The sequence below is a fragment of the Lytechinus variegatus genome, chromosome 3 (genome assembly GCF_018143015.1).
Source record: "Lytechinus variegatus isolate NC3 chromosome 3, Lvar_3.0, whole genome shotgun sequence".
NCBI lineage: Eukaryota > Metazoa > Echinodermata > Echinoidea > Temnopleuroida > Toxopneustidae > Lytechinus > Lytechinus variegatus.
The window spans coordinates 32,246,251-32,318,339 of record NC_054742.1 but is presented as its reverse complement, the minus strand read 5'-3'; the positions used below and the strand labels follow the sequence as shown (position 1 = coordinate 32,318,339).

General features: G+C 35.2%; 3 protein-coding genes across 4 annotated transcripts in view; 1 reads left to right on the top strand and 2 right to left on the bottom strand.

The window, feature by feature from the left end:
• The window catches only part of LOC121410789 (leishmanolysin-like peptidase), a 31,870-nt gene extending 8,762 nt beyond the window's left edge, over positions 1 to 23,108 (bottom strand). The window contains exons 1-8 of the mRNA XM_041603102.1: positions 22,906 to 23,108; positions 13,374 to 13,505; positions 6,787 to 6,866; positions 6,102 to 6,216; positions 5,154 to 5,338; positions 4,195 to 4,300; positions 3,022 to 3,116; positions 988 to 1,105 (exon numbers count right to left, since the gene is read on the bottom strand). Of these exons, the coding sequence (XP_041459036.1) occupies positions 988 to 1,105; positions 3,022 to 3,116; positions 4,195 to 4,300; positions 5,154 to 5,338; positions 6,102 to 6,216; positions 6,787 to 6,866; positions 13,374 to 13,505; positions 22,906 to 23,001 (927 nt within the window). The 5' untranslated portion in view covers positions 23,002 to 23,108. The remainder of the gene's footprint in view (positions 1 to 987; positions 1,106 to 3,021; positions 3,117 to 4,194; positions 4,301 to 5,153; positions 5,339 to 6,101; positions 6,217 to 6,786; positions 6,867 to 13,373; positions 13,506 to 22,905) is intronic.
• A 6,935-nt stretch (positions 23,109 to 30,043) lies between these two features.
• On the top strand, positions 30,044 to 33,109 carry LOC121410788. Its single transcript, XM_041603101.1, has 3 exons — positions 30,044 to 30,279; positions 31,665 to 31,794; positions 32,713 to 33,109. Exons 1-3 carry the CDS (start codon positions 30,213 to 30,215, stop codon positions 33,005 to 33,007), a joined length of 492 nt encoding a protein of 163 aa, XP_041459035.1. The 5' UTR covers positions 30,044 to 30,212; the 3' UTR covers positions 33,008 to 33,109.
• Positions 33,110 to 48,799: 15,690 nt separating this feature from the next.
• On the bottom strand, positions 48,800 to 71,741 carry LOC121410787 (RUN domain-containing protein 3B-like). 2 transcript variants are annotated; one of them, XM_041603099.1, is made up of 12 exons: positions 71,563 to 71,741; positions 63,639 to 63,754; positions 62,329 to 62,462; positions 61,571 to 61,656; positions 61,067 to 61,156; positions 59,922 to 60,002; positions 57,916 to 58,054; positions 55,990 to 56,093; positions 54,871 to 55,035; positions 53,268 to 53,463; positions 51,029 to 51,106; positions 48,800 to 50,705 (listed from the first exon to the last, which is right to left on the bottom strand). In XM_041603099.1, exons 1-12 carry the CDS (start codon positions 71,643 to 71,645, stop codon positions 50,634 to 50,636), a joined length of 1,344 nt encoding a protein of 447 aa, XP_041459033.1. In that variant the 5' UTR covers positions 71,646 to 71,741; the 3' UTR covers positions 48,800 to 50,633. The 2 variants fall into 2 exon arrangements, with proteins under 2 accessions (XP_041459033.1, XP_041459034.1); XM_041603100.1 differs by lacking the exon at positions 63,639 to 63,754.
• Between the last annotated feature and the right edge of the window lie 348 nt (positions 71,742 to 72,089).

The window sequence follows — 72,089 nt, the reverse complement described above, 5'->3', positions numbered from 1 at the left end:
TAAATAGTCAATCATTGCTACTACAAATTACTATCAACAATAATATTATCAAAGTGTATGATTTATGTTTCTCTACTGCCATGAACCAACTTTCATTCCCTTCAATGATGAAACCTGAAAGTGAACTCTTATTTCACTTATTATAAGGAGGACATGGGATACTGTTCCATCATTATCATAAATAATAAATGTTTTCAATCACAATTTTACTGTAGGCAAGATTGAGGTAAAATTATGATTCAAAACTTATTTCAAATACATTAAAAACATACAAGAATATAGCTCTCTTCTCTCAGGTTAAGAGCAAAGTAGGCTATACGGGAGAGTATTTCATTATTATAATTGACCTTTCTTGTTTGTAATCTCTTATTTTCATTGTTTGGGGAAAAATAACGTGGAGCTATGTATTTTGTCATAATCATGTAAAAAAACACCAACAAAAGTTGCAAAGCTAAAGCATTAAAATTAAGTTAGCAGTATATGTTAACTAAGTCACAGAGACTGATCAGCACTGACTTAAAATAGAAAAATAATAACTGTCTGAATTATCTAACATCAATGAAATAGCTATTCTATTATTTTTTTTACACATCAACTTTTCTCTTTAAAATGTAAGATTACTGAAATGCCATTTACAGGGAAATGAAAGAAAATTGTTATCAACTGCAAGTCAATAATAAAGCTGAATTCTTGCAATTATTTACAATTTGCAATAATGGATTGTCTTGGCAGGAATGCTTCTTGCAACAGAATCAACTCAAATACAGTTACAACTCATACCTTCAATCGATTGTAAATAAATTTCTCGCAAACCCCCTGAGATTCTAAAATCTCTTAAAAGAATCGACAGCAAAATCCCCCCAGTATCTTCAGCCTTTAAGAGAAGTAATCCATCTCCCTGTATCTATCCATCAAGGGTGTAAGGTGTAGCTAATAAATATCACTCATCTTACATGGTATGACATCAAATCTGACATTTCAACTCACCACAACTTTCCTGGTGACAAGCATCTTGACAGTATAATCTATCTGTCCTTGGCTGACATCCCAGTCTGTTCTTGTCACCGAGCGGATCACATTCTCACTCCACTGATACAAACCCAGTCTGAATGATAGAAAACAACATTCATGATATTAAAGAGAGAATTCAGGACAGGCAAGTGTTTTATGAAGTGACTTGATGAAATTGAAAGGACAATAAATAAAAGCTTGTGTAATCCTTGCATGTAACTATCCCCTGAGAGCAAATCTGTCAATGACAAGATGCTCCATCAAATACTCACAAATTTCAAATAAGGTAAGATCATGTTGTTTGAAAAAAGGCTGAATTTTATGAATGAGACATTTAATACATATATATATATATATTGCGACCTCTTCTACGCTCTAATGTCATTTCAAATTAATACCAGTGAGAATATATCCATTGCAAAGGCTTTCTTTCTAAATGTCTTTTTATTAAAAGTACCACAACAAATATGTCACAAGTTTTGGGCCATACGTACAGTACACATCAGATGTATTTAGGCATGCATACGTGCTTGAATCTGTGCCTTGTGCAACTTTCGATGGAAATTTTAAGAGTGAATTCTTCATTCCACTAAATGTACACATGTATTTACTAGTGCTGTTGTCGGGAACAAAAATCCATGTCGACATGTCGCTTAAAAATTAATCCCGACATCGACAATGTCGACATGAAAAAGGGACCGTAATTTAGCCTAGCCTAGGCTCCCTAACAAAAAAATCATTCGATCGTGGAACATAACACTCTCAATCAAACGTATTCACCTTGACACGAAGAATATCCCCACACTAGATCTAGATCTATATAATACAGGCTCAGTTCGGGAAAACATAATTTCACTAAGCTAGAGTGAATTCACTTTCAAAATCACCGATTTAATCCACATCTTTCTGGAGAATCAAGTTTTGTACCACGATCCGGTCTCGAAAAAATTGCGCAATAACACTCGGAGCCAATTTGAGAATCACCTATTACAATAGTGATCATTGCGTATTATACGCTGGTACACATGTACTGCAAACGCAAGCTCCTCAAATTGACAGGAAAAAATAATGGAAATCGACCGATAATTTCAGTATCACTTCCGCGGCGACCCATGCAACGATCTCCAAACGAAGGAAGGGAAGTTTTCTGTGACTTTGTGATTTGAATTAAGCGCTCAATTGCGGCGGTCACAACTTTGACAAAAACGTTTATGTGAAAAGTAATGCATTGAGGAGCGACGTATTATCAAGCACGGTGAATAGCGATGGGTACATATGGATGGGTACGGTGAATGCTACTACGGCTACGCTACGCTCGCGATCGTCGAGGGGCCGGGCGCGGCAGCTCGATTGGGCAGGCCGGCCCACACTCAGGCACTGACGTATTTCTACTGCCGCGCAGCTCGCAGGTATTCTTTTTTCATTTAATGTGCCGCTTTATAGCTGAATAAACCTTTTAATCGCGCCACTTACTGTGGATAAAAGCTTCCAACTTTTCAGCTAAGCTTTATACTCGTGACTTTAGGCTAGACCCCTTTTTATTTTATGTTTGCATGTCGATGTGGGTGCGTGCATGTCGACATGTCGGAAACATTGAAAATCCTTCGTATGTCGACATCAATGTCGATATGAGGCCTATCGACAACAGCACTAGTGTTTACACTGCACAGTATGTTGATTTTTGTTTTCCAAATGTAAATTTCCAATTGCTTTGTAACAATTTCTGTCAAATAAAAATATTGTGAAATGGAAGCTTTAAGAACCAATTCAAACAATTTTAACAAACATATTTTTCATTGAAAGGAAAGCAAAAGTCTAGCATATCATAGTATATACTACTAAAGCATACATATAAAGTATTGCAAAAAGGTGGTATATATATCCTTTGCTCTCAATCAACAAACTCTTGGGGATTTTTACATCACAAGATTCAAGAAGGAAAGAGGATACAAATATCTTTATACATATTTCTTTAATATGGAAAAGTGACATATCTGCAGGATCACTCACGTTGCATTGAATTCTGGGAGACCTGATGGCATGCGTGGTGTCAAAGGTCGACCATTCTCATCTCTATAGAATGCATAGAGAGCAGCAGAGAAACCCTAGAAAAATAACAAAAGTACAGATTCACACATTATAGCGAATAATACAGAAAATTTAATTGGACTGTAAGTAGAGAAAATTCAATTACATTGTTTTCCACTTGAAAATTCTGACAAGGTGTAAATTAATCCCTGGGTCTGTCACTTCCATGCATAGGTTAACATTGATAAAGTAGGTAAGGGAGAAGGAGTCTGCACATTACATTATGTAGTAGAATGCCTAATAGCTTATCCATGTAGATCTTTATATAGTATCCTAAAGCCATTTCCAAAACACTTGAAGTTCCCTTTTTACTATGGGATTGCATCAATTAAAATACATCATAATAAAGCATCATAAATGTAAGTAAATAAAATTAGTAACAAAATCTGAAACATACAGGCTTTAATAAGTTTAGGCTTGTAGACCATATTTATCAAAGTTCAAGTCCACCTCAGAAAAATGTTGATTTGAACCAATAGAGAAAAATGAGACAAGCACAATGCTGAAAATTTCATCAAAATCGGATGTAAAATAAGAAAGCTATGAAATTTCAAAGTTTCGCTTATTTTCAACAAAATAGTTATATGAACGAGCTAGTAACGTCCAAATGAGAGAGTCGATGATGTCACTCACTCACTATTTCTTTTGTTTTTTATTGTTTGAATTATACAATATTTCAATTTTTACGAATTTGATGATTAGGATCTCATTGCCTGAAGCACAAAATGTTGAAATAATGGAATTCCACGTGTTCAGGGATGAATGAAACTTCATTTCACATGACAATAACAAGAAAATAAAAATATTTCATACAACAAAATACAAAAGAAATAGTGAGTGAGAGATGTCATCAACCCTCTCATTTGGATGTAACTGGCTCGTTCATAAAACTATTTTGTTGAAAATAAGCGAAACCTTAAAATGCCACAACTTTCTTATTTTACATCCGATTTTGATGAAATTTTCAGTGTTATGCTTGTTGAATTTTCTCTTTTTATTCAAATCAAGTTTTTGTTGGGGTGGATTTGTCCTTTAATTTTTAACAGATTTGCTCCTTATTTTGAAACATAATCATTTGAAGAGATATAAACTTACCAGTGCATGGATTATTTCATGCTGAATGGTAGTAAGTAGAGTATAGTGTTTAGACAGCTCTGTGGCCAAATGATGAGGACAAAGATTAATATAACCAGCAATAGGTCTGTAGAAATAGAATATAAGAGAATCAGTAAATGGATTCACAAGGCTCAAAATAGTACAATTTTTAAATGAATGTATACATAAGAACTATATTGGATGCAAATTAATTACAAAGTTTTGATACATGTTTAAGTTTTGCATTGTTTTGGTGAACCACTTGTATAGCTGTCTTTAGGAGATGGATTCTTGATTGAGCGCAGTCTAAATTTATGCTCCCTCATTGTCAGATCAGGAAAACATTGTAAATGAATAATGATTGAATCAAAATTTAACTTTATTAGCATGAATTTTGTTATTTTTCCTCATTTGATTGGATAAATTTTCTTCTTTTTTTTCTTTCTTAATTTCACTCCATTCATTTCCATCACTTTCAGCCTTTTAAATTTACACATCCTTGTGGTCTAGTGATGTATAGAAAGATTGATACAACCTGAAATATGTGTGTGAATACAAGAATACACATTTCATGAAAACATGTACATGCAAATCATTGTTGTATATGCAGAAAGCTTTGAACATTGACAAAAAATAGAAAGATAGGGTGAAATAGATTGATAACGTGAAATAGATATGCTTTTAAAGAAAGAAAAAAAAACAGAAAATACTATTGATAAATGCTCAGTTATTAAATGTGGAGTGATGTACAAACAGCCAGATAGAACCAATCTGCTAATTCGATTAGCAGGTTTGGAGACTAACTCTGAACTTCAAGCAAAAAACACTAGATACTATAACTAAAGTGGTGAAATTTCAATCTAATAAACACACTCTGTATTTACTTCATATGATTCATATGGTTAGTAATCTTACTCTCAGAAATGTTAATTTCTATTACCCAATTCATCTCATCTCACCTGTCCATTTCAGCCTCTAGCTGGCAGTAGGAAGCATGAGCACTCATATCAGCTCCTGCACAGTCATAAGTTGCCACTGCACTGACATAAAGAATGAAATCGGTATAACTGATTCCTACACCTGCTGCACTGGTGTTACCAACTGGACCACAGTCTGTCTGGTCTGCATTGCATGCATAACATATCTAAAATGGAATATGAAAAAAAGTTGAAAATAATAATTGTACATGTGGGTTGAAAAATGAAATTTCAGAAAAATTTTAGGGAAAATAAATCAACATACCAAACACACCATTACCTTAACTGACCATCCATAAGATGGTATAAAAAAAACCATAAAACAACATTTAAACATATATCTGGGTCCAGAAAATCCTTTCTGGTGAAGACAAATCAACTGAGTATCACTATTAAAAAAAATACAAAAATACATAATCTCCAATTCAAGTTTAATTCTTGAAATTAATATATTCTTTTGAAATTTTGAAGGTTTTCATGGCAAATAAGAAGAGTGTATTGGTTTCATGGTACATGTATACCATGCATTCTTACGCAGGCATATGTTAGTCCTGAAAAGGACCACCCGAAGTGGACGTTTTTACAAGTTTGTTCTTGTTGCCTTCAGGATAATGGAGAACTAATTATTTTTTTCTTAATTAATCATCACTTTGTCTATTTATTCATTTACTTGTTTATTCATTGATTAATTCATTCTTTCTTTCATTTACCCACTCGCTCACTCAATAACTCCATTCAGTCAATCTGTCAAGTTAGTCTGCCTTTTACTCACTCATTCATTTGTTGGTGATAGAATGTAAAGTGGCTGTGCACAGCCTTCATTTTCTCACTCTCTATTTAGAAGAGGGGAAAGAGAAGAATTGTATCAACAAACCTGTGAAGTGTAATTGATCGTACAGTTTTGCATGCCAAAGATGTCCTAGAAATTACCTGTAAATGTTGATGAGGTATTGTTACAGGTCCACACATTGTATAATCATCACATCCTCCGATACAGTATTCATGACCATCAGCTTTCTTGATATAATGTTCTCCAGCACATTGTCTGCAACAGATTGATAAACAATTTAAGCCACAATATAATAGACATCGTCTGTCAGTCAGATTTTTTTCCTATACATCATATGAAAAAAGATATATTTTATAAGAAGATTGACGTTGTTCAGGCACAGATGTCTTCTGCTTACATCATAGCTGATGTTCTAGCAAAACATTTGCCAAATTTTATAATTTTTATGTAAAAAAATATACAAATCAATATAGATAACTAAGAAAATTAAGGTTGGTCATTACATTTTAATTTATGGGGTTAAATTTGAACTTGAAAAAATGAAAGCTGCACATCTTTATGAAGGTTGTTAAGGTTAAAGCAAACAAAGATCTATATTTTTCCTTACTCAGATATGTATGCATTAAATATGCTTGAAATTGATCACTCAAATGGTTCTTCAATTATCACAACAAAGTTATATTTTCAGGTAATAAACAACCATTGTTACTTTAACCTCTTCAAATAAATCTTGCATTATTTTTTACAGTAGAGAATATGATAACATTCTTACAGCAAAGGATAATCAAAACCTCATAAGAAATATCTTTGCTGACAAGAATTTACCTGTTGAGTAGAACTGTTGAAAGACTCTGTTTTACACTTAGCAGGTTTGACAAAAAATCTAGGGCTTCCGGCAAAAGTCTCTGGAATATATCATCAAATGTAATACATGATGGTATTAATACAATTATCTTTTGAAAAGGAAAACATGTGTAGAATAAAAATCAACATTATTCCATTTTGATGATAATTCTTTTCTTTTTCAAATAGAAATAAATGTATGACCATCATTGTTTGGTAACTTGTTATTGATCAATTAATATTTAATGTGGCCTTTAATGACAATACTAGTAGTTTATGAACAACCAAACAATGGTTTGGATCTATCTGCAAGAGGGATTGTCCAAGTAGATTGCTTGAAACATGACAACCCCAGACAAAAACTCATGAAATTGATTAATGCTTTTATATAGTAGACTGGCCAAACATCTAAAAGGGCTCTAGATAAGGATTCGTCGGCAAAATTTGTTAATGCTTGGCATCCCAGCCATAAGTCTGGCTAAATACCCAGGGATAGCGTACGGCCTGTAGAAAGTGTCATTTTAGCGTGAAATGTGAAAAGATGTAAACTAGCACATCAATGATGTGGAGCTCATCTGGCATCTCGCAACAAAATTTAACCAAATTTTAATTTCAGTCCAGTTGACATTGTAGTGAATTATATTGGTGACATAAATTGAGGATATAGAATTGAAATTGATGAAGAAATGACATAGAAGCATTTTTTGTGATCTATGAATAAATTTCATATAAATTAAGCATAAATAACTTTCTAGTCAAAATTACTTAACTCCGTATATAACCTTAGTGAACCTCATGTACATGTAGCTCTAAGATGGAACAAAAATAATCAAAATCAATCAACAAATAAATACATGTAAGTAATTTTTGTTAGTTTTGAAAATATAAATTAGCATATTTAATGAATTTCAAAATTCTGTGTTGAAATTTTGTATCACCACCTTGAGCTATCATTTTAACTAAAATAGAATAAACACTCGAATCAAGTACAGAATATCTTTGGTACCGATTGTTTTGAAAACGGAATATTTCCAGCCCCATGTACACATAATCCTGTCGGGCACTACACATGAGCTTAGTAATCCTAATCTACGATTACATAAATTATATACAATAGGATTTACTACTTTCACATTATACTCAATTTAAGCGCCATTTTTGTGGGACACGCTATAATGTATAAACTATAATGCTTGGTATGACCATCCTCTTTTAACACCAGCGGTTATTGTTTTTGAAAACAACACACAAACAAATAATTCCTGTTGTGGCCGTAGGCTCATGATTGACAACACTCAAAATCTGAAGAACAGAAAGTGGTTGCAAACAAAGTACTTGATCATTGTGAAAACCAATTCAGTTAAATCCACATTTTACAAAAAATTTTAACGGTACCATGCACCCAAAATTCATAAGTTCATAGCGAAATATTATCATCATTGGTGTCTGAGCTTACAATCAGAGCAAAGAGTCCTGTAATTGTTCAGTTTTCCTTATATTGAGAATTGCAATTATTTAAGTAATTGCAGTAGACACGGTAGAGTGCAAAGGCATTGATATTCCAACAAGTAAAGTCCAAGAAGCAATTCAGTAGTGTGCCAGTGACAAGAGAAATCTCTTGTCACAGGAATATTGGTATCATTTTAGAGCAATATCGAGTAATATTAAAAATATACATGGTATTTTGTTAAAAAGTTATTTTTTCCATAAAAAATCAAAGATGGCCCTCATAATTGCAAATTTTGAATGGCCATCTGCAATGAAAACGTACAAATTCATTTGCTAGACACTTTAGGTTATTTTAATGGATAAAGTGTAATGATACACCAGAAACGGGCTATTTCTGACTCACTATTTTGGAAGTTGGAAGCGACTGTAAAAAAATGTGAAGGCGATTATATAATCCACTTTGTGTTTAAACTTATATGATCTCTCTTGCAGTGGGTTGAAAATTTTACTTACACGACTAGGCCAATTTATTTGGTGAAGCAGCTAGGTTCTGTCAACCATTGGATCAATTTCTTTTCAGGTCTAATTGTCAAAACTCATAACTCTGTGTGCTCGCATTTAACATGTACTATGTTCATTCTTAAAACTACTTAAAATCCCCTTTTCATTTTTATAGTTTATAGAAAATTTTGACTCGCATTTCGCACGCGTATTAATAGTTAAAAATATTCATAAACACACACATTCTGTTCAGGATTACAAGAGGTACTTTGAACATGTAAATGTCCATTTTCAGGCCTGAACATATACTTAGAGATTGCACTCTCATTAGGCCAATTCATTAATGAGATATTTTTTTTTTCATGAATTCCTATAAATAGTCCTACATCAGAATATCAAATAGTTTCAGATAGCATGCACTTTGAGCTTACATCATTGAAAAGGTGTGATCTTTTTTCCTGTTAAATTTCCCCAATCGGAATATCAAAATTTCTCAGGCCACGCTCGCATAATTTATCTAGGTCGATACTTATCCTTTATCATGATTACAGAGGGGAAGTAGAGAAATTTATTTTTCTGCTCCTCCCTATTGGCGATTGTATGAAAATTTAAATTGAATTTCATGCAACATAAAAAAAAGAATGTAGGAACATGACATCATGAGCCCACCTATATATTATGATGCCCGTACATATAATTGTTTTCACAATGCTAAGTAAAAAAATCAATAACTTTTTTATCATCAGATTATGCCACATGCATTTTGCGCAGTGAAATTTTAGTTTTTACTTTGATTTACAAAAAGTTAACTATTTTCAGCCAGGAGTATGATCGGTGTGTTCGAAGCATTGGTAATAGTTAAACAGCATTTTAAAAGAGATACATGTATAACCTCTGCTCGTCATTTTTACATCAGCACCCCAGTAAAAAAATTGTGCTCACCTGATAAATTATGCATGTCCCCTTTCGCATAACATACAATGATATATCTTACATCTTACCTGACAATTTCTTTAATATTTGTGACATTAGGATGACTGATATATATTCAATAGATTAACGCATTTAAATTGAAGAATTCAAGTTGTAAAAGAAATTGAATTAATATATTTTTCATAAACTTTTATTTTGAGTAAATCACGATTTTATGTTTTATAGTGCCATATATGTGTGTGCAATATTCCAATTTGAAATGTAGTTATGATTTGAAACTTGAACGCTTCAGATTTTATGCTAAAAATTGTACTTTCACGTAAAAGTGCACTTAGAATCAGCCCAGATGTTATTCCTCAGTATATCCGCAAGAATTTAAGCTGGGATGTAATCATGTATATAATGTATGGTATGTCAAGGCTCCACATTAACTTTTCTTGGTGGTGGCCCATTCGGGCCACCAAAACCTTCAAATATTTTTTTTTGGTGGCCCATTTGTAAAGTTTGGTGGCCCGAAAGATATAAAGAAAAACATTAATTTAAAATGAATAAAACAAATTGAAATATTCTGCAGTCACTAACACGTACTACTATTCTTTGTACATAGTTGTATGTAAATCGTGCTTGCTGTTATTTTACTTTGCTTATTTTGTGGTAATATACAGGTATAAATTGTTCTATCATTGTAAATATGAAATGATTGAAAGAGAATAAAAGAATTGTATTGTTCCCAGGTTGTGGACTCTTAATCTCCGTATCGACACACACTCATAATGGTAGAAAAGTAAATAGTGCATATAGCAAACTCAAATAGATTTACAAAACAATTATTTTTCCTTTCTTCCTTTTTGATCATAAAACCTAGATTATGCAGGCCCCAAATCCAGTTTATTTTCTCTTTTCCAGCATATTATAGCAGGAGAAAATCACAGAAAAATATGCTGCAGAACTAGAACAATGTGTAAAAGGGGGAAATAAACAAAAATCATTTCAGAATAGTATACTGAAAAAAGAAATCAAAAATTTTAAAAAATGAATAAGTGAAATAAAACAAAAGAAAAAATGAAGAAAGAAAAAACAAAGAACAGGAAAAAAAACATTTGAGAAAAAACAAAAGAAAATGTAAGAAAGATGAATAAGACAAAATTATCAAAAAATGGGGAAAATTATTATTATTATTCAGTAGAAACATGTTCTTTAATCAGGCATATTCAATGGGAAGGGGTATAAATGGTTTAATCACTGTAAAAAAAATGAAAGAAAAAAAATGAGAAAACGGCAAAAAAAAGTGAGAAAATTCCTTCCCTATATTTGACAAAATGATGGAAAAATTCACATTTCATATCAATGAAATCCCTTCCCAAAGTATTTACTTCCTTAAGAGTGGTTGAAGAAGTCATTTGTAAACAAGAAAGAAAGAAGCTGCCTGTTTATTTTTGGCTAGAAGAGACACAGCTTCGAAATAAACCAAATATCAACATACATACAAATGCACATATGGGACTCTGATGTACTCACCTATGTGTTTTATGTGTATTAATGCATTTGGAAATCGGTCTTTTTGAGTCAAAAGAGAGGTCATAATTCCTCCTTTTAATGCTTGCAGATAATCAGGTTTCAGTAATACGGACTGTAGAAGGGCATTTCATTGGTGTAAAATGTGACTTTGACGTAGATTTTCAGAGTTCTGGGGAAGGTTTCTTAGCAGTAACATTTCGTATCGCAGCTCCCTGAGTCTGAATAGTCTGCTCGTGCACAGCTAGCTAGCTGCAGTGGTTTCATGCACACAAAGCTCAGCCAGACAGCCGGCGCGGCCGGCTGAATAATAGTTACTGTATGCTAGCGGTAGGCCTACGTACTGTCATGACTATGCAATCTTTGTGTGTATTTGTGTGTAGATTAACAAAAAAGGCGCATGACGAATTGGCTTGCAATTTGAACTGTAGAAAGTTGATAAACACATGCAAAATCGGGAGAAAAATTGCGCTACTTTGAAAATTATTGGTTGCCCGATTCGGGCCACCAAAACTTAACATTTTTTCAATAATGGTTGCCCGAGATGAATTTTTGGTGGCCCCGGGCCACCGCTAATGTCGAGCCTTGGGTATGTTCAATTTATCATTCAAAATGCGCACATTGTAAAATACATTGTCTCCTTTCGGATGGCATAAAATGAGTTATTTTCCAACTTACTTGAAAATTATTTTAATATTTGTGGCATTATCACATTTACTATACATTCAATGGATAAAAAAATTTAAATCAAAGAATTTAAGAGTGTAAAAAAACTTCAAACTATTGATACTTTTCACAAACTTTTATTTAAGGAAATCATGGTTTTATGTTTCACAGCATATATGTGTGTGTGTGTAATATTCAAATTTGAAATGTATATTTATGACACTGAAAATCCAAATAAAAAGAATCGCATATCAAACATAATAAAAATGTTTACATATTCTGTCAAAATATCAAAATGCGTGATTATTGACATTCTTTCAGATTTTGTGCGAAAAATTACACTTCCATGCAAAAGTGCCATTGGCATCCAGCAGTAAGCTATTTCTGGGTATTTTTGCAAGACTTTTAGCTGGGATGCCAAACATTAGCAAGCATTAACAAATTTTGCCATCCAAAGTATAAAAATTTGTTTTGGCTGGTCTACTAAAGCAAAAGTATGAAATAATTTCTTAATCAAAATCTTTCCACAATGATTGAAAATAATAAAATTCAACTGTCCATCTGCTTAACATGCTAAGAAAAACTTTTGTTCACACTGTTTTCAAAGGTGCATTTTTGTCTCGCCTGCATAGCAGAGCGAGACTATAGGCCCCACTTGTCCGAGGGCGGTGGTGGCGGTGGCATCAACACCAAGTCTTAACCAAAGGTTAAGTTTTGAAATGTCATCATCAACTTAGACAGTATATGGGTCTAATTCATGAAACTTGGAAATAATGGTAATCAAGTATTACTGAACATCCGCCTGAGTTTCAGGTCACATGACCAAGGTCAAAGGTCATTCAGGGTCTATGAACTTAGGCCATGTTGGGGATATTTGTTGATTTCCATAACTTTGAAAGTTTATGGATCTGTTTCATGAAACTTGGACATGAGAGTAATCAAGTATCACTGAACATCCTTTGTGAGTTTCAGGTCACATGACCATGGTCAAAGGTCATTTAGGGCCAATGAACTTAAGTTATGTTAGGGGAATCAAAACGAAATCTTAACCAAGGTTAAGTTTTTAAAATACTATAACTCTGAAAGTATATGGATCTAATAATCATGAATGAATGAACATTCTGCGCAAGTTTCAGCTCACATGACCAAGGTCAATGAACTTTGGCTGTGTTGAGGGTATATGTTGAATTGCCATCATAACTTTGGAAGTTTATGGATCTACATGTATATGTGTGCATACATGTAAGGGTAATCAAATATCGCTGATCATCTTGCACAAGTATTTGGTCACACAATCAGGGTCAAATGTCATTTAGGATCAGTGAACAAAATACTTTATCATTTTATCAAAGTCAGCACTGTTGACTGCATAATGCAGGTGAGACTTGTTCTGTATACATGTACTGTGTACATGCACCAAAAGAAACAAGGTGTGTGTAATTACACATAATTGCTTCCTATAGAGTTCAGACATCAGTCAGAACATGCCAAATCACTGAACCAACCTTAATTAATGATGATTCTCTGATTGAAAGTGCATCAATTGAAATGTCATATTCCACATGAACACTGAGTTTATGGGTTGTACTCCTTTCACCTCGATGACTTGACCGGGGAAGATGAACTCCATATTTTACCTACATGTAAAGATGTATACACAGAATTAAGTGAAAAATAAGATAATAAATAATTTGATGTGTATTTCACTTAACAATTTCTCAATTTTCAAACATACATGTAAAACGAAGTGATAAATTAAAAAAAAAAGTCTACTGTTTCAATTTTCGATTTTTCATCTATTAAAAAAAAAAAAACATACTGGAGATTTACACCCCGACCCGCAGTTTAATCTTTTATTGTGATTTAATTCATTACATGAAGTTATATTGAGTGTACTAACAACTTAAAATTAGATCTAAATTTTCACTTTGCAAGTACATGACACAAACTAACAAGCAACGTTGTATATTTCAGATTGATTTGAAATTTAGAGAATGAACAGAGGTGAACGTGGCTTCATTTCCTGTCAAAAACAAAGAAGTGAAATATACAGGTACTCTAGATAGTCTAGTATAACAATAAGTATACATCAGAGTAAATGTAGTTCCATATAAAAACTTGAAAAATGTGCCAAAGTGATAAAGGAAGACACAAATACATGTAGACCTACATGTATAGCTCTCACCAGTGGCATAACTCCGGGGGGCATGGGGGGCACGTGACCCCCTAATCGGCTGGCAAAAAAAAAAAAAAACAGGGAAAAGGAGAAAAAGAGGGAAAAAGGAAGAGAAACGGAGTGGGGAAAGAAGAAATTATTGTTCATTATAATATGTTATGTTACATAAGAAGCATTTTTTCATAACTCTATGAAACATTATTTGCTTCATTGTATCTGTTGTTCCTGGTGCTCGCATAGACTGTTTTCAAATCAATATACAACAAATATATTTCCTCGCAATTCGAGTTGTTATTGTTTTATGTAGTGATGACTACTTAAAGTGATTGCCCTATTTTAAAGGACAAGTCCACCCTAAGAAAAACTTGATTTGAATAAAAAGAGAAAAATTCAACAAGCATAACACTGAAAATTTCATCAAAATCGGATGTAAAATAAGAAAGTTATGACATTTCAAAGTTTCGCTTATTTTTAACAAAATGGTTATATGAACGAGCCAGTTACATCCAAATGAGAGAGTCGATGATGTCACTCACTCACTATTTCTTTTGTTTTTTATTGTTTGAATTATGAAATATTTTGAATTTCTCGTCATTGTCATGTGAAATGAAGTTTCATTCCTCCCTGAACAGGTGGAATTCCATTATTTTAACATTTTGTGCTTGAGGCAAGGAGGTCCTAATCGTCAAATTCGTAAAAATTGAAATATTGTATCATTCAAACAATAAAAAACAAAAGAAATAGTGAGTGAGTGACATCATCGACTCTCTCATTTGGATGTAACTGGCTCGTTCATATAACTATTTTGTTAAAAATAAGCAAAACTTTGAAATGTCATAACTTTCTTATTTTACATCCGATTTTGATGAAATCTTCAACATTGTGCTTGTCTGATTTTCTCTATTGATTCAAATCATTATTTTTCTGAGGTGGACTTGACCTTTAAGGTCTTAATATAAAACATTTCCTTCCGTGCTAACGTTCGCATTAGTGGATCGGTGAGATTTCTGCTCTTCACAAGCCTTAGAATGCCCAGGTCTGAATTTCATAAATTTTCAGCATGCGCTTCGCGCTCGCAATATTTGATTAGCGAGATGGGTAGATAATCATGATTACAATGACTTCAAAAAGTACTTCAAATGTTTAGATGTAGTTCTAACAAAATCAGCAAGCACTTGGCACTCGCATTACATGACTATGGTGAGATATGTAACATACTCTTAATGGATTCCTAAAAAAAGTCCTTAAATTATCCATGTTTGGGATCAATATATACAAAAATTTCAGCTCATGTTTCTCGCTCACATCATTTGGTTAGTGAAATGCGTACGGTCTTAGGGAATTCCTACAAACAAGCCTTAGAATGCCCCTCTTCAGGTCTGAATTTCCTAAATTTTCAGCTCGCGCATCGCGCTTGCAGTATTTGATTAGTAAGATGCATATGATAATCATGATTACAATGACTACAAAAGACTGGTGAGATATTTATACTCTTAATGGATTCTCAAGTATTGTCCTTAAAAAATTTTAGCTCGCGCTTCGCGCTTGCATTGTTTGTTTAGCGAGACAGTTACGTATCATGATTACAAAAAAAATTGCTTATAATGTCCCTTTTTAGCTCTGAATATAAAAATTTTCAGCTCGCGCTTCGGGCTCACATTATTTAATCAGTGAGATACATATCCCTTTAATGGCACTGCATGTCCTTAAAATATCTCTATTAGGTCAGTATACCTGACAACAGAGCGTGCTCTGCGCGCTCCGTTTTTGCTGGTGCCCCCCCATGCCATGACCCACGGTACACCACTGGCTCTCACAATGTCCAACCTCCTTCTTCCTTTCTTTATTTTATGTTTCTACTTCCACTTTTGTATTTTTCTTTTCAATCTGTGGAATAGATTACAGAATTGAATTGGAAGTTGAGTTAAACAAATATAAATTTCAGATCTGAGATTCATTTACAAAAAGAGAAAAGAAAATGGAAAAAGTGGACATTCAAGCTGATAGTAGGCCTACGATCAATTACGCAAGTGGCACGAACCCTGCATTAGTGTAAGTGGAAACGACCCACAATGAATAACAACAACATAAGTGAGTACATGTACATTGTAGCACCAAGATTAAGAAGTTAACTTGCTGAACTGAAAAAAAAACTTCTAACAATCATGAACTTTAATAAATCAGTGTAAAATTCCAAAATGATGAGTCGCACAAATCTTTGTCTACAGTCTATCAATTATTCATAGAAAAAAAGAAACAGATCTATTTGCATCTAAACTTATTGCCATTTGTTGGTGGCAAGCTATAATTGTACTCTCTTATTTCTTAACTATCTTAAATTAATGAGACATTGGCCAATCATGCTGATTGCAAGATAGGTGTCTTACTTTGAATCAGGGACAACTCGGACCACGGGACATCTCGGACCGCGGGCCGAGTTGTCCCACCCAGTACGAGATTTTTTTTCCACAAGTTTGCGTCTATTTTTCCGTAATTTCGAAATTTCTTGTAAAGATTTTCTAGAGATATGGTCTGATGGTAATGTTCTTCACTTTCTATTACTTTTTTTTCGCTGAAATAAAAAAAAAGTGTAATTTTAGGCGTTTTTCGACAGCTCGCGATTCCCATAGGCGCGCGTGTATTAACTGTGTCGGTGCTCGGCTCGGCCCCGCTCAATAACTGACTTGATTTTGTGATCATTTCTCCTCAAAGTACCACTTTTATCGCAAAAGATGGACTTTGTTGTATTCCATTACCTCCATTTTCTCATCACAAGGATAAAATTTGGTGTATTTGCACGATTTTGATCAAGTTTTTCACCTTTTTCTCTCTGGTCGCAAGAACGAACAACCGATGAACGGTCCGCTGCTCTTCATCGTAATTCTCCGTACCTCGGCCGCCTAAACTGGCGGGGTGGTGCCGGGATTCAGACCGAATCCACAATGGAAGTGGGCGTGCACAGCAAAGAGCTGAGCTTGACTGAGTGAGAGAGAGTGAACTAGAGTTTGAAGCTTGGCAGTGTCGTATAGGCTCTGCCTTTTTTTGTAAATATATATTTTTCAATTCTTTCTATATTGATTTTCCCTGGTTTCGAGCTCTAAGATTGTAATGATATAATTATGCTTCAATTTCTTTGACTGAGTGTGACTATGGTGTGGATGTTTGAGTTGCTCAAAAATATTTTTACGTGGGTGGGGGCTCGGGGCGATTTCACTCTTGCCCCCGAAATGCGAAAAAAATATATTCGGGGTGTAGCTGTGTGGGCATGCCGGGCTGAGGCTAGCCATCAATAATTTTTTTTTTTTTTTTTTGGAGAGGGGGGGGGGCTTAATTTTTCACTTTAAATTGATCATTTTTAGGCCTTTTTTTTCCATTTTATTTTTAATATTGAATTTCCGTGGTGTAGAGTTGAGTTTTAAGTTGCAATAATCAATATGCTTTAATTTCTTTGACTTTGAATGTGACTGTGGTGTGGATGTTTGAGTCGAACAAAAAATACCTTTACGTGGGTGGGGGCTCGGGGCGATTTCACTCCTGCCCCTTAAATGCGAAAAATATTCGGTAGCTGTGTGGGCATGCTGGGCTGAGGGTAACCCTCAATAAAATTTTTTTTTTTATTTGGGGGGGGCTTAATTTTTTCACTTTAAATTCATTATTTTTAGGCCTATTTTTTGTACATTCTATTTTTCATATTGAGTTTCCCTGGTGTAGAGAGTTGACTTTTAAGTTGCAATAATTAATATGCTTCAATTTCTTTGACTTTGAGTGTGACCGTGGTGTGGATGTTTTGAGTCGAACAAAATACTTTTACGAGCTAGGGTGGTGGCTCAGGGCGATTTCACTCTGCCTCCGAAATATGAAAATGATCTAAGTGTATCTGTGTGGGCATGTCAGGCTGAGGGTAGCCATCAATTAAAAAAAGTGTTTTATTTGGGGGCTTGATTTTTAATTAAATTAATTATTTGTATTTTTTACAGGATTTAAAATAAAACTGATTTACTTTAGGCCACTAAGTCTTATTCCCGTTTGAAATATAATCAGGGCCGGATCCAAAATTTCCCTACAGGGCCGGGGGGCATTTTGTCTAGGAATTTTTGACAAAAGGTCTTTACTGCCAAATCACAGTAATTTTTTCTCAGGAAAAATTTGACAAGCAAAAAAAAAAAGAAAAAAATGTTGTAAGTTGCCTTTTCAGTACTTTTTAAGGGGGGCGAATGTACCCCCTCCCTCGATTCGCCACTAGAACTTATGTCCATATTATTAAGTTTTAATTTTTACAGGAGGAAAGAATACCAAATTAAATAAGTTTTATGTTTTGCATTTTTACCAATTATTGTTTATTCAAGTAAAATGTATTTAATTTAGTATTGTTCCAAAATGCATCACCTAATTAACTTGTTTGAATTTAAAATGCAAACCTGAATAAAAAATGAATTATGAACTTTGAATAAATAGAAAATAATATGTTATATTCTGTAAATTGTAATATTTTCAAATCATATTTTATCTCCATTCTTATCTTATCATTGTCTCCCTTTCTCATTATGTTCATCACTCTCATTTCAATTAAATTCATATTCTATTACTGGAATAAAAAAAGACAATACTCAACAATGAAACATCGATCAATAGAAAAAAAACAAAGAAAAAGAGGGAAAATACAAAGAAATGACAGGTACAAGGAGGGGGGGGGGGGGGTAACAACAAGTCATTCTTGTCTGGGTTTTAAAAACAGGAGAAGAGTCGTCAATACAATATTGCAAATAGCAACTATGAAGAGGGTTTGCTTTTATCAAATAATTTTTGCAGTTCCTTTGGAGTGATGTTGTTTTTGTTTCACCCATTCTAGAAAGTGAACTTTGTATCTAACACTAAGTTGCCCTAGTGTTGTTTTCCAATCTACATTTTCTAGTTCCTTGTATCATGTATGGATGAAATCATTTAAGGTGTACCAGTTAGAAAATTGTTGACTTTTGGTATATATTTACATTAATCATGCAAGTTGCAGGTATGATCACCTTCTCAATGACTCTTAAGACAAGCTTCTGCAATTAATAAAATATATTGTATTTACTAGATAATTTGAACAACTGGACCAAATTGTGGCAAGATTAATGAGCTATATATAAGTGACAATGGGGAACCCGAGGCTGATAATGATATGATTTGAGCAAAGAAACAATAAAAATTTGATCAAAATCGGATAAGGAAAAACAATATTATCTATCGCTGCATTTTAAAGAATGTATGTATTTTTCTGGTGAAACAGGTCTGGCGTTTCTTCATGGATATTTAATCAGCAACCTCATACATGATGTCATATCCTCACTTGTTCTTTGTATTTTATTATGTGAAATTAGATTAATTTTTTAAAGTTGAATTCAATATAACCCCGCTATTTGTTATCAGATTTTTATGAAATAAGCACTTTGATATGTGAATGTTGCTATGTCTACATTATTCATATATAAATATTTTCATCCCGGAGCATCCCTTTAAATGATTTATTTATTATTTCTTTTTCTCGAGAAAGAGTATAGTCTCTACAATAAAACAAGTGGAATGCCTCTGGCGGTCTCACCTGCATCACGTGATTCAATATAACAGTATAGTGCTGACTTTGAAAACTACTATTATACAACTCGCACAAGATGTTCAGTGATACTGGGTTACTCTTATTTCCATGTCTTATGAAATATACCAATACACTTACAGAGATATGATGGTAATTCAACAAATACCCCCAATGTGGCCAAAGTTCATTGACCTTACATGACCCTTGACCTTGATAATGTGACCTGGAACTCGCTGCAGGATGTTCAGTGATATAAGTTATGCTGTCATTTAATAACCTTCGGTTATTAAATGACAGCATTAAGATTTGATGTTGATGCTGCCGTCGGAAAAGCGGCGCCTATAGTCTCACTCTGCCATCCAGGTGAGACAAAAATCATGACATGCACAGTGATGAAAAATAAAGCAATAAAATGAATTTAATCAAAAAGAAAAACCACATGCTATGTAAAAGAAATTAAATTTAAAATCATAAATTCGTCATTTATATTGAATGAAGAATTTAATTTATTTATAATTGGAAAAAAGGATTACCCCTATTTTCTTTCAATGTAACCAAAATACTTGTAGGGCCTAATATGATTTTTCATCACATGACATGATTTTGAACAAAAATCAAGCCATATTTTTGGGTTATGTGGGACGGAATCTACATGGCGGCATTCGTGGGATGGATTTTTCTTCTTAAATCTATCTCTGCCGGCTAATCACGTTATCCCCATCCCTCCCCATCATCCTCGTCCCTATCATCATCCCCTTGGGCGCAAAACTGTCCGCAAAGGTAGAGGGGACCACAGGCTGCAAAATTTGACAAACATTTAAAAAAAGGTTATCGCCCAAATGTAGGGTAATTTTTAACCCCAAAACAATTGACAAGAAAAAAGAGGGGGTTTTCAATAATAAAGGTCATTTAGTCCTAAACACATGTATCATTTCAATTGTGAATGATTCATTATTTTGTTCTCCATGAAGAAAAATAGTAGGGTGGACATTTGGTATTGTGTCCCCCTATTTTTGGTAGGGGGACACGTCCCCCCCCCCCCCCGATTTCCTCCCATAATCATCCCTCACATCCTCGTCCTTCTCACCATCTCATGCACCCCTCTTATCAAGAGTCATCATCATCATCTCTCTTATTTATATCCTTCATGCACCTCCTCTTCCCTCTCATCATCAAGGCCCACCCCTTATCATCGCCATCCCTCACATCCTCATCTCCATCTCTTTCCCTTTGTCCCTCTCATCATTGCCCACCCCTCGTTATCGCCGGTATGCTATCATCGCCATCCCTCACATCGTCGTCCCTTTTACCCTATATCCAAAACTCTGCTCTCTACACAAAGGAAACTCAATATAAAAATTAAAAATGAAATTGGCATGCCCACACAGATACACCTAGAACATTTTCACATTTCGGGGGCAGGAGTGAAAATGCTCGGAGCCCCCATCCACATATTTTTTGTTCGGCTCAAACATCCACACCACAGTCACACTCAAAATCAAAGAAACTGAAGCATATTAATTATTGCAACTTAAAACTCAACTTTCTACACCAGGGAAACTCAATATGAAAAATAGAATGTACAAAAAATAGGCCTAAAAATAATAAATTTAAAGTGAAAAATTAAGCCCCCCCAAAAAAATTTTTTTTTATTGAGGGCTACCCTCAGCCCGGCATGCCCACACAGCTACATCCCGAATAGTTTTCGCATTTAGGGGGCAGGAGTGAAATCGCCCCGAGCCCCCACCCACGTAAAAGTATTTTTTGTTCGACTCAAACATCCACACCACAGTCACATTCAAAGTCAAAGAAATTAAAGCATATTGATTATTGCAACTTAAAACTCAACTCTACACCACGGAAATTCAATATTAAAAATAAAATGGAAAAAAAGGCCTAAAAATGATCAATTTAAAGTGAAAAATTAAGCCCCCCCCCTCTCCAAAAAAAAAAAAAAAAAAATTATTGAAGGCTAGCCTCAGCCCGGCATGCCCACACAGCTACACCCCGAATATATTTTTTTCGCATTTCGGGGGCAAGAGTGAAATCGCCCCGAGCCCCCACCCACGTAAAAATATTTTTGAGCAACTCAAACATCCACACCATAGTCACACTCAGTCAAAGAAATTGAAGCATAATTATATCATTACAATCTTAGAGCTCGAAACCAGGGAAAATCAATATAGAAAGAATTGAAAAATATATATTTACAAAAAAAGGCAGAGCCTATACGACACTGCCAAGCTTCAAACTCTAGTTCACTCTCTCTCACTCAGTCAAGCTCAGCTCTTTGCTGTGCACGCCCACTTCCATTGTGGATTCGGTCTGAATCCCGGCACCACCCCGCCAGTTTAGGCGGCCGAGCTACGGAGAATTACGATGAAGAGCAGCGGACCGTTCATCGGTTGTTCGTTCTTGCGACCAGAGAGAAAAAGGTGAAACACTTGATCAAAATTTTATCCTTGTGATGAGAAAATGGAGGTAATGGAATACAACAAAGTCCATCTTTTGCGATAAAAGTGGTACTTTGAGGAGAAATGATCACAAAATCAAGTCAGTTGTTGAGCGGGGCCGAGCCGAGCACCGACACAGTTAATACACGCGCGCCTATGGGAATCGCGAGCTGTCGAAAAACGCCTAAAATTACACTTTTTTTTTATTTCAGCGAAAAAAAAGTAATAGAAAGTGAAGAACATTACCATCAGACCATATCTCTAGAAAATCTTTACAAGAAATTTCGAAATTACGGAAAAATAGACGCAAACTTGTGGAAAAAAAATCTCGTACTGGGTGGGACAACTCGGCCCGCGGTCCGAGATGTCCCGTGGTCCGAGTTGTCCCGTCCCCCTTACTTTAGCCTAGGGCTGAATCTTTCTTTTTCAACTAGCCATGATAATAAAATTTGACAGCAATGCTAATGGGAGGACATGAAAATTTTTGAATCCCTAAACAAAGAGACAGGTTTTTTTTAAATTTAGATTTCAGGGGAGCGTTTCATGAATGAAAGGACTTGTCACTCAGACCTTTTATCCGACAAGTCCCATTTTATCAGACAGTTGCCATAGTAACAGTGCTTCTTAGCCCATCAATATCAAGAAAATTTGTCAGATCTGACAACATATCAGACAAAAATGTTGATGAAACACTCCCCTGAACTTGAAGTTGCACAATGTTCGTCTACATTTTTTCGCTCACAGAATTCTCAATATATGGGTACCGTACCGGTACAACTCAGAATATCTCGAACTCTACAATCTTTATCTTTTTGTGATCTTAGTTTTCTTACCTGGTTTTGCTGCGGTGGTTTGTGGACACAAACATGACTTTCAATCAGCATACAGCTCAATAGACCGATGAAAATATAAGCTGAAAGCCTCTCCATTGCATTAAATGCTGCTAATTGTAGACATTAAATTACACCCATTTCCGGCCAGTTCGAGAGAAAGCTACCCCGTATCGTAGCTAGCTATATGAGGGATCTACACGACTGACTCGGCCGCGCTGCTCCGGCAGGATGGATATGGATCATGGATATGGATCATCGGGGGATGGATCGACCGCAAGTTTGGTGTTGGGCGCTGGCCTTGTCACGAGTGCACCCCTGTTGATTACCCCATTGGGGTTGGGGTCGATCCACACCGCAATTCCCTGCTAGCTCGAACTGAAGTTTGGCTCAACACGAATAAAATCACATTTTCAAGATTGAAGTCTCCTTGATTTGAAGTATCCTCCAATAGATGAGCGTGATATGATAAGATAAAATATTTAGTCGATCTAACTTTCTTTCTGAAGGCCCTACAAACAATGTTACGGTACCGGCACATGTTTTTCATATTTAGTTTTTCACATTCGAGAAATAAAAATCTTCAGTTCAATCATCATAAGCATAGTGATGATACCCCCCCCCCAAAAAAAAAAGACCCCAGCAAAATCACACTGGTCTCAAAATAGCTTTCATAATATTTTCAAAAAGCAATATAAGATAAACTGCATCGTACTATAAATTTCCATTAAGTTTGCTTTATGTCTTTGTTGATGTCTTTTTTTTGTTAGTTTGTTTCTGTATTTTAATTTGTTGTTTGTCTTTGCTTTTATTCTTTTTAAAACTTGATACTTGCCGCACCCTTATCACATTTATTTTTAGAATCAATTTACTTTGAGTGTGTGCGTTTTAATAAGCCTTCTCCTGGCTTACATTCCTGTTTCCCATCATCTTTTATCTTTCGTCTTGTTTCAAGTTATAAAACTTTCAATGATCTGACAACAATGCTTTATCACTTTCGTCTGTAGTTAATGATATGTCTTCATTTTATTGTCTTTTTGTCTGTACATGATCATGGCATCAACTTATTTTTATTCATATTTTATTGATTGGAAATAAATGCTGAATTGCATTGAATTGGATTGACCAAATAAATGCGAGTTTTTGCAATTGATTGATTGATTCTGCAAAATTGATCATATATGAAATATGTTGACAATATTTCACGGTAAAATAACAATAAACAATCATTGCTTGGGAGAGCACACTGAAGGCTTGAAAAGGACGCCCCTAAAGAAAGACTACGACCCTGAATATACACCAATATATAAGTCTATATTTGAAATTACAATAAAAGCAAGGCCAAAAGGGAAACACATCAAGCATGGCAAAAACCGGGGTCAAGACTAATTGAATGATATGATAATCAACACACCAGCCGTGTATCGATTAACATTACTTTGTTTTATATATACGTATAGATACAAAAACCTATGCAAGTGGGCCTACATAATATAACATGCAGTGTCAATGATGAATTATCAAACTTAAATCAAATAAGTGCTAATAATGGAATGCTCAAACTCAAACTTAAATTTATTCAATGAGGAGCACCACGTATTTTTAAGGGTATATCATGCAGGTGTCTGGACCAGTATGTCTAATTGACCTATGGGCTGAGGCGGTTTATAGCGGGTAAATGTAAATTTGTCGAGTTTCTCGTTGGATAAAAAGGAACATGATGGTCAAATTACAAAAATGATGTTTTTGGTAATTGACGACAGTAAAACCTACACATAAACAAAGCAATTTGAAATGTATGTATATCATCAATTTTTAAAGTCTTAAGTACGGTTAAAGAGGGGATCAATATTTTCATAATAACCAGCAGCGTCGGCACACAAACGAATAGTTTTCTTTTGAAGTAAAAGGATATGGTGGGGTTTTTTTCTTTGAATGAGCCCCGACAATACTGCAATAAGATACAGGTGGCAGTAACATAGAATTATAAATTGAGTGTTATAATGCTGGGGGGGGGATAGTATTTAACTTTAAACATTATACTTATACATCTCGATACAGACGTCAATTATACATGGTCATCCTATGTTAAAACTCATCTAAGATAACAACTAAAAATCTCAAATTATTTTTTATGTCCAATAGAAATCCCACTTATCTTTATTTCTTCTGTATAATGATCAGCTATATTGTTTTAGAATTCTTAAAACTAACATTTTGGGTTTTTTGCAAGTTTAAAAACAATTCATTACTTTTAACTATTTGGATATTTTGGGCAACACATTATTCAACATTTTAACAAGCTTGAAGAACCGTTGTGTCATTAGCATAAATAAAATATTGTAATAAAGGTGACGAATAAACAATGTCATTTATATACAGAAGAAATGGTTGTTAGCACTTCTATAATATTTCAGTATTATATGAATTTGATGCGGCAGATTTTTAAATGAATGACTAAATAGCATGTATTTTTTCTTTTGCAGATTCGATGACGGTTTGTTGGCTTTAATTCAACTTGTTATTTTTAGAATTCTGCATTTATAGTGCTACGAATGCGGATCATGATGTGTGTAGAAAATACTGAAATCATCAGCAAAGAGAATAAATGAGAGAACATGAGATGACATACAAATAGCAGAGGGCCGAGAATATTACCTTGTTGAATTCCACATGCAACTGGCCTTTTTGGAGATTCTGATTCATTTACGGTAGCAAACTGAATTCTATATATATCAGTATAACCTCTTACCATTGCCAAGGTTTTCTTCTGATGCCGTAATTTCATAGCTTTATAGTCTATTGTATAAAACGCTTTCGAGAAGTCGAGGAACAACCCTACCAGTGGCGTAACTACGGAGGGGGGGGGGCATGGGGGCACGTGCCCCCCCCCCATCGGCTGGCCAAAAAAAAACGGGGAAAAGGAGAAAAAGAGGGAGAAAGGAAGAGAAACGTAGTGGGGAAAAAAGAAATCATTGTTCATTAAAATGTTAAATTATATTATTTTATGTTATATTACATAAGCATTTTTTTCATAACGTTATGAAACATTATTTGCTCAGGGCCTATGTCTTCATTATTCCTGGTGCTCGCATAGACTGTTTATTATGATCCTGTTGTACTAAAACCTCCCAATTCAAATCAATTCAAATATATTTCCTCGCAGTTTGAGTTATTATTGTCTTATGTAGTGACATTTGCTTCTTTTTCATGACTACTTAAAGTGATTGCCCTATTTTAAGGTCTTAATATAAAACATTTCCTGTCCTTAAAATGTCAAGTTTTCTGATCTAAATATCAAAAATTTTCAGCTCGCGCTTCGCGCTCGCATCATTTGGTTAGTGATATACGTAAGGTCTTAGTAAATTCCTACAAACAAGCCTTAGAATGCCCCTCTTCAGGTGTGAATTTTACAAATCTTCAGCTCGGGCTTCGCGCTCGCAGTATTTGATTAGTGAGACGCGCCTGATAATCATGATTACACAAATGACTAAAAAAGTGCTTCATGTGTTTAGATGTAATTCTAACAAAATCAGCAAAGGATGGCACTAGCATTGGATGACTTAAAATGTCCCTGTTTGGGTCAATATAATAAAAAAATTCAGCTCGCGCTTCGCGCTCGCATTGTTTTTTTTTATCTAGACAGATCATAATTACAAAAGAATGCTTATAATGTCCTTTTTTAGGTCTGAATATCAAAAATTTTCAGCTCGCGCTTCGCGCTCGCATTATTTAATCAGTGAGATACATATCTGTTTAATGGCACTGCATGTCCATAAAATGTCTTTATTAGGTCCGTTTACCTGGCAACAGAGCGCGCTCCGCGCGCTCCCTTAGTGAGAAATTTTTGCTGGTGCCCCCCCAATGCCGTGACCCACGGTACGCCACTGAACCCTACGGTATGATTAGAATTGTCAAAAGAAGCGACATTTTGTTTATTAATGTCAAAATAGCATGAGTTGTATTTTTTTCTATAAAAACCGAATCGATCATCACGTAAAATACCATATTTCTTAAAGGAAAAGTCCAACTCAACAAAAAGATTATTTGAATGAGAAGAGAAAAATCTAACAAGAATAGCAATGAAAATTTCATTAAAATCGGATGTAAAATTAGAAAGTTATGACATTTTAAAAATTTCGCTTAATTTCACGAAACAGTTATGCACATCCTGTTCGCCATGCAAATGAAGAGACTGATGACGTCATACACTCACTATTTCTCTTGTAATTTATTAAATGAAATATTCTCACATTCTCCTCACTTTCATGCGGGAGTTTTATTCCTCCTTAATATGTAGAACTATTATTGTTTTAACATTTTGTGGTTCAGTCAAGTTGGTCCTTATTGTCAAATTTATAAAAATTGAAATATTTTACAATTCAAACAATAAAAACCAAAAGAAATATTGAGTGAGAGACATCATCAAATCTCATTTGCATGTCACTGAGTGGTGCATATAACTATTTTGTGAAAAATAAATAAAACTTTGAAATGTCCTAACTTTCTTATTTCACATCCGATTTGGATGAAATTTTCAGTTTATGTTTGTTGGATTTTTCTCTTTCTGATTCAAATCAACTTTTTTTCTGGAGTGAACTGACTTTTAAGGAAAGCAACCGTCCTTTTATAAATTATCCTTTCAAGAATTTTTGAGAACGAAGTTAACAAAGATATTGCGCGGTAATTACTAGTCTTATCAATTGGCCTCCTTTTTTGAAAAATGGGTACAACTTAAACTCTTTTCATCTTCTTTGGGACCTGGCCAAGCTGCAATGATATATTTGATAATATAGAATGTATAATATTTTCACAACTGGCGTACCCAGGAGTCTTTTCCGCCTTCAAATTAGATACAATTTCAAATAATTGTCTATGAACTGGAGTAAAAGAAAAAAAGAGTTATCATTTTGTTTATCCAAAAAGTCTTTAAATTAATTTTCTACGGGCATAATATTTCCAGCTAACTTTGGGCCAATTTGAGAGAAGTGCATATTCATTGGCTTTATATAGTTTAAGCATCTTCAACCATAGTTCCAACTATATAGACACATTATTTATTGACAGCATGAAATCTATTTGTTTGTTTAGTGCCCCTGCCCTGCATAAAATGTCTTTTTTTTGCTATGCGGAGAATTGTGTTGTGAAAGTTTTTTTTTAATGATTTTTATAAGACATGTATATCTTTTGCGTGAAATATCATTTGGATTTGATAAGAAACATAGAGATTATTTTTCCGATTAATAAAACTTAAGATCAATTTTGAAACCCATGGGAGTTTTGTAACACGTTTATATTTTGTAATTTCGATGTTTCCTTAAAGAAACACAGGAATCTGCAGTCAATGAAAGATTTTAAGAATATGTCAAATGAGTCATCGACATTCTCTTACGAGTCATAAACATCAAACCGATCACTAGAGCTAAAATATTTTTGGAGGCGTTCAATAATAATTTTATCACTATAAAGTTGCGACAGATCCTATATTTTTTTTCATTTTTTTAGAGTGACTACATTGTTTTGATATGGGTAAAATAGGAAAATGTTCGGAGATGTCTGTCGTTACAATGCCAGCTTTCGGAAGAGACTGAGAGTTACATAATATAAAAGGCGTAGCAGAGTGATCAGTAATACGGGTTGGTCTAAGTGGAAGATAACATCAATTCAAGGAAGTCATTTGTTAAAGAATGAATACTGGTCAAGACATTAATATTGAAATAACCAGATATGATACAATGGTTATTTATCAATAATTCCCCGCTTTGCAAAATATCGTTAGTAGCAAATGAAGAAAAGGAAGAAGAAGAAGTCACGCACGATCGATCAACAAAGCTATCTTTATTCATTCTTACTTTGCATGTTATACTTCTTTCCTTTCTTTCTTTCTCTTTTTGTTTTTCTTTCTTTTTCTCTCTCTTTCTTTCCTTCCTTCTGCTGTTCATTGTTTTTTTGTACTGTCTAATTGTTTTTGTCTTGTCTGTGTGTGTGTGTGTGGGGGGGGGGTGAGTTCTCGAACCCTTTTCCGTTTTTTTTTTAATTGTAAATTTCATTCAGATCAATCAATGTTGAGCAATCAATTTTCTGCATAACTATTGTATGATTTTGCGAATTTATATTGGCTATAAATGGTTAATTTTTATTACTGAATTTATCCACTGTATATGAATATGTTAATACCATGACATTTTGTACGATTATTTGTATTATAAAAATGGATGATTATTTTTCTTATGTGAACAGTGTTTTGTTAATATTGAATTGTTATATTTTACAATGTACCATCACTTTGATTTTGAACTGAATGATTAATAAATATTATTACAAAACAAAAAAAAATTGATTAGCTGATGACATCGTACAATTTTTCATTCATCATTTTGGGCTGATAGAATCAGTGACACAATAAGCCAAACTTTGTGCATGGAATTAACCAAATTGCTAAAAAGTTATAAGCCAGCGAAAATTTTGCTTGACTTTGAATAAACTTTCCAATAATGAAAATACATTTTTGGGATATATTTTGACACGGGTATATAAATATTTTTCTTTCTTTATTAGGGTACTTGATTTTGGAACGTTTTGGGGTCCGTACAATGCCCAGCCGAGCCCCGGCCCCATACACCAGGACTACCAATTTCTTTGATGTCGTTGACAGTCGGGTGAATCCAAGGCTAAATAGGCAGATACAGGGGCGGATCCGCGATTTTCCAAAGAGGGGGGGGGGGGGAATCTCCTAAGTAAATTTGATGAAGGTTATATTTTATCTAGGTAAAATTTGACAAGCCATCCCCCAAAAGAAGAAAAAAAATCATGTTGTCTTTAAAAAGAGAAGGCCGCTCTGCGTCTGTACAAGATGCAAGTCGTTGACAAATATTACCCAAAATAATGGAACTGTGTTATTGATCGGATACGAATGAACAAGAAAAGAGACCGACATACAAATGGGACAAAGGGATTTATAATTATAATAGATATTCCTCCCACTCTGAACCTATATAGCTGGACTCTGTTCATTGTTCAGCGATTAGACAGTCGCTCATAAAAAAAAACAAGGAAGTTGTATTCAATCATGAAAAAAAATCGAACATTAAGCTATCAATACTAAGATCACATGACAAGAAATTACTCTTGTACTTTGATCTCAACGTCACCTGGTATTACGAGGGCTACTGCATGCATGTACAGTAAATAAAAAGAGGATATTTGCAACACACTGCAGTTAGATTCATTTACTGTATACATTCATGGCTGCTTGATTTATTCAGTCATATTTTATATCATCACCTGAATCAAAGGAGATTTATGGTTTCATGATGTCAGGGACATCAAGAATAATATCACTGAGTATTGCTGTCGTGGTTTTCATCTTCATTGACGGTAAATTTTCTCAATACAATTACTTTTGTCGACGAATCTTCAATATTAGATTCTAGAATATGGGCCTATTAACATGCCCTATAATGTGTATAATTGTTCTCACGTGACACACCGTGTGTGTGTGTATACATATATATATATTTTTTTAATATTTCCACTTACGTTCTTTTTTCTTCCCCAAGTCATTCAAGTGGAAATGTGAAAATGACTATCATTTTAATTCACCATATTCATTCTATATCTCCAGATATAAGTAATTTTATTTTGAGCAAATACCTTCGCTGTTACTGCATGCTGTAGCTATATAGAACGGCTATGATAATTTTGAATTGTGTAGAATATTCACCATTATTAAAGTTTGATAAGTGAATATCATGATATGAAAATTGATTAAGATTATGTAGGCCTATGTTTTTTTTTCACGAATCCAGATACTAAAGTCTTATTGGTTTCCTTTTTAAGACCCCAATTTCAGAGATTCGTGATCGAGGAACACACCTGGCCAAAATATAATTCAAGCGCCCCTTCCCTCCCCGGGGTATGCACGTATACTTATCATCATGGCAAGTGATGCTGTTTGAGGATGTATACGGGGATATATCCCATTTATTGACTAGATTTCACTTGATTATAATAAGTTTTATATACAATAAATTGTTATTAACAATAATGTGACTCAAAGTATAGATTCACTTATATTACCCAAGTTCCATTTCACATTTTAGACAAGATTTGACTGCAGAATCTAGATGGGGGGGGGGGCTGGGGTGCAGGCAGTGCCAGTGTTATAACGGGAGATCGCCTACATTGTCAAGTAGTATGAGGGAAACCAGGGGGCAAGAGGTATAAAAAAGTATTGTGTATCATAATTATGAGCACTCCGGATAGCGTTATATTTGACCTGTTATTCAATTGAGAAATTAAAAAACAAAACGATGTCTTATCCTTCTCACATGCTCTGAACCTAGGTTCAGGGGTCATTCCAAAATGAAAAATGGAACACACAAAGAAGAAAAAAGGAGACAAAACAAATGAAAGGGGGAAAAACAATAAAAACAACAATAACAAGAAAAACATGAAGAATAGAGAAGAGGATGATGAAGAAGATGTTAGTAAATATATATTGCGATAGGCATTCACTCATAGCTGCTCTTCTATTATAGCATAATAATTTGGGCTTGGAGAATAGAAACGGACTTCTATGGCTTTGAGTTGAAAAAAAAGGGAAAAGATATATTTTATCAATTTCCCTGGAATTCAATAAATGAGCTGAAATTGCAATGCCCAGATATTTTGCATCTGACTTCTTCATTTGCGAAACAGCCATAACAAAATGCCTGATATAGGAATAACATCATGGAAATTCCTTTATATATCTTTATCAGGTACTCAAGGAGACTTCTGCCCATATGACTATGGATTTACTGATTGCCCAAGACCATATGACCCATATTACTGGTCAACATGTTGTCGTATCAACGGAATTCCACAATGCTGTAACCCAACTGTTCTTGCGTAAGGACCATTACTCCTTTTCTTTTCAAGTACATCTCTTTTTTTTTGGCAAAGTAGCCACTTGGCATTTTTACATTACAAATTTTAATTGTGTCTCTCAAAGGAGGGGGGGGGGGGGGCACGCATCGGTTTTGCCCCCACCCCCGGATCCTCCAGTGGTACAGCATATTTTAAACATCTGTTCGGCTCATAGATTTAAGAAAGGGTCTCTTTAGACAAACCTACAATCCCTGATTTTAATGACTTTAAAAATCCAACACATCGAATCTTTCAATTTCAAAATGTAAGAGTCACTTTGGGGGCACAGTTCAATCATTTTACTCCCTCACTGAATAAATTCTAACTTATTTTGATATTTTTACCTTGACTTGCCAATGAAGGAAAAGTCCTGTAAGGCCATGAGCCCCATTACAAAATTAACTCTTTGCAAAACCTAGTAATCATTGCCTAGCTGTGCCATTTCCTGTATAATAGTTTTTTTCCTCGGGAAAGGGGGAGGGGAAGCAAAAAAAATATGTAAAATAATTTTATACTGGTGAATGAACAGATGTAAAGGGTACATCTTAGGATTGAAAATGACGGATCTGATGCACACTTTTGTTTGGATGTTTATAATTTAAATGGAAAAAAAGAGTTTATGGGAAACATTAAGGGAGGACGGCACCTCGCCCATTGATTAGTCCACTTCATTCATCATCAATCATGTCAATCAAGCTATCAAACCAACTTGGAATAGGCCTCTGCAAAAAGTGAAAATGAGATGTTATATTTTAACATATTACTTTCTTCTTTTTTCTTGTAACTTCCAATTGAAAGACACTACAGATCAATCAACATATTTCAGTGGCGCATCTGATTCATTCTTTTTAAGTATCAATTGACATAATATCATCCTCTTCATGCCGTTTCTGTTTGTAGGACTTGGGCGATTGGTGTGATTGTAACAACATGCTTCCTCATCTCATTCGTGTTTATTCTGATTGTCTGTGCTTGCTGTCCTTGTTGTTGGCTAGCGAGCCGCCGCCGCCACTCCCGCTATGTTGTGGTGTCTAACGAGACTCCAGTTGCCTACCCTACTTCTACGACCAGGACCACATACGTGTACAACTCTTACCCTGCCCAGCCCAATTACAACAGCACTGGATACGGTCAACCTACAGCACCACCCATGGGATCCAATTCTACTACCACAACCACTTACATTAAACAGTAATCCCAATCAGTGATAGTGGTTTGGTGTATTAAATTTTTGGTAAAAAATAAACCAAAGATAAAGCTCCTTTCTTCATTAATTTTCATTGGAATTGATGGAATATTTTCATTAAAAAAAATAATTTACCAGGTAGTACAATTAGGGATGTTATTCATCCCATCTGAACCTTTGGTATACAGATGCTCAATAATGTTACGATTAAACTTACATTCCTATGAAGTGACCATTATGACACTACTTATTCACTGATTCTTTGAAAGAAAATTAGATTTTTCCATAAATAAGATTTAGCATCCTCATATCAATAAATTAAGCTGTACAAAGATTGCATCCCAATTTTTTTTGTCCCATTCCATATCTGAGAAATCAAATAGAAAATGTTTTTTTCATGTAATTTTATTTGGAACTGATTTTTTTAATTTAGACTTTTTCATTGTAAATTTGACAAGTGAATCATTTTTTTATATACCCTTTCATTTTATGTGAAAATTAATGTGCATTTTGAAAATGAATGATCTAGTTCTATACTGGCTTTTAGTAAGTCTTTCGCTTGCATTTAAAAAAAATCATTGTGATCAATGTGATGAATAATAAACAAAGTTAACTTCTTTTGAGAAATTGCTCATCAAGAATGTAATGATGTTTACATGCATATGTACATGTTATCAGTGTCAAACTATTTAAAATTTACAAAGACTTGCAATAAGGCAAAAATCTGAAAGAAATTGATATTTCAAAATATTGAGCAATGGAAGGTCTTCATTTCAAAGAGTAAACATTATATCTATATAGAATTTCATATAAAAAAAAACAACAAGAAGTAAAATTCTGCATGTTTTTATTATTTCATCTACAAAACTAAATTCTACTTTGCATGCAATTCAGAAAAAAGAGACAGTATAGATTTTCTACTACTGTATTTTATATTCAGCAAGAATTTTACAAGTTACTGGAAGACTTGCATGTTGTAATTGATCATGTATTGATCATCGGTATTGAACGTTGTAACAAAGAACAACTTCCAAAGTAAGGCACAGTCTCAGCAGAGTTGGTGCACTCTTGAAACATAGTGCTTGACCAAAACATACAGTACCATCAACTATGTTTGATCATGCAGAAAAAAATCCTTTTTTTTAATGAAGCATTTTTGTATATAGTGAGAAACAGATTTTTTCATACATGGTCAAAACTTGATAACAACATAATGGTAGCCACTTTAGATCTAAAAAATGAGTGGTTGATTTTACTGTGTCCATGACATGACATGTGCATAGTTGATAACCTGCATATTTGAAGTGTGTTAATTGAAAAGCAAGCTTCATGTACAGTAGAGTGGGAGCCTTTACATTACATTAGAGAACTTGCGAGCCAGTTGGGAAGGAGGAGGGGTCAATCTGCTTGTAAAACCAGGTCATGCAGATATCATCTCTAAATTTCTCAAATCATATTAACATTAGATCAGGGCTTGTTCCTATTCACAGAGCTCTCTGTTTTGTCAATATTTCGTTTCTTTTTTATTCTAAATATGTCAGAGCTTTTTTGCCATTTCTTTTTTCCTCAGTACTACATAGTTGTAGAATGTATCTGTAACATTAACATGACTGTGCAAATATAATTAGTCTGTAGTGTGTGCACTGTTTGCATATAATTTGTAAGTAATGTATTTTTTTCAATTTGTATATATAGACTGAATGACTGAAATTCATAATTTTGTACTTTAATAAGAATAATAAATAAACTAAACTAATTTAAATGAATGCTTGAGAAGACATGTGGTGTGTACATTGCCATCTAGTCCTTGACTTGTGTGGGGGTAGTTACAAGTTTGTGAAAGAATCACAGATTATTACTAATTGGAATCATATGCATCATATGTTCCATTTTAATTCTTAATCATAACTCAATCATAGAGAATGTCAGCTATAAGTATAGGAGCTTGCAATATCTAAAAATAAATTCCTGCATCATAGAGGCCTATACTGTACGTAGGTGAGGGACAGATCACATCTGCATTTGATATAAAGAATATACAACTGTTAGTTTTTCTTTGTTACTTATGTTTTCAAGCTGATATGAACATGATGGGGATAATTAATCCAGAAAAGGAACTTTCCAACAGCATATATATGTACAGGTAGATTTTGTAACAATACAAACATTGTAACTCGAACTATTGACTGACTCTGAATAAGTTGACCTTCATCAATCTGAGCTAGTTTTCAGACCAGAATATGAAAAAAAGTTCTTCTCTTCTCATAAAGTCAAATTTCGTCAAAGTCAGAAATTTCTGGGATCCGAAGAGATTATCAATAAGCAAGTCACCTGTGCTCAAACACAAATTATTACAAGCTAGTCATATTGTAGAATAATAGTAAAGATACACTATAACATTTATTAGGAAATATGCATATTTCATTAAAATATATTGTTTTCAACAAAATTTGTTACAAAGACTAAAATTGCATACATGTATAATGCAAATAAAATCAGAGTAACTTAATATTCAGTTTTTTAAGATTGGTTTCAACATTTTCATGAGGTGGGGTACTAAGAATTTAACACAGAACAGACATAAAAGATTATCTAAAATTTCCACAAGAATAACAACATGCTTATTAGCATATAAATATTTGGTTTGTGAGTATTACTGGTCATAACTAGGATATTCACTTGCAATAATTTTTTTTTTGCATCCTAAAAAATAATAAACCTTAATACCATGGTCACATTTGTTCTACGGCGAGTCAAAAACAGCCGTTTTAACATTTTTGTACCAGCTACATATAGGTGGTTTGAATAAAATGAATAAAACGGCTGTTCTCGACTCGCCGTACGGCCGCCGTAGAGCAAATGTGACCATGGTATTAGAGTCATCTTTGTAAATAAAAAAACACAATGCAACTTTATGCCAGGCAAAAACAATTCTTTAGGATAAGTAGAAGCAAAAGTTAACAAAATCTTGAAATTTTCTGGGTAAAAAGACCCAGAATATAGCAAAATATCTATGATGGACACCAAATGTAAATTGCACTCATTGCACTATCATTATAAACAATTCAGATATTTTTCACAGATAACTTCAATTACTCTGTAAAAATGAAAACATTTTAAACTTCATTCAAACACACCATTCAGAATGATGAATACAGGCAATCTACAAACCATGATTCACCATGCCATTTACATTACAAAAAAACCCAAAGATTAGGTCAAATTTTAAAACTAGAGAAAAAATGTATTCCATTTGTCATCATATAATGACAAGTATATAAACTAAGATGAAATTGACTAACAAAACAATTTTGAAAGGAAATAACATGCTAAAAGCAGAGTATCATTCAAGAGGAAAACAATAAAGAAAAATAAACAAGGAAACTGAAACCCTAAAGTTTAGAAATCCTGAAGTAATAAATGGATCTACATGTATTCTGCTTTTGAACATATCAAACATCTTTATAAAGTATACAATTTTCCATTTTCCACAGAAAAGAGAGTGGGGTATATATAGAGAAAGTTGTCCTAAATTAGGCAGGAAGTATTTTAGAATGTATTAGAAAGACACGTTACAATCATGATCATAAAACTGGATATCAATAAATGCCATATGCTAAAACATCAATTCATAAGATGAATCATCAACTTGTTTAAATAAGGAAAATATAATTAAAGAGCAATGTTTGGAGAGCTTCAAATTAAAATTACACCAACTTTAAATACAATACAACACAAATACGTTCTTTGCACTGACATTCATTACAAACAAATAATTATTGAGTTATTTTGATGCACAAAATTATATTGCCATATTTTTAAAAAATATATATGAGACAAGATCAACAAAGTACCAGCAAATCTTAGAGAATTTTCTGGGTAAGAAGTACTGATCATATACAGCTTCATATATTTTTCTTCACACCCCTTTTATCTACCTAAACATTTTGGCAGACCAAAATCTACTCTTCACAGGTTTTTCATAACACTAAGTTTAACCCTATCTAGGCCTCCGAGGCCCCCCCCTCAACGAGTCGCGGGGGGGGGGGGCCCACTTACATTGACGAGTGGATACCATGCGCGACCAAAAAAACACGTAAAAAGGATGTCTTTTTCACGATGGGGCACGTTACGTGATAAGGGTGTCAAAAACACAAAAATAATGAAACAAGGGTATCTATTTCGCTAGGAAAATTACGTGTTTAGGGTCGAATTTGCGGGGATGATAAAACAAAATTAAAATGTTTTATAAAGTATGTCCTTTTTGCCCCAACACTTCGTGTTTAGAGTACGATTTGCGCGAGGTGTAGAAGGTGGGGTCGTACTAAACCAATAAGGTAAAGCCGACGGCCAAAGGACCCGTAACAATAAAACATTCCTGTACTTGTTTAGGGGTTCATTTCAGGGAACATTTGCCAAGAGTATCGTTTTGTTACCAATACTTGTTAAGGGTAGGGTTTCACACGCCAATACTTGTTAAGGGGTGCATTTTCAGAATATGGAAATTACGTGTTTAGGGTGCTTTTCGAGACCCCATGGTCGCGCATGGTATCCACTCGTGAATGGAAGTGGCCCCCCCGGGCGAGTCGCGCAATATTTATGCCACGCAAAATTTTTTGACCGCGCTGCTCACTGACTTTTTACTTTCAAGTCTTGCGCAACTTTTGAGACCAATTTTGCGTCACCCCGGTATGCGGTTCCGAAATTACGCAACATTATGCAAGTGCATGTCAGACCAAAAATTACTCAAAAACGTGATTTCGTGTACAAAGTCACTGTAAATTGTGTTTTCAACCAAAAATCATAAATGTATGATTATTTTTAGTTTTTCTGGCCTAAATGTATGCTGTTTATGATCTTAGAAGAGTCCCCAACAAATTTCATTGAAAAAACAATGAAAAACAAAAGGTCCAAAAAACAGAGAAATACAAAAGAAATTGCAAAAACAATATAATACATAAGAAATTAATCTGATATCACAATTTTTTTCATGTATACTTGCTAAGAACATCACAAAGAGGTTCTATGCCAAAAATTAGAACATTTGGAGCCTTATTTATGGAGTTAGAGGAAAAAGAAAGATTTTGCATACTAATTACGCATAATTATGTAATAAAGATTCGTATGAAATAAATGTACAGTTGTCCTCAAAATTATTCATACCCCTTGTGGAAAAACATTCTTTGGTAGATTCTTTACTTGTAAAAGCTATTATGATGTAACTTTCTTTGTATATTTTGTTTGCTTGTTGCTATGCATGATTTGACATATGAGCTGGCAAGTCTTCATTAGCATAATAATAGATAGGGTCGAAAGTTATTTTTTGCACTTGTTCAGAATTATTCATACCCTTGCCAATACCTCAGCAAAAATGTCCTTTTATGACAATGCGCATTATTTTCACTGTCTGGGAATGTGCTATTCTTTGTTCTATAGTTATTTCAAGATGTTCCAATGAATTAAATATCCTCTTTGTTAAACAAGCCATTAAACAATGATGGAAAATAGCATCTTTCTAAAAGGGAATAAATAGAGGAAAGCATTCTGGTTATTCTCAGTCTCTGATAATCATGGCAAAGAAGAAGGAGCTCAGTGAGGACCTACGGCAACGTCTTGTGAATGCCCACATTGAGGGAAAAGGTTACAAGGCCATTTCCAAGCAGTATGACGTCCCTGTGGCAACAGTCCAGAGCGTAATCAAGAAGCACAAGAGGTACAACACTGTGAAGAACCTTAGTGGGCGTGGCAGGAAGTGCAAGGTGTCCCCTAAACTTGCCAGGAAAATCTGCCGAGAGGTCAACAACAACCCCCGGACCACAACCAAGACCCTACTTGAAACGCTTGACCGGTCAGGGACAAAGGTGTCTCGGTCCATCATCGAGCGAGTCTTGCACAAAGGAGGTCTCCATGGACACAGGCCTCGGAAGACACCGTTGCTCAGGAAGAAACACCTGAAGGATCGACTGGCCTTTGCTAGAGGTCATCTGAAGCAAAATCCAAGCTTTTGGTCAACCATCCTGTGGCCTGATGAGACGAAGTTGGAGTTATTTGGCCATATGGATGTTGAATACGTCTGGAGGAAGAAAGGGGAAGCATACAATCCAAAGAACACTGTGCCAACCGTCAAGCATGGTGGTGGGCACATAATGCTATGGGGATGTTTCTCTTCCAGTGGCACAGGGAACCTCGTTAGAGTCAAAGGAATCATGGAAAAGGAGGATTACATCCAGATCCTTGAGGAGAACTTGAAGGAATCTGCCGAAAAACTCCAGCTTGGCCCCAACTGGAAGTACCAACAAGACAATGACCCAAAGCATACCGCCAAGCTGGTGTAGAAATGGTTCAAGGACCATGATGTCAACGTCCTAGAATGGCCAAGTCAGAGTCCTGACCTGAATCCGATCGAGAACTTGTGGCGAGACCTGAAAGTCAGAGTGATGGCTAGGAACCCGACTAACCTGACCCAGCTTGAGGCCTACGCCAAAGAAGAATGGGCCAACATCCCGCAGGAGACGTGCAGGAAGCTTGTGGACACTTACAGGAATCGTCTAGAAGCAGTCGTAATGAACAAAGGCTATGCTATTGACTATTAATGAAAGACATTGGACTCAGAAAACCTAGGGTATGAATAATTTTGAACATGACATTGTTTGAATATACCCCTGAAAAAAGAAATTTCTTGAATTGTGCATTGTTGTTATTCTTTCACTAGTAGGTCACACATATATCATAGAGAAACTTGATAAAATGCATTCATTTCATCACAAACATGAAAAATCACAAATATCAACAAGGGTATGAATAATTTTGAGGACGACTGTAGATGATATCCCAGACAACCTGCATGCCAATTTTTGGCGCAATTGCGCGATCGACGGTCGAGATCTCAGGGGGTGGGGGGCCTGGGAGGCACCCCCCCCCCGGCCATATGAACTCCCAAAATACCCCGGCCTAGATAGGGTTAAGGCTGGCCAGTAGCTTCTATCATTCATGTGAAATCATGAAGCTAGGCTGACCAAAACTCTTGTCACATGCAAGCATGTGTCCTTGTAATTTGAGCCGACCAAAACACACATTTACCTTTCCAATCTAGAATTAGGTCAGCCCTGATATAACCTGAACAACCTCTTTGCCATGCTAAAATATTGCTTTTGCAGGCAAAAAGGCTTTTGATGAGAGAGAGAAAGAGAGAATAATGCTGGATGGGCAAATACAGACAGATTCTTGAGAACAAAATTTGAAACTGCAATGAAAAAGAACATAAACTTTGAGTATACATGAAATGGAGTCTAAATATCTAATGAAAAGAAAATTGCTTATCAATTTGTTTACAAATCTATTCATTTGGAATACATCATGACCTTCGAGTTAGAGCTTCTCCATTAGTCTTACCGGTAATTGATTTGCCAATTCAGTCATCAACAGATTTCTTGTATTCTACTGCAGTCAATAATCTCTGCAGTCTACACACTTTACAATTTGAAGAATGCCCTTATTTCAAAATTCATTCACTAATATCCAATCAATTCTCACTATCTTAAAAAAAAGAAAACCATACATGCATTATGAAATTTATAGTTTTAGACAAGAATATTGGTCAATTTTTTTGTCCAAACTAAGAACATATGCCACAAAGTTCACAATTCACAACCAATTCATGTGACAGTATTTATACCATAGAGTGTCTTTTAATGATGAAGCATGCATGTATAAAACAAACCTGGAAAGGCTGTATTTCCTGATTTTTGATCCCATGGTGACAGATCTTAAACCAGTTTGTGGAAACCAGATTAATGTGCAATGAGAATGCTTGCATTAGGATCAATAGATTTCAGATTTCAAGACCCCTTGCATTCTTTTTACAGATCAACCTATGCTCATTGACCTAATAGTAGTTGATTGTAAAATGAAAAGGAGGTGTTGTGGGAAATCATTACAAACCACAGCATACCAAAGCTGTTAAAATATCTTTGTATCATTTTTTCTAAAAGTGGAAAAGTAATTAAGAAAGAAAGCAAGAAAGATTCACCTGTCTCATGATAGAGTAAAAAGATGTACATAGTTATTAACAAAATGTACTGTTCAGTGGGGTATAACTTTCAAAAGTTGAAGTATCTAAAAGAATTAAAATGGAACAATGTCATGTCTATTTGTTGTGCTTTCTCTATTACTTTTTCATCACTTGTTGCTTGAAGTAAATCATAAAAAATACCCCAAAATTCAACTTTTCCATTTACTTTTGGTTCTATTTCTTGTTCTGATAGTGCTTTAGTGAAATTTGTAAAATTTCAGAAAAAAAGTTATGAATTTTGGAATATACAATTTACAATGACCTATCATTAATCATATATCATGATGTTTTAAATCATATGAGACCCCTAACTGTGGTTGAAATTCTTATTTCCCTAGTCTTTGGTGCAGGCTAATTGGGGAGATCATTATAGCAATATTTGTCATGTTCATTACTGTAAGCATCTTTTACAAAATCAATGCGTCAATGGCTCAATCAGTTGAACACCATTCTCATGGACGACTTCTCAGTATTGGTCCAATTTATGATTGCTTTGTAACCTGTGAACCATTGTTTGTATGATATAAGCTTTTGGACCCTTTTCATTGATGGTCATCTTTTTTTCCCTTTTTTTCTTACACATTTCAACAAGTGTCATGACAATTTTCTTGTGAAAAAAAAGAGTAATAGTATCAGGTCATCTGTTTTCATATCACAGATTGATCAAGACTTCAGAATTCTCTTTGAAAAATCTACAGATACCCTCTTTGATAATTGGCCAAAGATTTCAGTGAGAGTTCCTAGCAAGTATAATTATTGGTCTTTATCTTCCATATGACATTTCATGCCATCAGAACTATTTAGAAATGGCTGGATATGAGGTTAATGTAATGAGACATCTTATTGTAGCAAGGTTAACTACTGCAAAATTCTATTTTTTTGGGGGGGGGGGGGTGGTGTAGTGGATGATTGTAAATAATGTGTTGCTTGTACAAGATGAAAATAAAATTAAATATAGATTCTTGTCATTTGGAGGATAAATCAGAACAAATTCTGTTAAAGATTGTCTCTGGTGTTTCTCATCAAACAGAACCTGAAAGAATGGTGCAAGTACCAAGTAATGCAAAGTCTGGTGATTCCAAAGATTCTATTGGAATGAAATCTTTAATGGAGAGCACTTTGGATTGTGAATCTAGTGATGGGTTGGAATGAAGCCTGAAAAGAGTGTCAAGGTTCTAATGCAGAACAAATAATGTCAGAGATTGTCTCTGGAACTTCTCCTCAAAAAAACCCTAAAAGAATGGACCAAGTACATGCAATACAGAGTCAGGTCAGTTTGAGGATAATGCAGAACAAATCCTGTCAAAGATTGTTTCTAGAACTTATCATCCAACTGACCCTGAAAGAATGGACACAGTACAAAGTAATAACGAATCTGGCCATTAGGAGGATGCTATTAGAATGGAGTTTTACATGGAGAGTAATATGCAAGGATTGCAAGTCTAGTGATGGATCAGGAAGAAGCCACACAGACTGCTTTGATGTTGTATCTGGAACTTCTAATTAAACAACCCATGAACTACTTGATAAAGTAACAAGTGATCAGTCTGAGGACTTTGAGGATTATAGCGAAACAGAGTCTGCACGGAACAGTGATCCAGATTTCCGGCTTGGAATGATTTTGATGTGTCTGACAGTGCTGATTCAGAAAACAGTAAAGTAGTAACATCACCTGTAGTAGAAGCATCAACATTTCAAGCAGAAGCATTACCATCTTGAGCACCTTTATTTCAAAAGGATGCAGCAGCAACATCTGAAACCAAAACATCCTACAAATAGCCATACAAAATGTGTATGTTCTGCAATCAACTAAGATCCAAACTTTTGCAGCATATCACAGAAAAACACAGCAAAGAAGAATGCATTTAAAGAGCACTAGAACTGCAAAAGATGCAAAAGAAAGAACAGGGTTTAAAATTTGACAGGATGAAAAAAGAAGGTATCAAGCAGCAGGACATCGAGCAAGCAAAAGAAGACACCCAAATACACAAGGGAAGGGACAGAAAAGCTTATTTAGGATAATTCTGCACTAGTGATGTGCAGTATGTGCAAGGTATGTATTCAAGGTGGGCAAATGCCACACAAAGAGATGCATAACCAATTAAGAAGAAGCTGTGCATGGAGTTGCCATCCCCCACATCTCTGCTCAAATATATGATCTATTACAAAACAACAAGGATTTTGCATCAGAAATTCTTCCAGATTTCGCTAAATCATCCCATGCAGCAAATTGTGTAGAAGTGATCCTACGACAATGAAAATTGGCCAGAGGATGTGGCATAAAGAAAAGGCAACACAAGAAAGATGAGGTGAGGAAGGCTGTTATGTCAGATATGCAAAGATTTGCAAATCTGTATATTGAAGTAAAGAAAGGATTCTGACGTCAGTAGACACCTGAAATGTAACAAAGAAACCTGAGCTACAATGGGTAAGATTTAATAAACGATACAAAATAATATCAAGATTTTCAGAAGACAAACTTAAAATAAACTACATTTTATGTATAACATTGTTTCGGTGGAATACCAGAATGGAGAAAACCAAACTGGAACCAGCAGGCATTGGACGGAATCCAGTATTCCATCCGTTCCGACTCAGCTCTCATTGATATCTCTTAAGTATTCTACTGTTCATTGTTCATGGTTACATTTGATTGAAATCTGAAATTCAGAATATTCAAAACAAATTTGGAAAAGCATTTGTGTTTTGACAATTAAAAGAAGATTCATAAAGAATGATTATGGACGTTATTTGGAGACCAAAATTTACTACATGAATTTTCATCTGTCTGAAATTGTGAAATTGGCATGAAAATACGAATGATTGATGCAAATTCAAATATTCATCAAGTGGAGTTAGCTGCAAAAGTGTGATCTTGCCATATTGGGTTATGTTCTTCATGGAAGACTGCAAAAATCTTTTAGTGCAGTTAACAAGTCTTTCATTGATGCTATTAAACACATACCTCTAAGCATTAATTTGTGAAATTTGTTTAAATCTTTCATGAATTAGTTAAACCTTATCAGGCCAGCTTTCAATGCACCTAGATTAAAAAAAAAAAACTTTATCTATTTATTTATTCATTTGATTGTTTGTTCGTTCATTCATTTATTTAATCATTTTTTTTTTGGGGGGGGGGCTACTTTTGGAGGCCACCTACCCTACTGTATCACAGTTTATACAGGACCCTATGAGAATTTCAGGGGCTCATTTTAAGTTTTACAGTGCTCTTTTTGGCATTTCGGGGGCAAATTTGCCCAGAGCCCCCATCTATACTTTCCCTGCAGTGCATAGTGGATTGGCAAATTCGAGACATACTGCATTCCTCTGTTTAATGGGACCCAGCTGGCCAGCTTGTTCATATATTGTGAAAAAAAAAATTCCAGTGTTTTGGTGGGACCAAGCTATTCATTTTAAGGTGTGATATTGAGTGAAATTTTAACAGAGCATTTTGTGTTCTTCTCACCACACTCTTTTGAATAAGCAAAATTAGTAAAAAATATGTGGTTATGACTTTTGAGTGGATTGTCAAGCTCATGATTTAACTTTCGTGTTTATTATATTTTCATTTCAGCTGGAGACTCAAAAAGTTTGGACATCCTCCTTCGGTAGTTTGCGGTATGTACAGGACTCGTGGCGTTTGTTTTCTTTGCATTCTTGGAAAAGGATGTTTATAGTGTAATTAACCCTTTGCCTACGGGAACCAGGTTTGCCCCTTGTAAAGTCTGTGGGAGTTTTGAGAATTCACCAGTCATTTTTTAAGATCTGCTTTTTGCTGGAGGGTATTGGAAATGCTAGAATGATAGTACAGTAAATTTACTTAGTTCTGCCAAAATTGACATGTACAGCACACAGACATGCATGCATTGGACAACAAATTTTTGGCCTGCTCATTTTTAGCTATTTTGTTTTTTAATCACACATGTAATCTGTACTTTACTTCAGCATTTTTTATGTTGGAAATTATATTAGAAAAAAAATCAGCACTTACTGCAATCGTGATACAAATGAAATTAAAAATAATAGTATTAGGTAAAACCCTGTGCAGTATTGAAATTTTGTATAGTAATTATCGACAAAATCTTTAATTATGATAATTTTCATCATGGTCATTGTTTCCCTTTTGAAGAAATTCTTTCTTACTGATTTCTCTTTAAAAAATTTAGATGTTGGTGAATGTGTTGCAGACTCATGTGATGCCATAAACGGAAAGTGTACAAATAGTGATGTATCATGCACTTCCACTAGTACCTGTAATAGGGGATATAAGCTAAAAACAGATGAAAGAACATGTGATGGTATGCTCTAATTCTTTTCCTCCATTTTCATTTTCCAAATTACAGATTTAACAAGAAGAATCATATACACTTCACATCTTTAACCGTTTCCAGTTTTGTGTTTTGATCTTCCCAGTTGTTAGTCTGTCCAAACAAGCCAGAGGAGGATCAGGAAGAAGCCATCCTTACAAGACAATTGGTGGTAAGGACACCTGATTTTTAAGGTTCATAGGAATACTGTATTAAGTGGTTTCTTTCGCGGGGTTTTATTTTCGCGATTTTCACGAATCGGGATGCGACCGCGAATTTAACATCACACAAAAAGGTTTTGAACAATAGCGTGAATTTCTCCATGCTAGAAAATGTTTTGAACTCCATGAGCAGAGTGTGTATGCGACGCTATTAATAGCACACACAACAATACAGAGCGATGGGTCTGTTGGGGCAGCAAATAATGCCGTCAATGCCTTGGAGGGAGATAACTCGGCATCATCATCAACGTCGAATTCTAGTAGAAAGCGAGAGTCGTATGGAGTGTACCCCCAGATCTAAGGCTAAAATAGGACGCTATGCAGCTGAGTATGGGGTGGCTTCCGCTGGGCGCAAATACTCGAAGGAGCTTGGTAAGAATGTTAATGAAAGCACGATTCGTGGGATGAAGCCAGCTTATCTTAAATGTGAGAGTAGCGACCCCGATGTGGACATCGACAACCTGTCTAAGGCTACCCAAGGACGGCCTTTAGTATTGGGGGAATATGATGAGGATGTTAAGAACTACATTATGGCCATCCGTCTAAGTGGTGGAATTGTGAACACAAAAATTGTTCTTGCAGGAGCTCGTGGTCTACTAAAAAACAACAAGTGGAATGCCTCTGGCCGTCTCACCTGCATCACGCGGTTCAATATAGCAGCAGTGCTGACTTTGCATACTACTCTAACTCGCACAAGATGTTCAGTGATACATGGTTACTCTTATGTCCTCTTTTTATGAACTAGACCAATAAACTTACAGAGATATGATGGTTATTCAACAAAAAACCCCAACATGGCCAAAGTTCATTGACCTTACATGACCTTTGACCTTGATCATGTGACCTGAAACTGGAACAGGATGTTCAGTGATACTTGATTACTCTTATGTACAAGTTTCATGAATCAGATCCATAAACTTTCAAAGTTATGATGGTAATTCAACAGATACACCGAATTCGGCTAAAGTTCATTGACCTTGGACATGTGACCTGAAACACGCACAGGATGTTCAGTGATACTTGGTTACTCTAATGTCCAAGTTTAACGAACTAGACCAATAAACTTTCAAAGTTATGATGGTAATTCAACAGATACCCCCGATTCGGCCAAAGTTCATTGACCCTAAATGACCTTTGACCTTAATCATGAGACCTGAAACTTGCACAAAATGTTCAGTGATGCTTGATTACTATTATGTCCAAGTTTCATGAATCAGATCCATAAACTTTCAAAGTTATGATGGGAATTCAACAGATATCCCCAATTCGGCCAAAGTTCATTGACCCTAAATGACCTTTGACCTTGATCATGTGACCTGAAACTTGCACAAAATGTTCAGTGATGCTTGATTACTATTATGTCCAAGTTTCATGAATCAGATCCATAAACTTTCAAAGTTATGATGGGAATTCAACAGATATCCCCAATTCGTCCAAAGTTCATTGACCCTAAATGACCTTTGACCTTGGTCATGTGACGTGAAACTCATGCAGGATGTTCATTGATACTTGATTAACCTTATGTCCAAGTTTCATGAACTAGGTCCATATATTTTCTAAGTTATGATGACATTTCAAAAACTTAACCTCAGGTTAAGATTTCAATGTTGGTTCCTCCAACATGGTCTAAGTTCATTGACCCTAAATGACCTTTGACCATGGTCATGTGACATGAAACTCTAATAGGATGTTCAGTAATACTTGATTAACCTTATGGCCAAGTTTCATGAACTAGATCCATATACTTTCTAAGTTATGATGTCATTTCAAAAACTTAACCTCAGGTTAAGATTTGATGTTGACGCCGCCGCCGCCGTCGCCAAAGCGGCGCCTATAGTCTCACTTTGCTTCGCAGGTGAGACAAAAAACCGCCTGTTCTAGTAGAGCATGGAGGGAATGTGCAACCTGACAAAGCATGGGCTCGGTCTATTATGGACCGCAAGGGGTACAGCAGGAGAAAGGGGACCAAAGGTGTGAAAAGTCGCCCAGATGATCTCCAGGGGGGGTAATCTGAAAATTGTCTTAAGTTTTCTCTTAACTTTTCTTGTAAGTCAGCAAGATAACAGCGCGCTAAAATTCTCTTAAATTGGTATTCTGAAAATTGTCTTATCTCTGTAAGGACGTCCCATATTTTACCTCTGACACGCCCAATATTCTGTCATCAACCAATTATTAAGCTTGTTATATGCTTAGGCCAACCAATAGAAGCATCTCTTCTTAAAAATAATGAAGCGCATTGTTTATATTTTATAGTAATGCACTTAACCCTAATTTCCATAGCTACATGCTGAGACAGAGTGCATATTATGTGATCATAGCAGGCTAAAGATGGAAATTTTGATCTGTAGAGTAGCATAAACCTGGTGTAATTGTCAGACAGGTGGGATGGCATCTGACTGATCAGGGGTGATTCCCTTCCAGTGTGGGCCCTTTTCTGTGACATTTGGTATTGAGGTCCAGTGCATGTAAGGTATCACTTCCAGAACGCTGCTTTATGAATTTTAAGCAACCTTTTCCATTTTTACGCCTCTACAACTAAGTCGCTGGAGGCATTATGTTTTCTGGTTGTCCGTCCATCCATACACCCCGCTCCTAAGATCGCAATATCTCAAGAACCTATCGGCGGATTCTCACCTAACTTGGTATGTGTATGTATCTTGAGGAGCCAATGAACTGATTAGATTTTGAGGTCAAATGTCAAAGATCATATGGCTAAATACACTCAGCAAAAAAAGTTCTTGGACACTTATAAAAGTTAAAATATTCCATATAGATATTTGATTAAAGGCAAATTATTGTATGTCAACATGACCAGACAAAATTTGTTTTCCAGTATGACATAACATTTTCATATGAACAGTCTTGCATGGGTAGTTACCGGTAAATGCTTTAAACAATAGCAATGTCAGTAAAAGAAAATTGCAAGAAATGGATCAGTCAGCGCATGGCTGGTTACAGGCATTTCAAATGATAAATAATGCATGTTGAAATTACTGAAAATAGGCCTACAGGATGGTCATGATCATTAGCATTTGAATGGTCCATTTCTTGCAATTTTTTTTTACTGACATTGCTAGTGATCTAGCATTTAACCACTCATGCATGACTGTTCACATGAAAATGTCATGTCATACTGGAAGAGGAATGTCTGGTCCTGTTGACATACAATAATTTGCCTTTAATCAAATATCTATATGGAATATTTTAACTTTTTTAAGTGTCCAAGAACTTTTTTTGCTGAGTGTATATATATGCAAAATGGCACGTGTTCGCGTCATCTCAAGAACCCACTGGCGGATTCTCACCAATCTTGGTTTATGTATGTATCTTGAGAAACCAATGAACTGTGAAGATTTGGGGGTCGTGAGGTCAAATTTAACAGAGCTCATTATAAATGCGAAAATGGCTCGTGATCCCATCATCTCAAGAACCCATTGGCAGATTCTCACCAAACTTGGCATGTGTATGTAACTTGAGGAGCCAATGAACTGATTAATATGCATTAAGAGCCGACTGATTCTCAACAATCTTTGTCTATGTATGTAACTTGAGGAGCCAATTAAGTCAATAGATTTAGGGCCATGAGGTCATTGGTCACAGGGCTCAAAAGACTGTAAGACATTATTCTCATTACCGTCCTCATATTAATTTACTGGAAAGTAGTTTAATGCGTAATGAGAACGGTCGAAGCGGTCTTGGAAGCAATCCTCCAAACCGGTTCAGAAAACTGCCGCGCGATGTAGTTTTAAAGATCGCTTTGCCTCGTTAAACTGGTTTTAGCATAAGTGAGGACACAACCGTTCTTTTGGAAGCGATCTTCACACATTTCAAGCGCGCTACTCCACACACTTTAAGTGGAATGCCTACGCTGCGGTTTCAAATTTTGCATGAAACATGTTACCCCATTGAGAGACTTCCAATAGCAACAGGACTGCTTTACATGAAGTGGTTTTGAAAACCACTTTCAAGTGATCAAATGGGAACGCTAGCAAAGCGATCTTCCAGACTGGTTTCCTGAACCGATTTCCAGTAAACCAGTTTTAGAAAGTATAATGAGAACAATGTCTAAGACCTTGTTATTGGCTCATAATAAAATAGCTCTGTGATTTTTCAATATCAGGTGGACCACCTTTTTAGAGTATAGAGAATCAATTCAGAACATGTTAATTAAAATTAGGCTTAATATAAAAATTGAGTGATGGCTAAGGCATATTCTCTACTGCACGCAGTCAAAGATCCATCTAGTTTGTTGTTGTTTTAATTACAGAGAGAGAATACTCTAGATGGACACAGGAAGAGGCAACTTTGGTGAAGTAACACTTTACTTGCTATTTTGATGGTGAAGGAGAAAAAACCTCCCAGGTAAATATACTTTATAGTATTTCAATGACTCAGGTGCGCCGAAGGGGGGAGGGGGTGGTTGCCACCAAACGATATTTGTTTTTCTACCCAATAATATTCTGCGAATGTTAGATATTTAGTTATTTCCTTCCTTAATTAGCAAAAGAAAACAGTTTCTTTATACTTGAAGTTTCCTGGCTACCGGTACATATTTTAATTACACTTCGCAGATCTGCAAGGCAGTGATGACCCAAGTTGAATCCACAAAGATATAGCTGCTAGGAGGTTTCGGTGGATAAAAACTCTAGAATGTTATGTTGATAAACTTTGAAATGCGGGTGCTGTTTCATCAAGCTATTTGTAATTAATGCACAACTATACAACCAGTGATCTGTCCTTGTTCAAATTAGATATTTTGTTTTCTAGATTTAATTTTTTTAAACAAATACTAAACTCATTTTGAATTGAAATGTGTACACTAATGATTCTATTTCTATGCTTTTTGACAGGAAATCAGTCTACATCTTGAAAAGACAAGACATTATCTTCATGCACTTTCAACTTGTTTCTTAATACTGAGAATTGATTGAATGGGCACAGAAAGTTAATAAATAATCATTTAAGAACAAATTTGCATAAAATAACGATTAGGACCCGATATAGAAACTGTAGTAAATTCAATCTGAAGGATATTACTATGACAGCATTGGACTTGCTTCAGATGCTGATGCAAATGAGACTGCACTAAGAGAATCTGGAGACAGGTTCTGCAATGAAAAAAAAAAGGTTATTGCAAATAATTACATCTATTTGTGACAATTTAAACTGACAAGTTGACATGATCACAAAAATGTTAAAATCAGCAGATTCCTTGTCATGGCTTTTGGGCATAATTTTCTTCAGAAGCCATTCTGGCATTATAGCTTTTTCTGAACACATTTCATGAATATGCATATGCACCTAACAATGCCATCATCACGAATGAAAGCTGAACTGAACAATGCTTTCAAGATTGCTTTCTTTATAGTCTGAAATAATAATAACAATATAGAAATATATATTTTTTTTCATTCAAAGAGGTGTAACTTACCCTTGCTAGATTTACAGGTTGATTTTCTGACATTCCAGAGCTATTTGTTTCATTAGATCTCACACTTATGGCACTTAACTGTAAGGAATAGAAAACCAAAGGATACAAGTGATACAACTAAACATGAAATAGAATAGAGTTCTCATCAATATATGTCTCATAAATTTAAGCAATGACTGATCTACAAGGGAACTGAAAATACAAATATGACTTTTAAAGTGCCAAATCCATTTTGTAGAGTGCTAAAATAAAATACATGTAACTGAATTGAAAGAAAATCTCGCAAATGCTTAAACTGCTGAATATGGAGCAACTCCCAACATGAAAATCGCTCCCGTCCGTGCCCATTCATGCTTGCATAATAGCCAGACAGCCAGGCCAACGTAGCTGCAATTTTTACTTCCATCCATTGTCACTTTCTGACATGTAATCGAGTGGACATTTTAGAATCACAGGCACAGCGCTTCAGAAAATTGTGTATCCAATTCCCAGAGACTCTGATATCCCCGGCTACTTTTTTCCAAACGCTGCATGACACCTGTCTTGCCATAACTTTAATAGTGAAAAATTTGCTTTTTTATTGCTTTTGAAGATATCATTCTAAATTTTGCTAGACAATAAAGTTCGTGAACTTAGAACAATATCACAGATTTTTTCATTTTAGCGTATTTTTTGTCAACCCACTTCGTAAATCCGAACTAAGCCATCAGGTGCTCTCGAAATATAGCATGGATCCCGCAATTTAGGGCGAATTAGAATTTTCAGCCCTGATTTTTGGTAACAGTCAGTGCCCGAGTATACGGCGTTAATGCAGTTTCATATCCGCCTGTGTGGCAGTGATGATTAACTGTGAGCTGTGCTAGTAGCTTCGCTGGCGTAGCCAAACCCAACTTGTGATATAAGTTGATATGTTGACGTTAGCTGTCGATGTCAGGCTGTGGTGCATTCAATATTTCTTAAAAACAATTTTCAAGTGAGTTTTTATTAAATGAGAAATTGAAAATTATGAATAGGATTTCTTTGAGTAAAAATTCTGTTCAAATTTCCTATTTAATTTGATGGAAAAATTGTAAAAGAACCAGTTGATTTAATACAAGAGATGCAAACAATACACATTAGCAACAATTGATTAAATAGTCATTTAACAATTGATAGCGATGCAGAAAAAATAAATATCAATTAAATTAACAATGTTAAGAAAAACATTGAATGAATTTGTAAACAAGCAGGACAAACTGTGATGTTAAACCATGCAATGAATCATGAAGAAATAAAAATGGCTTTCAAAAACTGAAAATGGCTCTGGTAAAATGAAAAATGACTCAATTTTTTCAAAATGGCTCCCTATAGACAGTAATTTCAAGCAGGACACTGAATCACATGCAACTTTGTTAAACAACCACCTGTTCTCCAGAAAGCAAATTTGTCTTTTGAAAAAAAAACTACTACTACCACCACTACTACTACTACTACTACTACTACTACTACCACTACCACTACTAGTACTACTACTACTAGTACTACTACTACTAGTACTACTACTACTACCACTACCACTACTACTACTACTACCACCAACTACTACTACTTACTACTAATACTACTACTACTACAACTACTACTACTAATAAAAATAATACTGCTACTACTACCACTATTACCAAATTTTATATAGTATTGTACAACGCCTACTTAGCTTGTTGTACGCGATCAAATGGGAGGCTGAATGTCACACATTTGTACCGTTGCACGCAAGACGTACCATCCAAAATGTATCATTGCACGGCTTTTATAGGAGGTGATGTCACAATACGATTTCATTGAATAAGGTGACAATGAGCATACAGCCCGCTAGCTAAATGCGCAATGCTGTCCAAGATCATGTGCGCTTATGGGCCCGGCTTGTGGGATTTTGCTTTTCGCTTTCAATATTTTTGCTCCCTTTTCATAGATTACTGGAGGGAAAAACCTGTTTTTTTCTTCATATTTTCGCTAGATTCCGAGGCGTTGTACAACACAAATAGCGAATATTCTTATTCGTGCAATGGTGCGAGATGCCTATTTGCTATTTGTATACCATATCACATGACAAAAGACAAGAAAATGATGCTACTGAGTTCTGTTTGTTGCATTTAGATGAATTCCAAATGAGAGTTTTCAGAGCAGATATATATAATTTCTGTTCCCTACTGATTAAGCATCCTGATATAAAACTGATTTGAAAGTACAATGAACTCACCTGTGAGGTAAAAGACCCTGCCAATGCTACTAGTGAGGGTGTCTCTTCCTTCTCCTTACGAGCAAACCTTGGAATAGAATAGGGGACAGTCCTTGGGTCTCCTGACCCTTCCGTTGCTGATATTCCTGAGCTAGATGATATTGGACTGATTGATCTCTGATGGACAGAAGGAGGACCAAAACTCTGGATGCTTGATCTGTTATTTAAAAATACAGAGGGATAATCAAACATGGATGCATGAGCTCATATACGATCATTATAGCACCTACAGCATACCATTTCCACCACACTGAGATAATTAATTATTATGATACACATGACACCTGCTAGTAATTGTTTTAAAGAATACTTAATGAAAGTTCATGGTTATATTTGTGCACACCCTAGTTTTGCATGTTCTGATTCTAATATATGATGTAACAATGATTTCACAGTTGATCTATTAGCTTTATGAAGTAGCTGATATTTATTTAGCATGTGTTTCTTACTGCATTCTGATATAGTACCAGTCAAAAGTACACCTGTAATAAAAAATGACATTTCACAATCACTTGAAGTTAATCATCAAAGATGTTATACTGCATCTTTTTGGTGTTGAAATTACCTGATTAATATCATTAACATATAAAAATGACTACATTTTACCTAATTAATCTCATGAAAATTCATATTCCATATTAATTTTTTATTTTTCATAAAACACATAAAGCAGTTCCCTCATATGAAATGTTGTTATTCTGTAAGCCTAAGGCACAAACTGAAGTGTTAATATCAATTATCATATCATTGATATAATCATCTCTGCCGACTTGTCTTGAATTTTGAATAGCACTTCCTCCAACTCCCCATGCCAAAACAAAGAAATAAACTGACAAAACAAAGAAATAAACAAACAAAAATCTTGCACTTGTTAACAACCTTCCCTTTCACTAAATCTGTCTTTATGTGTTCATCATTTCTTCATACATTAATGATTACCATATTTTTCCCTGCTTTATAATCTTGAAAAGTCAGGTGCAGTTTATCCAAAGAAACAAAGTTTCATCAGTAAGCTGACTTAGTCTGCTCTACAACATGCATGTAATTGTAATCCATCGTAATCGGTTATAAAATAAGGCAATAAATAATTTCCATTATTTTTTTCTCTTATAAAAAAAAATCACTTTTTACACCGTAATTTTGATATTAATAGATGCCATTGCATGGTCTCTTTTTCCAGACACCCCCCTGCTTGTTGTTTGAAGAAAACTTGTTTTTAAATGCATTAAATCAATCGTAATTGTTATAAAAAAAGGCAATAAATAATGTCCTTTATTCATCATTAATTTGCTCCTCTTTCACTCAACATTTTTTTTTCCTTTTTCATACTTTAACTTTGATATACAATACTGCCATTTCATGGTCTTTTTTCTTTATTCTACAAAAGAGAGATTTATATTCTTTGAAAAATAAAGTTAAAGAATGAAGAAACCATTTTTCAAAATACAAAAATAGTAATACATCTTTTGATCTTTCAATGAATTTTCAGTGAAATTTGCTGACCCAAAATGTTTGCCAATTTCCCGTAGAAAATAACATATCAACCCCCCCAACAACAACTCACTGATCGAGAGGAGAAAGCTGACTTGAAATACTGTCTAACGCAATCTCATCTTGGTCTGTTCTCACTGCACACGTCCTTATTCTATCCTGTAATGGCCACTGACCAGCAATCAAATGTTCTTCTAGTTCACGACGTGATATCAGCTGGGCTTCTTTCAAACTCGCCCTGTATAAGACATTTCAAATGACATTGTCAATGCTCATTCTAATGCTCCTAAATTAAAATAGTTTCCATGTTATTCTCTTGAACACTTGCTGCTACAGGATTTATCATAATATATACCACATCAGGGGGCCATTTCATAAAGCTGTTCATAAGTTAAGAGCGAATTTAAAAGCGACTGGTGAACCCTTCTTACGCGCTTAACCATCGCCAATTCAATATACCATTTACCACAAGAAAGGTTCACCAGTTGTTCTTAAAGTCGCTCTTAACTTACAAACAGCTTTATGAAACACCCACCTGGGATACAGTAAACACATTTGTATCCGCCATGGTTCCCTATTGGTTCCTTCAACAATGAGGCTGGTTTTCAGTTTCGGATAAGGGTGAGGATACCACTGCTACATGATTATTGTTTCAGAATAATGTAATGCCAAAGATTTAAGTTACAGTAAAACTTAGATTAGGTTTTTCCCCCATGGCGATTGTCACATAACACCACAAATCACATCAGGTAAGGACTTCTCCTGTAGATTTTCCAGTCTTTTCTTTGGGTATTTGGCAACGTATGATCTATACAGTTTGAACTTTATGAATCTTTACGTGCTTTGAGGAATGGTTGGTTTAAATCTCCCCTCCTTCCACCAGAACTTGTTCAAAAGATTTTTAAATCTCTCCACTGACTTAGCTTCTACTATTTCTGTAGGCAACCTGCTCCAACCCGAAACTACTCTGGGTATAAAATTTACTTCCAACCGAGTATGTCTTGTGAAAAGCTTGAACTTGTGACCTCTTATTGCTGAATGGATTGCTGGTGTAAAGAATGTGTCACTAGAGATCCCCAAGTTTCCAATTAACAGTTTAAAAAACAGTCTTTGTCTCCCTTTGTCTTCTATAAAACATATGTCCTGACATTCATTCAAAGCTAGAATTACAGTGAGTCATCTAAAAACTCACACTTGTTCTTGTAACTGAATAACCAGGTTCTCCAGTGTTTGTATTTTCTTTCTACTCTCAACCAACTGTTGTTCCTTCTGGTTGGCTGTCTCCTCCATATAATCCTGCAAACAAACCCCAAAATAATAAATCAGATTTTGTGAAATTCATCAATATACAAAGACAATTCTAAAACACCCATTTCCCCTGAAATAAAAGAGTAAAATTAAACCATTCATCATAATAATAGATAATAAATAACTATTATCATTGAACGTATTTTAGCCACAAATTGCTGGGACTATTTGTCGATGAATTTTGAAAATCTGAAATCATGAATTTTAAGTGGTAAACATGAAAATAATTTATTCATATATTCTCTTTATGTAAGTACAATTTTCATCTCATCTTTCTTTTTCATGCTACTGAAAATACAAACAAGCAATTAAACTCTGTTACAATCACATACATACAATATTACATAACACAATAACATACATACAATACAATTTTTAAAATATATTACAAAAATCATTTCACAAATAAAAAAAAGCAATGAAGTTCAATAAAAAAAAAATAAAGGAGGTAAATGAATATTTAATGAGCTATATAACAGAATTATAGAATGAAGAGAGATGTTTGAGTAAACTCTTGTGAGACGCAACTGTTGCTAACATCCCATGACCTTGCTGAATCGTACAGGGGCAAAAAGCAAGTTGATATGATTATGCTGGACTTTAGCAAAGCCTTTGACAAGGTCCACATAACCGCTTCATCCTGAAGTTGAGACATTATGGGATCCAAGATCACAACCTCAAGTGGATACAGAGCGTCTTAACTGATCGTGAGCAGTCGGTAGTTCTTGAAGGCGTAACATCTAAAGCACATATCGTTGCATCGGGCGTCCCCCAGGGGACTGTCCTCGGCCCCACACTCTTTCTGCTGTATGTTAATGATCTTCCCCAACAAGTCTCATCTGCAACCCGGCTCTTTGCCGACGATTGCATGTTGTATCGAGAAATCTCAAGTAGTTCTGATGCTCGGATGTTACAGAAAGATCTTGATGCACTCCAGAAGTGGGAAAACACCTGGCTAATGTCATTCAACCCTGGAAAATGCTTTGTTTTGAGGTTCTGCCCTTCTCGGTCTTCAGTGAACTACAGTTACTACATCCACAACACTTCTCTTCAATTTTGCAAGAGTGGAAAATATCTCGTAATTACCCTATCCAACGACTTCAAATGGTCAACCCATGTCTCAATGATCTGCAAGAAAGCTAACCAATAGCAAGGCTTTGTTAGGCGTAATACAAGGTTTCTGCCCCAATCATTCAGAGAGGCAGCATACAAGTCCCTTATACGCACTCACTTAGAGTACTGCTGCAGTGTTTGGGATCCTTACTCTATCATGGATACACAGAATTTGGAAAGAACCAAGCTGAAGTGGTCTAATCTGTCTTCTCGACACACTGTAAGCAGACTCAGCATGGTGTATAGCATTGTGAATGACATTGCTGCAATTCCCCAAGACAAATTCTTTTCCTTAAGCACCACTGTCACTAGGAATAATCACAACAAGTGCTTTCAGACATATCGTCCAAGAGGCAATATTGACAAATTTGCCTTTGCCCAACGATCTGTACCTGAATGGAATAAACTCCCTCTTCAAATATTTAATACAGTCTCGCTTGACAGCTTCCAAAAGTTTCTGCAAAATCACCTTGAAAATATCCCTCACTCCTCCTCATAACATGCATCCAAGTTTAATCTCATCTTCGAGATAGGCTGCAAAGCCCTTTGAAGATTACAGCAAATGATGATGATGAACTATTTGAAAAAAAAACACTCCTTTATGTTACCTACCAACAATTTTGCTATTTGTAGATTAATAATCTTTAAATTTATCCAAAATTAATACAGACTTTGTGTTCATATTGCAAGCCTTTACCTTTTGAGCTGATGCTACTCTGTATTGATTCTGCAGTTGTGAAAGTTTCTCATTCATAGATGACTCATCTCCCCTTGATGAAAGAGAGGGAGCGAAGAGTTGTTGATCCTTCATCAAAGCTTCTTGGTTATCACCATCACTATTGGAAATTCAACAATCAATTACATCATTATAATTAAGAGATACACAAATATAAGAAAATATTCATTGACTATAGGACAATAACATTTACATTTTGGCCTTTCTTCAGAAAAAAAAACGTCATGGCCAAAATAAGCTCAAGCAGTTGCCTTTCACATAGTGGAACATTTTAGTATGATATGATGAAATTTGATCATAAAGACAAAGAAACAATTATGAAATTTTGTCTACCTTGACCTGGAATTATTGCTCTTGAGAGCATGGAGTCAAACATGACAATGACACACTGCTAGCAGCTCACAGGCGATCCGCAATGTAGGCGGGCAGAACAACTCGTGGCTTTTTTGGCAGTGCTAGCCTCGTGCAATTTCCCACGCACGGGCAAGCACCAGCTTTATGCCGCCCCGGCTATTTAAAATTGAAAGTCATAATACTGTTTTCATATTCCAATAAACTTCTTTTTTTTCTTACAGGAATAGAAAGGAGCATCAATGACAAGAAAGACATCAGAAGATAGATTACAAGAAAGAGGATTTGTCGATATAAGATACCATTGTACATTTTTAATAAACAAGTACTGGTAGAAACTTCATTTGAGGGGGAAACAGCAGAGAAGCGAAATGAGAGAGAGAGCAAGCACAATAATTCAGAGAAAATAAGAGGAGAATAAAGAAAGAGTGAGAGGAAAAGTAGAGGTTGATTCTTTCTTCATCTGGGGGGAATAGACAAGCAAAATGAGAGAGAGCGTGATAATTCAGAGAAAATGAAAGGATAACAGAAAAAGTGAGAGGAATAGAAGAGGGTGATTCTTTCCTTTGAGGGGGTAAATAGACGAGGAGCGAAATGAGAGAGCGATAAAGAAAAGAGAAAGATAGAAAAAGAAGGCAGCTGATTCTTCGCTTTGTTAAGGCCCCCCCAATGTTTTATTTGGAAAGAAAAATATAACATAGAAAAATAACAAATTTACAATAAAAGAGGCAGATTCTTTCTTGGATATGTGGTAGCCCTACAAAGGGCTGATATGATTGAATGGATTTAACAACCTAAAAAAACTCATCGTCATCTGAGTTTTCATTTGGATGTTATAATGCATTTGGCTAAAGAGGGCGTTTATATTTAATAGTTGTAATCCTAATACAACCGCAAACAGCTAGCTGTGTGCGAGCATTTACAGCAGTTATCGGATGGGGATATTAACATTTTTAGCTCAATGTTTCCTCAGAATTTGTTTGCGCCAAGCAAACTGTCCGCAATAATCTTAAAGGTTTTGCAAATTTGAAATTGATATTTCTCACTATGTGTTACAGTTTGGCGCGGCACAATGTGACAAACCAAAGTGCAGCTGCCGAGCTGAAGCTATGCAAGCACTGCCTTATGCATTGGCTGCCTGCTCAGCAAGAGCTTGCAATGGAATATTGCCGCTGATATGATAACGTAACTGCAGATCGAATAGATTGCAATGCCTCGAGATGTAGTAAATATTACTGTATATACCCCACGATGATAATAAATACATAATACAACATAAAAGTCATAAAAAAACTATTTGTTATGTATTACATTGATTTATCAGAATACCGAAATGAAAGGTCCATTCCGACCCAAGCCTATAAATTACCTCAAAGTTACCATAATATTTCCTGCTTATCATCTACATTATATAAAATACACCACTTCCTTATATCCTACTGTAAAATGGATAATGTAAATATGTAAACGGTCACTTCCTCTTTCAAATTCCACACTGAGTTAACCTTTCGTCCCTCTTCACAATGAAAACAAATAAACAGAATAAAATTGCTGTAATATTATTGCTCTAGTGTCCATAATGGAGCTGACTAAGGAGTTTTAAACTGTACTTGTACCTTAGCTGGGTCTTGAGAAACTGTGCATAGTCAATCACACTGGCTACTCCTATTTCCAGCTTCTCTCCCTTCACACAGCAGCTGAAATATCAAATTGAGAATGGCAATGTAACAAAACTAGGTGATGCATAAATGTTTTCAAATATCTACATTTCTTCTTTTTCAGTTTTCAAACCCATTCCCCCAAGAACTGAAATAATCATGTAGAAGGGAATATGATGGGTAAAGATATTAGCAATGCTAATTATACTTCCAACTTTTTAACAGTCATCTTTTGAGGAGGGAAACATATTTTAGATCTTTAAGCAATACAGTATTATAATATAAAGTGGGTAGAGCACCAAGCACAGTAACTCCAAGGCTAGTAATAATCAATTACTGGAATGAGTTAGTCAACACACACACACACGCACACACACACAAACACAAGCAGCAATTGACTTGGAATGTGTTAATTTTTGTACATTTTTTATCTGGCTGGAAGAATGTCCTCAAGCATGTTTGTGTATACAAAAAAAAAGCTTCTCATAATACGAGAAGCACGATAGCTCAGTCGGTAGAGCGGGGGTCTCGGATTCCGGTGACCCAGGTTCGATTCTCACTTGGTGCGCTAGTGCTCATTGGTAAAGCATTCATTCTCATTATCAAGTCCCTCAGAGAGGACCTTCAGCCGTCGGTCCTCTGGTTGCTTGCTATAACCACTCTCTCAAAACCTATCTCTTAAATGAATCAAAATTTTTGTGTTTTACAATACAAGCGTACACATTGTGCCATTATTTTTAATGCATTCGTCCATGCCAATCCTAAGATTTGTTAACCAAAGTGTACTCAATGTTGCATTAATCTGTATTTCTTCTTCGAAGTGATTAAAAACTCCATTGACATTGAAGGTTTTGTAGGATATAACTTATAGTTCTACTGATTGATCCTCATTGTACCTTCACTTGGGATTCATGGAGGAGTTAAACCTTTCTTTAATTTTTCAATCTCACTCAGGGCCCGTGCCATGTCTTCAGAAAAAGAGCCTCTCATGATAATGAATGATGGTGAAGAATGTTCTACGAAATGCACAAATTCAATAAATAAAATTACATCAAATTACTTTACAACTTCTAATTTGATCATGTGATAGTAATAAGACTTACCTGAAGTCTAATGAGTGCAGGGACTCGAGAGATTGAACCAATATCTGAGCCTCTTCACTTCTAAGGAATGCTCCTTCTCTATAAAAAGCTCTGCACATTAAAATGATAGGGGAAAAATGGAATGAATACACCCTCCTCCAAAAGTGACAAAATAGTTTTGATACAAATATCATTCATCATCATTGAACAGTACCCATATGGATTTCTCAAACATGCTTTATTGGACAATTATTTTGTAAAACAACACGTTTACATTGCATCATGAGTTTTCGAGCATTACAGAAAAATAGAATTCAGAAATAAGTTATTGAAGCAAACACAATGAAATAAAACATAAAAATAATCATACATATACATGGAAGAAAAAATAAAAGAATTAATCAACAGATATCCACTGACAAATATGCTAAAATGTTCAGTTTATCTATTCTAATATTTTTTACAGTGTCTTGTGATTGCCAACACACATTGTGACTACACTAACAGAATATTTTGTTATTATACCTTAGTGCTTTGTCATTCTGTAAAGCAATTGCAATGTGATCTCCAAGTTTTTTCTCCATTAGTGCCATCCGCAGCCATGCTCTGCCCTGTATATACAGTTTAATAAAGAAAAAGTTTTGTGAAAGTCATATTTCAGGTATAATCTAAAAAAAAAAACACTTTCATATAATGCAAACATTGAAATATTTGAAGTACATTAAATTTTGTGTGTTTAGTGCTGTGTTGAGCAAGTAGAAACTTTAAAATTCTCAAAATTATTTGCAGTTTCTAAACTAGAGCCATCTGAGCCAGTGGCAACACCAGTGCCACAGAAATCATAATATGCATCAATATGGTTAGGTCGAAGCAGCAGTTGGGCACTGCAGCAGTAACTTCACAAAATTTTATCTTCAATAAATCTAAACTTTTTGTTTATTTGTGAAATCTATATAAGGTAATTATGAAATAACTATTAAAAATACTACATGTATGGCATTCAAAATACTGGAAGTGATTACCATACAATTACAGTAAATTAACGGGACTAAAGTTCCACATCATTCACTAAATGGCTATATCACAGAGTATTATTCTTGCATCAGCAGAATGAGTAACTGAATCATCAGTAAGTCAATAGAAATATTTAATTCATTTCTAGAAATGAATGCAAATTAAAAAGGGGAAATATACTCATACGTGCAATATCTTACTTCATGTGTCTCAAGATAATGTTTAAAAAAAATTGTCAATGTTCTCCAAATACTCAATACAACAATTACCTTTGCCTTTGGTGACCGCACCGACTCCATATGAGCCACATTACCAATGCAACCATCATGTGTATTACCGCAGACAACTCGGATGAAATGCCAAAAGTCACGGGGTTCCTCTAATCCGAACCATGTCACCTGACCTATACGTAAATAACAAAAAAATATGAGATAAACGTATGTCATGAAAATATCATTTTAATAATAATATGTAGGTCATAAGATATAGTAATTGCATGTGTGGTATAATAAATTGTCTTATTTGAAACAGTTTTCTTTTGCCCTAGATTTATTGATGAGTTTACTCAACACCAATGAACAAGATATACCTATTGATGATAATGTAACTATTCATAGTTGCCCCACAAAAGGGGATGAAAACGCATTATGATTTCATCTGAAGGTGTCAAACTTCAGCATTGTCATAATTTGTAACCATGCCAATTATGACAAGTAGAAAGTTGTTGAGAGATTTAAAAAGCATAGGGCACTAAACCACAGTCTCTAATGAAATAGCTAGTATTTCACCTATAGCAATCCAGGCCATAGAATCCTGATTCGCACCGATTTAAAACGCATAGCCGGGGGGGGGGGGCAATTGGATTATGATTGGACGGGGGTGTGAGGCTCAGGGCTTGAAACCCTTACCAGTTGCTAAGGGTCATTTGACTGTGAACAGGTACCAGTGTCCAGGGATTTTTCTAAAAATACGGACCCATGCTGCAAATTATTTTACCCATCACAGTTCTGAACCACAAGACTACATGATATGAATATTCATGGAACTGCGGTGGGAAAAATAATTTTGCGTCCCGGATTTTGCTGGGGATTCTTATAAGTATTTTTTCTTTCAGAAACAGACCTATACCTAAGGATTTAATGACCCATTGAATCGGCTTATCCCTGTATGCGATATATATGCAAGTACCCCCCCCTCCCCCGGACGAAGAGACTATAACTGACAATCTCTGCGAACCTTTAATAGACAATGCAATATTTCAAGAATGAATAATATCTTTGTGTTCAAGAGTAACTTGTTTGCTAGTGCTTGATTCTCTGTACAATTCTTTTTGCAATTCCAAAAAGTTAAACTGAAATGAACCATATTATGTATTGTGAGGAGGTATCACAATTAAGTTCTCTTTACAATTGATTAAAGAAAATTTTTTTTATTTTAATCTCATGCTAACTTTACATAAGGAGCAGGATTTTATAGACATCGGGAGAAAAGATTACTTGGTACAGTTTAAGACAGAGGGTTTGGATTTTCAATAACAACCATTATGATTGAAAATAGGTAGAGATAGAAAGGAAATTACCTTTAAGTCTGTGACTAAGTATGTGCTCCATGATAGTAGCAAAATTCTTGAACTCAGGACAGGAGTCATCCGTTGCCTGGTATTGCGACTGAGCAATTAGTGCTTTTATTGACAACCTACATGTATTAACAGAATTATGAAGAAGAAGATGAAAAAGTGATTTGGGTAGAGGATTCTCCCTTATTACCCAAAGTGGTTTCATCAAAATACCTACATGTAGCCTGAAATGAGAGGGAACTACCTTTCCAACCCCACCCCCCCCCCATTCTCTAACCCAGTGACAATCCTCTCTGCACACTTCGGATTGAGTGTGCTGAGAGGAGTCAGTCAGAGGAGTCAATCCCTCCATGTTAGCTTTGGGAAATGTGCTGAGTGCATGGTTCCCACAGAAATTTGAAAACAGAATTCCATGACTTTTCCATGACTAAATTGCTGCTTTCCATGACTTGCTTTCTGGCACGGTTTCCAAAATCAGACACATTATGATGGCCTCCGTAACCTCCCCTCACAGCCATCCATTCCAACCACTACCTTACTCATGACATGTACAACTACATGTATTATCATTGGTATATGGTCTGTTTCTGACCAGGGTACAGTACCATTTTCGTTTCACCAACATCAGGATTCAAATTGTCTTGAAAACAAACTCATGTTATTTCTTGAACTGACAGATTTCCATGAACTATTTCCAAATTTTCAGAGCCGCATATTGCAATGTTCTTTGGGCTACATCTAAAGAGTCAACTACCAATATATTTCTCCTGCAAAAGAAAGCAGTTCGCATATGTACTGGGTCTGGTTACAGAGACCAAACAAATCCCTTATTTGTAAAGCTGAAGTGCTTGAAGGTAGAAGATATAATTTTTTTGCGAACTGCCTTATTTATGTTTCGTTTTAATGCCAATATGCTGCCTGACTAATTTTCTTCAATGTTTCAGCCTAACAGCACTGTCCATTCATATAGCACAAGACAGTCATGGAACATACAGTGTACATTTCTCCCTGCACCGCATTAGCTCATAAATCAATCAGACACCATGGTTCAGATGTTTGGAATTCTCTTCCACATAATATCCAAAATTTGAAAACCTCACATTCTTTTCAATTGGCTGTAAAGCACAATCTCCTTTCAAAATTACAGAATCTGTAAAGTGCTAGTAACGTATACATGTCAGTATCCAGTAATTTTGTTTTCTTTCTTTCTTTTCTTCATAACTGAAGATTAAGAATTTAACTTTGTTGCATTACTATACCATCATAACAATTTGAAACTTAATTGTCATATCTCGGCAGTCTATCAATTTTATAATTGTTCTCTTTCTTTCCTCTCTTCCTTATTCTTACATTTTTATTTGTTTTCTTGGATGAAAAACCAGTTTAAAGGTGCTTCAACCACTCAAGCTTTTAGCTTATGTTGCAACACCTTTGTATGTTCACTACTTACTTGTGTTTCACATATATATTTATATATTATCTGTGTATTCTTTTACATTGTACATTGTGAGCATGCATAAATAAATAAATAAAAGTAGCCAATCAAAATTAGGTATTAAGGTGACGTTATATCGGCTTTGAATTATGTTCAGTCGATTCTACGCTCAAAACATCACCCATAATCAACATGTGAAAGTAAAAATATAACACGGAATATAATTTTTGCCCACTGAGCGTCGGGGGGGGGGGGGGGAATTTTTCAATGTTAATCCCCTAATGGCAGCTGCACGATCGCGAGCCGTCTGTGTACGAGAAATTTTTAAAAATTTATGAATTTAAAAACTCCTCGAAACAGACGGCTGCCAGCTGCAACCATTCTGTCTGTGGGGAATCTACAGGTAGGACTATGGTGTGCAAATGCAGTACACAGCATACACTTGAAAAAAAATCATTAAAATATCACATTTTTGACCTAAAATACTAATTTTCATACAGTCGCAATCTATTTTTCATTAGTAACTTGGGAATAATTTTTTTTTCACCAAAGCGCTCAAAAACTTGAATTTTTGGCATATTTTGTGTACACCCTCTATTGGTGGAAAGTAATATAGCAAGAAAATTGTCTTTTTTCATTCTCTATTTTCAATTGAGAAAAAATAAATTATAAGTATCACATTCACTTAAGAGCCCAGTATGATGATTAGCTGTATTGGAAACTGACAGTGCCAAAAAATCAAGCATTTGCCCCAAAGAAAAAGAAAAAATAAGCCAAGCAATGCCAACCTTATTTTGCCACACATGGAGTAGTAACTAACAGAAAACAAGGATATACCTAGTCTTGAGGACTCCGTGATGATATTTAAAAATATTTTTACATATATATAGTGAGTGATTGTATTACCGACCGGCCTTGTATTCAATACAGAACGTGCGCATCATACGCATCAGAAAATAATTTCATATGCTCAAAATTTTGCAACATCCTTCTAAAGAGAACTTGAATAGAAAGATGATGAGAAATAGTCAAAAACAAATTTTCAAAGTCTTAATACTCTAAAAATAATAAAATATGGTCAAAATAGCTCATCAGTGATTTTGTTGTTTTCTCAACTTTTCTCATGGAAAACACACGTTCGGTAATACAATACCTTTTTCAAGTGACCAAAATATTTCACATGCGAAGAGGGGTCTGATTGGAAGCTAATATCATAACAAGTGGAATGCCTCTGGCCGTCTCACCTGCATCACGCGGTTCAATATAGCAGCAGTGCTGACTTTGAATACTACTCTAATTCGCACAAGATGTTCAGTGATACATGGTTACTCTTATGTCCACTTTTTATGAACGAGACCAATAAACTTACAGAGATATGATGGTTATTCAACAAAAAACCCCAACATGGCCAAAGTTCATTGACCATACATGACCTTTGACCTTGATCATGTGACCTGAAACTCGCACAGGATGTTCAGTGATACTTGATTACTCTTATGTACAAGTTTCATGAATAAAATCCATTAACTTTCATAGTTTTGATGGTAATTCAACAGATAAACCCAATTCGGCCAAAGTTCATTGACCTTTGACCTTGGTCATGTGACCTGAAACGCACACAGGATGTTCAGTGATATTTGATTACTCATATGTCCAAGTTTAATGAACTAGACTAATAAACTTTCAAAGTTATGATGGTAATTCAACAGATACCCCCGATTCGGCCAAAGTTCATTGACCCTAAATGACCTTTGACCTTAATCATGAGACCTGAAACTTGCACAAAATATTCAGTGATGCTTGATTACTATTATGTCCAAGTTTCATGAATCATATCCATAAACATTCAAAGTTATGATGGGAATTCAACAGATATCCCCAATTCGGCCAAAGTTCATTGACCCTAAATGACCTTTGACCTTGGTCATGTGACGTGAAACTCATGCAGGATATTCAGTGATACTTGATTAACCTTATGTCCAAGTTTCATGAACTAGGTCCATATATTTTCCAAGTTATGATGACATTTCAAAAACTTAACCTCAGGTTAAGATTTCGATGTTGATTCCTCCAACATGGTCTAAGTTCATTGACCCTAAATGACCTTTGACCTTGGTCATGTGACATGAAACTTTAATAGGATGTTCAGTAATACTTGATTAACCTTATGGCCAAGTTTCATGAACTAGGTCCATATACTTTCTAAGTTATGATGTCATTTCAAAAACTTAACCTCAGGTTAAGATTTGATGTTGACGCCGCCGTCGCCGCCGTCGGAAAAGCGGCGCCTATAGTCTCACTCTGCTTCGCAGGTGAGACAAAAAGGAAAAACAATTTCAGCAAATTTTTTACATATTTATATTTTTAGGTAATTGTGTATTTATGGTGAGAGTTTGGTGAATTTTATGAGAATAATGTGTTTGATATGATTGAATTCATGAAACGTGTTCGGTTATACGATCCACTACCATACGTTTTCATCACGTAGCCTTAAAAACCTTCCCATAGACACATAAGCGAGACCTATACACCAGGATGGATTTCCCCAGGAAATTTGAAACTTGATTATACTTATTATAATAATTATTATTTATAATCCTGTATTAAATTTTATCATTTGTTAAATAATATTTATCTATAAATTGTTCTTCGAACGGCATTTTGTAACATCACTAATCGAAGGCACATCATAACGAAGCGGTTCAAGCCTATTGCATTTGCTTTGTTTACAAATGGATTGAGGGGTCGGTCTGGTAAGAAGCCTCAAATTTTTCATCTTTTTACTAACATACTTTTTTACGCAGTAGGCGTATGAAGGTTCATAGAAATAAAATAAATAGATACAAATTGATTTCACCCTTAACTATGGATTTCCTAGGGAAATCCATCCGGGTGTATACATGTAGGTCTCGCTTATGGGAAGGTTTTCCACTCAAGGCTCTGTGATGAAAAAATATATGTTAACTTATTTTAAAATATCATCACGGAGTCCTCAAGGCTACATGTAGGTTATACCATAACCTTGTTCATTATATACTAATAGTATATAACTAGTCACTCAAGGATTCATTACCATCCCACTCATTCTATGAACAAGGTTATGATATAACCTTGTTCTATGTTACTACTCCCTGTGTGGTGAAATAAGGTTGGCAATGTTTTGATTATTTTCCCTTTTTCTTTGGGACAAATGCTTGATTTTTTGACAATGTCAGTTTCCATTACAGCTATTCATCATATTACTTGGCTCTTAAGTAAATTTGATTCTTTAAATTATTTTTTCTTAATCAAAAATAGAGATTGAAAAATGACAATTGTCTTGCCATATTACTTTCCACCAATAGAGGGCGTACGCAAAAATTTGCCTAAAATTCAAATTTTCGAGTGCTCTGGTGAAAACAAAAATGACTTCCATGGTTCAGAAAATACCAGAAACATTCTAAGAGTTTGGGAAAATATACCAAGAATCAGTGGAATATTTTCCCAAACTCTTAAAGGGATGGTCCGGGCTGAAAATATTTATATCTTAATACATAGAGTAGAATTCACTGAGCAACATGCCGAAAATTTCATCAAAATCGGATAACAAATGATAAAGTTATTGAAGTTTAAAGTTTAGCAATACTTTGTGAAAACAGTCGTCATGAATATTCATTAGATGGGCTGATGTCACATCTCCACTTTCCGTTTTCTTCTGTTATTACATAAAAACATAATTTTTTCATTATTTCATACTTGTGGGAATAATATGTCTCCTTGTAATGAAATAAGTTGCAGAAATAAATATCTAATGCACTAAATCAGTTGCCAATCCAATTTTTCTAGTTCTTGGAGGAAAACATTTGAATAAACCTAATTTCATATAATAAAATACAAAAGAAGTGGAGATGTGACATCATCAGCCCACCTAATGAATATTCATGACGACTGTTTTCACAAAATATTGTTAAACTTTAAAATTCAATAACTTTGTTATTTGTTATCTGATTTTGATGAAATTTTCGGCATTTTGCTCAGTGAATTCTACTCTATTTATTAAGCTATACAAACTTTCAGCCTGGACCATCCCTTTAATATTTCTGGTATTTTCTGAGACATCCAATTATAATATAAATATTTATGCTGTTTGGCCTGCGACCAATCACATGCAATGTTTTGAAATCGGCTGTGAATAACTTTCATACTGGCCCAAAATCACCAATTTTGAGGATAACCGGAGGATGGACACAGAGTGAAATAAGAGTGAAGAGTAAGAAATTAAGCTATTTTTCTTCCTCGTTTTATTTTTTTTCTTTAATTTTTACAATAAACCGCTTTTATATCCCACCATATCTAGACTCCATGATGTCTTAAAAAAATATGACATATACTTCTTCATCATGGAGCCTTGAATCCCCGCCCATATAGCCTTAAGAGAACCAAATAAATACAGATGGATTCCCCTTGGAAATCTATCTTTTTATTAAAAATCACGTAATTGGTCGTGATTTTATTTAACTCTACACCTAATGCGTAGGAAGGTTTATAAAAAAAGGTGAAAAATAAAGGATTCTTACCAGACCGATGTCACGTAGACCCCTCGATCCACATGTAATACCGATGTAAACAAACGCAAATACAATGGCGTCGACCCTTGAACAGCTTATGTATTATGTACTTCCGACACGCAATGCCTTTTTGAAGAACAATTTATAGATAAAAATATTATTTCACAAATATTAGAATTTCTTACGTAATTATAAATAATTGATTTAATACTAATTATTCATAATCACGTAATATATTTTATTTTTTGTAAAATAATAATTTTTATCTATAAATTAATCTTCAGAACGGCATCGCTAACTGGAAGTACGTAATACATAAGCGGTTCAAGGGTCGACGCCATTGTATTTGCGTTGTTTACATTGGTATTACATGTGGATCGAGGGGTCTACGTGACATGGGTCTGGTAAGAATCCTTTATTTTTCACCTTTTTTCCCCATTTTTCAAAACTTCCTACACATTAGGTGTAGAGTTAAATAAAATCACGACCAATTACGTGATTTTCAATAAAAAAGATGGATTTTCAAGGGGAATCCATCTGTATTTATTTGGTTCTCTTAAGGCTATATGGGCGGGGATTTCAAGACTCCATGATGAAGAAGTATATTTGAATTTTTTTTTAAGACATCATCATGGAGTCCTCGCCTTTGTCACTCGGAATATCCAATCGAGTTCACCGTCCTGAAGTTCGGGTAGGTGGAGAGTAGTGCTGCGGTAGTGAAGTGGAGCCTACACAAACTTCGCCCGAGGTAGCATACTAGTAGGATGGGGGGTCGGGTGTCCGGACACTTTATCTTTTTGAAGCCTTCTTTTTTTTTTCTTTGGATTACACTAAAAATATGAATTAAATGGAAGTAATCATCTTCTATTTTGTTTTCTATAATATTTGCTAACATTTTGTACTAAATATTGATGAAACTTCGCTTGTAAATATTTCCAAATGACTTTCTAAAATTGATCGTCCGGATCCACGACCTGTCCGGACACACAACAACCGGGTATACTACTATGCAGAGAACAGGTAAGGCCCTAGGCTACAGTAAGTTGGTAATATATCATAGAATAACTATTCAGTGAAAGATGAACATGATGAAATGAATGATTCATTCAACTCGGCTATGCCTTGGATCATTTCATCTTTCACATCATGAAGTATTCAATCAATTGCACTCATAAACATTCATTATTTGTATGGTATGGTAGGGGATCCTAAAGCTGCGCAGGTCCAGCTACGCATCACTCATCGCGCATGCAGTTTTTAAGGCAAATGCACACTCTGTGTGTGGAACTGTGACTGCAGAGTGATGAACGATTTCTATTCGGTTTTTTTTTCTACAGAGGCTACAGTAAATCTCTAGGGCCTAATTGCAGAGAAAACCAACAACTGTTAGGAATTTTTGAGAAATATTCGCTTTAATTTCATCTTATCCTACAATAATTTGAATATATTTTAGAAATTAAGGCACAGGAAATACAATTTACTTGCATGATAAATCGAGTGCGTAGCCGTTTAGGACCCCTTCTACATCAGGGCGAAATCAAGAGGTGTTCAGAAAACACAGCGGGATTTTCGTAATTAGGCCTAGAGCCTAGACTAGAGGCTATATCTAGTGAGTTCTGTGATATTTTCTACTTTGTTAATGATCTTTAGAATGTTTGCCACAAATTAGTGAAATATAATTTGTTGAAATATTAAAATTGGGACAGTTTTTATTGTTTGAAAACAAAGTGCGTAGCTTTAGGTCCCCCATCATATAAATAGAACTACCGTACTACTAGTGCACTTTCGCACCCCCCGAATAAATAAATCAATTTCATAGCTATCTCCCGCCGCAGCTGGCGGGGGGAAAGCCGGGGAAGCTGTGCTTTCCTTCGTTGGACACGACGGGTGCGGAAATGCACTAGCAACGACTAGAGGGTTTTTAGCGAGGCTCCATTAATATTACCGGCAAACACAAAGTAGATTCTGTCGATGGACTGACATCTGCCGTTTGATTTCATCCATTCTTTTACTGGTTGATATGCTCATACTGGAATTGTAGATTTATAAAAACAAGCTCATTCCAGTCGACAACGACCGTCGTCTTCTCGCGTCGATACGTGCTCTTGATCTTTTATACGGCCGGTATATCTATATATACCGTACGCGGTATAGGTACCGAGCGCGAGCCGTACTAGTCTGCAGGCACAGACCCTGGTACTGGTTGAAACTTTGATCCGAGATGACAACAACCTTTCGTTTTCCGGAAAATCCGATTGTAAACTGCGCACGAGCAGAAAAAAGGGTCACTTGAGATAAACCATGAAGGTGGCTTTCATAGGCATTTCCCGAGGCATTTGTGATTTGATGATTGTATTCCGTAATCACTGGTATATGACAGTAGCCTAAACAATAGTCTAATGTGCCAAAGGCAGACAATAAAACAGATTTCCAAACTTTATCCCTGATGTACTCTAGTCACCTGGTCTATAC

Coding starts and splice junctions, on each gene's coding strand:
- LOC121410788 (XM_041603101.1), top strand. CDS start 30,213: ATGATGTCAGGGACATCAAGAATAATATCACTGAGTATTGCTGTCGTG. Junction 30,280..31,664: donor GGTTTTCATCTTCATTGACG/GTAAATTTTCTC, acceptor TATCTTTATCAG/GTACTCAAGGAGACTTCTGC. Junction 31,795..32,712: donor TGTAACCCAACTGTTCTTGC/GTAAGGACCATT, acceptor TTCTGTTTGTAG/GACTTGGGCGATTGGTGTGA.
- LOC121410787 (XM_041603099.1), bottom strand. CDS start 71,645: ATGAGCATATCAACCAGTAAAAGAATGGATGAAATCAAACGGCAGATG. Junction 61,657..62,328: donor TGCGGTCACCAAAGGCAAAG/GTAATTGTTGTA, acceptor CTGTATATACAG/GGCAGAGCATGGCTGCGGAT. Junction 50,706..51,028: donor AACCTGTAAATCTAGCAAGG/GTAAGTTACACC, acceptor TTTTCATTGCAG/AACCTGTCTCCAGATTCTCT.